Source organism: Xiphias gladius, chromosome 3 (genome assembly GCF_016859285.1).
Source record: "Xiphias gladius isolate SHS-SW01 ecotype Sanya breed wild chromosome 3, ASM1685928v1, whole genome shotgun sequence".
In the NCBI taxonomy this organism is placed as follows: domain Eukaryota; kingdom Metazoa; phylum Chordata; class Actinopteri; order Istiophoriformes; family Xiphiidae; genus Xiphias; species Xiphias gladius.
Genome location: NC_053402.1, coordinates 18,123,473 through 18,192,642, shown reverse-complemented (window position 1 = coordinate 18,192,642; position 69,170 = coordinate 18,123,473). Strand labels below are relative to the sequence as shown.

The following is a 69,170-nucleotide window of genomic DNA, read 5'->3' as shown; positions in this document are numbered from 1 at the left end:
AGAGATTTTTTCTATTTTTCAATTGGCTGTCTTCAAAGAATTCACTAAGAGTTAAGTAGAACAAAAGCAACAGCAAGAAAGACAAGACATCTTTCAAAGCCCTCAAAACACAGAAATGGAAAAGATACATGGGGCTTACAGACCAAATTGAGACCTCGAAACTATTGATATGATTAACCAAGTTATTTAGATAAGAGGGTTTTAATAAAAGCGCGACAGGAATATTAAAGCTATTCAATCATTGTTTTAAGTTCTGAAAATGATCAAAAGATTAATATCAAAAGACTGTCAGAGAATGTCTACTGGAGTCCTGCTGATGTCCTTTGTCCTGGCTGAATATATCATGACTAACAAGCCTTGGACTGGATTAGGCACAGAGGATTGAGCAATTTGCAGACTTGAGTTTATTTTGCTGCATATACTCGCTCCCGGAGCACTATATTCCCACAAGAAAGGAAAAATCTTATTAAAAAGGCCCATATTTCCTACGGTGATATAATACCAAAGACATACATCCGTAGCCATGTACCAAATGGCGAAAGTACATTGTCAGACACCTGCCAGCTTGAAGAAATTCAAATGAATTTAATCGTTCAGTCTATCGGGGTCTTCAGTAGTCTGGTCATGGGATGCACATTCACTGGTCAAATCAAATGATGTGCTTTGGTTTTGATGAGAGGGAGGACACAACAAAAAACCAGTATGGCACTGACGTGAAAACCGATCAGACACATAATAGAGCGATAAACAATACAATGGAAAGTTACTGGTAACCGTAGGTTTCATCCTCAGAGATTCAAAAGCAGACATTCCTGCTGATTTACCTTACTGTGTGCTTCTCGGTTTTGTCGTGCTGAATCGCAGACTACTCCCACCGCTTTTCTATGGATCGAGTGTAGTCCTTCGTAGTCTGCAGTAAAGACTGCCGCCATCTTTAATCACAACAGAGTCCATCTGTCGATGGTTCTTCCCTTTCTACCCTCTCTTTCTCTGTTCCAGTCTCTCTGTTCCAGCCCTCTCTGTGTTTGTTGTGGGGGGTTCTTATTTTCCATCCAACATCAAACCACCATATCGACAGGCTCATGGGCCGCCCAGTAGGGGGGCAGCTTGAACATGCTGCATTGGCTGTTGTCCTTTTCCAAGCCGGAGATTAACTGACCACATTTATTTTTCTCAGAATGATATGGGTAGCCCGCAAAAAAATTATTTCAGCTCTCAGGCCTTTGATTTCAACAAGCCTGGCCTCAAAGCTCCTCCCTGATTGTCCCTGAACGCATCTTTTCCTCAGATGTTCTGATTGATGGGATTTGGAGCTCTCTTTGAGTGAGGCCACATGTATAACTACTTTCAATTTCGCAAATTCATTCACGATAGATTCTTATCATTTAAACCAAAAAAAACTGTTTTGAAACACCCCCCCCTCCCCGCATTTCCAGCTGTTCTATCATATGTCCTAAAGCATCTTCCCTTTAAGCAAAGCTCAGCTGAAATTCTTTGATCTTACCAACAGAAACTAAATTTGACCTGAGCAGCCTCGGACTACATTTATTTAAGTATAAGCAGACTCTGTCTTTCTGCTTTCATCCAAATAATGCATTTCATTTAAAGTGACACTTCCTTTTTGTTCCTCCTGGTCCCTCTTGGCATTCAACGCTTGAATGCAAAGGCGTATCTTGTTTACTGTCAGTGTTTTGTTCCGCCAAACTCTTTCAATGAACAATAAGAGGAGTTGGATTTCAAAATGGCAGATGCTCTCACCTTCCTCTCCCGCTGTGCGGCTCGTCGGATCTTCTTTCTCTGGTCCGCCATGACTGGGCGCAGTCCCCTGCCTGCCACTCTGCAAGACTTTTTCATACTCATGAACCTGTTTCTGATTCTTACTAGTCTGTTGCTGAAAGATGAGCATCTTTACTTTATATTGCAGCCTCAGCCGTGCGACCCTATTGGAGGAAAGAAGGACCAGATGATTGTCTGCACAATCGTACTGTAGCTATGGTAACATACCCAACAGGCATGAGTGATGTGCACCTAATTGCTCCGTACGCATTAAGCAACAGAAATAAATGGAAACATAAATTAAGCAGTGTTGCCCCAAATCAACTTAAGATTCTTAGGAATTACACATTTCAGCCCAAAGGCTTTTCAATAAACTGCATATAAAATTATATTTTATTAAAACTTACATCCATCTGCTGTATGAAGTTATGAAAACAGCCCAGTGAATGCGGAGATGAATGTAAAGAACGGAGGAGAAAGATGGATGAAAAGAAATTTTGGAGAAAGGGGGACAGATGATATTGCCTTTGTTATGTAGCTTTATCAGCTGCTTAGCTTTCAACTAGATTTCACACTTGCACGTCTTGTTGTGGCCAGGGTCAGATCCAGCATACCCCTCTCACAATAACCAATTTTCTCCTCACACTGCACCAGCAAAGCCCTGCGGTGTTGGCTGCCACTTGCATTTGCCTGGAATGTGATGCACTTAAATACATTTTATTTCCAGAATTTCGCTTGTCGCTGATCTGTGCAAACATGCATTTGAGGAAGTATCACAGATCATATATTCTGACAAAATTAGGAAGTTGCAAAAGACTAGCGGGAGTGAGAGCACAAGATAAACGACAGGATGCCAAAGGGGATGATCTCTGATATGTTATTTAGATGGACAGCGGGAGCGTATTGTATGTCGTCACCTTATCACAGCAAATATTTCTAACTGCTGCTTTGAGTGTAATAGGAAACCCTGAGATTAGTTGAATTCTCTGTCTTATTGAACTGATAATGTTCCATCAGTACATTTAAGATGATGTGTTATTATTTTGCCTCTTTTTTAAAATAGTCTAGTCCTGACGTCACTAGCTGATGTGACGCTAGTAATCTTTTGCTCTCCTTGTTTCTTCAGTGCCAGCGAGAAACAGTTCACCTGGCTCTTTCCAAAGGGAACATGGCCAGCAACTGCCAGCAACTCTAACCGTTAGAGCACCGATTAACACATCGTGTCTCATTCGTTTAATTCGTAGAAAAACTGCGTTGCGAAAACAACAATTCGCCGTTTTACTGAGGGTTACGTGCCGGACTGTTTACTGGCCAGGACCATTTGCCAGACCGGCTGAGGCACACTCAGAGAAGCTCCTGATCCCTGAGCTACATCAGCTGGCCGCCAAAATTTAAATTAAAACAGCTGCCACGAGAAGGAGACTTACAACTAAGACTCTTACTGCCGCAGTTTTAAATGACGGTAGAGAAATCGATGAATCTCTCGGGCAGGAAGTAATACAGTGGTTTCAGTTGGACCATACCTGCTGAGGCAAAGAGCTGTTCAGGTGGGCCCGTTGGGATGGGGTCGATAATGTTCTGTGATTTGAACCATTAAAAAAAACACAGTGGCCAGTGTCCTCATTAGCTGCCATGAAATATTTGTGTATTAGTAAATTTTACAAATCCCACATACGTTAGGCCCACTCTGCATTATAGCTGATCAATATCGAGTATGGAAGTCAACTCGAACCTGGTAGAGCCTTGCTACTGCTTCAGTGAGGTAAATCATCACTTTGAACCTCTCACTTGCTCTTAGTTTCGGGAAAGATGATTTAACTGTTGAGGCGTATTGCGGAGCAGCCTTTTTAAAATCATTGTGCTGTTTCATCATGGAAACTTGACCTGATATTCCTCTGCTGTGTCCTCAGCCTCAGTGACTTCCGCGTTATGGATCTAAATAAAGATACCTACGCTGTCCCACTATTAAGAGTTACATTTTCAATTTGAGTGGCTCTAACGAATGGAGTTTTCCATGTAGATAATCACATCTACATTATTAGAAAACTAACTACTTTGACTATTTTGAGATTACATAAACACTCAGTAATCATATCAATATATTGCTAACATGACTAAGCTACGATGCTAACAGAAATATAAAGCAGCTGGAGGAGGCCTACTAGATGAATCCAGTACGACATTTTGCTGATCGGTTATCAGAATTCAGACATATCAAATCTACTTGAGTCTCACTCAGTAGAAAATTTTATATATATATATATATATATATATATATATATATATATATATATATATATATATATATATATATATATATTCTCAAAGATTCAGGTGAGGCAGGATGATTCCAGCAAAATTAAATGATTTTTCTAAGCAATACAACAATAAATAATTAAATAGATTTCTACAGTAATACCTCATATTCTCTCAGGGAGTGAGCTGCTTGGTCGTCCCCATATGAACGAAAATGCCCCAGATCCATGTGATCTCTGGCTGGAACATATTGTATTTTTCAGCTTATGATGTTGCAGAGGTTTATGATTTTAAAAAAAAAAAAGCAGAGAACCTCCAGCAATTTAAAGATTTACTCAAGGATGCTCATCCTGTTTTATCATTGATGGTAACTTTAGAACATTAGAAAAGTTAGATTCTGCTGGAGAGAGCTTCACCTTAGGTTCACAGCGAATAGAAATCCTAATTAAAAGAGGAAAAATGAATATTAATTCCCTAGAAGGAACACAGGCTTTTTGTGCTTTTGTAAATGCTTCATATGACGAGGATGAAGAACATGCGGATTTACACGCAAATCAACATGTTTTACCTTAGGTCTGATTGTTTTCCTCGCGCATCCTCCGGCGCTGCGTCCATTCACTGAGGATTCCATTGCGCAGTTATTAAACACATCAGTCTGCAGTAATGGCAACATCCCCGTCATCTCCATGAAATGGAAATGCCTGGCCAAAGCAGAATGTCGCCATTTTAGTTCGTTCATCGTGGTAGCAGTAACACAGGTCAAACTCCCGAATCTCTTATGCCATACACTGGTAAAGCAGCATGGTGCCCTCTGCTGAAACAGAGTTTTCCCAACAGTGGCTTCCTGTAAATAACAATTTAACGGACTGAACATATTTCCCTCTCCCTATCTCAAACTCTTAGAACTGCATGTCACACTGTTCCTGTAAGAAACACAAATAAATCCAGACAGAGTCGAACCTGGAACGGCGCCCAAGATGACCGACTTGCATGAGACAAATAGTGCTTCATACCAGTGCTTCACACTTTACGCCTGATAAGACATAACCCATGAAATCCCGAGCCTTGAGAGAGGAATTCGTTCATTCCTTACTCCCGCAATGAAGCATCGGTCGCAAAACTTAATATGATAAGGCAAACCGAAGAGCTGCAGCGATTGAAAGAAGCCATGGAAAAGTCCCCAGACCAGGACCTCGCCAGCAGCTACAGCTTCTCAGGGCCGTGAAAAACTACAACACGAGCAACAGATGTGGCTCCAGAGGACTGATGTGACTACAACAACCCCTGTTAACCCAAGTTTGTGTGACACACACGGAGGTTCAAGGTTACATCACTAAAGGTAAACATACAGCAGGAAAATATGTATATACATCAAACTGTATGGGACTCCATTCTTAATGCACTCGACACCCACTGTGATCTTCCAACTCTTGTAATCCTTTAGAAGAGATACAGCTCATCAGTCAGCATTCACACTTTTCCCCCCCGAAACCTTGAGATGTAGCATTTATCTATAAGTCATCACCCTTAAGTCGGCAAAAGACGAGGCCCTTGTCTTAAAAATGTCCGTTAATGTTCTTACATACAAAGATGAGCTGTTAGCGTTACCTCACTTACCATTTTAAGTCGTGGCTCGCTTTGGTCTACTAGAGTAAGAGTGGGACCATGTTTTGCTACTAGAGCAAAACATGGTCCCATTTCAAGGCAACTCTGAATTAAATCTACCTATGAGCCTCATTCGAGAGAAGTTCCTCTTTTGGTCTACGTGCTGACAACATGCTCTAAGCAGGTCAAGGTGAATACTCCACATCTGTGATTTTCACTGCTAACTCATTCCCAATGGAAATGAGTCTTATTCATTTTTCAAACAGCCTCTAGGATATCTCATCCAAACAAGAGAGAAAAAAAAAAAAAGGGTGAGGGGGGGGGGAAATAAAGCCCCTCAGGCGGGCATTCATCTTTGATGTTTTGAAAAGAGAGACAGTGAAAAGCTGCAGTCTGGCTTCATGCATATTGTATTGGTGAGAAAAGAATTGCAGGCAGCCTGCTGGTTCTCATAGTGATTAGCTATGCGGGTTCAATCTCAGTCTGTTAAATTCCGATTTAGGACAAAATATCTCTATCTCTTTGATGGTGATGCGCGGACTGCCATTAAATTTGAACCTGGACGTTCGCGGTCCCCAGAAGATTCCCGGTGATCGTTGTGAACCCCCCCCCACCTCCCATCCCCAACTTTTCTCTGGCACCAATGTTAGGCCAACAACAATGCCTTCAAAACAAAACTTGGACAAGGTGCTTTGTGTTTTGTGTCCGTCGTCATCATTCATTATTAAGGTATCTCAAAAAGTAATGGTGATATCACTTCAGTGGCTAAACCGTAAAGTTTTTAGTGACCTCCAGACCTTGTCCTCTTCTACCAGCCTCGTGGAGGAGACATGTTGAATCCTCCCATCGTGGGCGCTCTCCACAATCTCCATTTTGCACATTCTCACACGTGCACCTGTCTGAGATGACATTTTCTGAGCATATTTATGGGGGCTTTTTTTTCTTTTTTCTTTTAATGAGCCAGTGGATTTTCCTTCATTGCTACCTATTCCTGAGAGTAGGCGACATAACAGAACCACCTCTCTGCATAATGCAACACACTTCAACAGCACCGCAAACTAGATCCTCCAGAATGTCCAAATCAGTTGGATCAACACTTGTGCAAAACAGTTCACCAAACAGACCGGATATGATAACCTTTCATGGGCTTCGTTAGGCTCAGTGTACATGATACACAGCCAGGTGAACGCGTGCAATGCAGTCCACCCCAACCTGCACTTTTTGCGTCGTTTTGTGTGTGTGTGTGTGTGTGTGTGTGTGTGTGTGTGTGTGTGTGTGTGTGTGTGTGCTAAAAAATCTGCATCCAGACTAGCGACGCATGGCTCTCACATGGTAGGCGACAGCCTCCCCCTCGCGGCCGAAGGGCAACAACACATTTAACTCCGGCAGCTTCCACGGTTCGCGTCTGTGCCGGAGGGAGGAGGTCGAGTCCCGGCTCCACGGTCGACCGGGCAACCGGCCCGCTCGACCCCGTCGCCGGCAGCACGCGAAGCGCCGACGGCGCGCCTCACGCCCTGGCTCTACAAAATGGATCGGGATTTCCCCACCAGCGCAGGCGCGGTGGCCAAGTGGTAAGGCGTCGGTCTCGTAAACCGAAGATCGCGGGTTCGAACCCCGTCCGTGCCTTTTGTCACATGGCGCGCACCTGTCGCCCCTGTGGTGTGCGGGTCCAGGACGTAAACTGTATGGGCTCCGCTGCCTGCCATTAGTGTCGTGACAAAACCAAATTCATGAAGCCTGTGAAGACCAATGTGTGCGGCTCCAGCAGATTATCTGTTACAAAAAACCCCAAAAAACATTATTTCTTGAGATATTAAACATTTTAAAAAGGGAAACCCAGGTAGTTTGCTTACAAACACCTGTAGTTATTACTTGTACATTTCAACATTGAATTTGGTACACTTGTGGACAAGACATGTAAAATTTGAAGAGCTTTTATTATATATATTTTGGTAGGTTCGCTGTAAAAAGTGTGTGTGTGAGTTGTTGTTTTTTTTTAATTTAAATTGTGTATTCACTGCCCTATAGTTTCATGGGGGTTCAGGAAATACAAGCGTCTTCTTCAATTTGAGTCATCAACCGTGGCTCTGTGACGGTCACGCGAGAGGTTCCTTGTAAGAATTAAAGAGAGCTGCGAAAAAACGAGGTGGAAACAAGCCCCATAATTGTTGGAGAGTTGGAGAAGAGAAGAACAAAACGCGTTCGACTGAAAGGGAAGGAAAAAATGGTGCAGAGGTGACAACCTGAAATAAATCATAGCAACACGGTGTGTTTCAGGTGTATCCTCGTGGTTTGTGTGAGAACTGCTGTCGCTCCTCCAAACACAGTGGCTTTGTTTTGACACAGCAGCCTGTAGGTAGACCCACCTGTAATGTAATTGATCTTAAGAAAATGTATATTTATATATATATATATATATATTACAATATTCCTTTAAATCTCCCCTGAAAACATGTTTTCACATCCCACCGTGATTATGCAGACCCCAGCTGACACCGGTCTGGCATCACTAGTTTCAGTTTCCCGGGTAACACTCCGTGATGCTGCAGCATCAGTGATCCATATCCAGTTCAGGCTGCGGCGTATCATCACATTCCGGCGGTTGAAGCGACCCCCCCCTTTTTTTTTTTTTTTTTTTTTTGTAGAGTGACGCCCGGTGACAGGAGGCAAACAATTGGACGCTGCTGCGGTGGTCTGGAAAAAAAAAAAAAAAAAAAACCTTAGTCAGCGGCAGCGGCAGCACGTCGCCGGCGGACCGCGTCCAACCTCCGGCTGAAACCCAAAAATCAGTACGTTAGTGGTCGAAAATAAGATCAGATCCAGGTTCGCCAAATTGCTGGGAGGTCTATTTTGTCGTGATGGTGCATAAGGGTTTTTGTGCAGCCCCAGACCGTGTAAACAAACCTAATACGTGAAGGTTTGTTGCACAAAGCAAAGCTTTCTTTAGGCGATCTGCAAGTGATAATTTCACATTGTAGCACAGAGGTGTCAGGCGGGTTGTTTGTGGGGAATCAGTGCTCAGATAGAAAGCCTGGATTATTTTTCACATGAGAACTAGAGGATGGCTCATACGCATCATGATGCGATGTGATTGACATCTACTAGTGAGATCCCACTGTAGTGCCATCATCTTATTTCCATGGTAACCTGTACGATTTGTGTGTGTGTGTGTGTGTGTGTGGACAGTGTCAATAATATGACAAAATATACATACTTATTGATTATTGTTTTTTCCTTCCTTAGAGGATTTGTTGCCTTTCAGCTTTTGACAGATGGTGAGAGGAAAAAAAAAAAGTCAAATGTCTTCACATCTAGAACCAGTTCAAATTAGATGTGTCTCATCGGAAAAGAATGAATCCTATAAAGGTGTATAGTATATGCCTACATAAGCATAATGATGCCATCTCACTTTAGTGTAAACTACTGTGTTACGTAACTTTTCCTTCAACAAGAACATGGAAGCAGTTATCAGTTGCCCTCGAAGCAGTTTTGACTTCCACACCTGCTATTTAAATTCCAGATATAGCAACAGTAAGTGAGTGTCTGCCTTCCTTACGTTTTAATCGTCTAACATTTACAGCCTTTTCCCCCTATATGTTAGGAGCACAGGTAGGGCCCATGTGGTGCAGGCTTGGAGGAAAATATTTTACGTTTATCATCATTTCAGTCTTCCTGACTTCTCCAAGCCGGTTTCAAAAAAAAAAAAATCAGAATAAGAGCCGTCCTTCGGTGATGAAACAGCAACGCTGTAGGGAAGTCTGCAGGCCCGAGCAAAACAAGGAATACCTAGAGAGCTGGAAAATTTAAGATTCTTCATCTTACTCTTCATTCTCAAGCTCCGTTTGACCACATTCCCCACATTTCCCATCCCGTCTCCCAGCACCTCGGGCCATTTTTCTGGCTGCTGCCTTTTCTTGACAAACTCAAAAAAAAAAAGAAAAAAAAAATACTGTAAATTCAGCCCCCTGGTGGAATCATCAGGTAGTGACAGGTGATGCCCACATCATGTTGTATAAATCAGCCTTGTGCATCAGCCTTTAGCACTGGCCTAAAGACTTAGGCAGCCAAAGTGGCGTCAGGTCACCTTGTAAATGAGCTGCTGAGTTGTGCACACATTTTGCACGGCATACTTCCCTCCCGAAACTTTGTCACTGATCAGAATAATTACTTGTAATCATCACATTGATTACTATTATCACACATACCAAACTCTAGCCGATATTATGTCTTCTCCCGTCTAATATTCATGAGTTTGAGAGGGCTATATTTGGACGAAATAACATTATCATCCATTCGCTCAATACTTGTGCATTCAAATAACATTTACTGGACTACCTCTGTGATTTCTACCACCTCAGAAGAGTCTTCAAAGGAAAACATAAATAGGAAGTAAAATAGAAGAAGACAAAAGAGTCTGTAACATTCAGTGTATTGGCAGCGGGTCCAGGTCTGCCGTGGGCCTGACACACATTGATTCCCTTCTTTGTGTGGGCAGCAGGATTCTGAACTCAAAGGAGATCTTTACACAATAGATGCAAGGAATTGTAACCCGTCCAAATCATGTATTCTACTTTATATTTGTTCTTATTCATACATTTCGTAGACTATAATTAAAACATGACGGACCATACATGACTTGCCTGGACATAGCATGTCTAAAAAGGCATGTAAAATCAAACGCCGGTAAGAAGTCGTACCTGGTTCCGAACATGGTTGTTATTGTTTATGCTTTTTTTGCCGTCATTGTGCGCCATCTGGCTCTCGGCTGGGGAGCCGAAACGGTTGATTAAAGGACGCAATTAGCGTGGAACAGGTTCTGTCAGCTCACCCGGCGGGGATTAAAGGATGCGCTCATTCATCGCGACACCCACGTCCTCATGCATATGTAGGGTAGGCAAGCAGCACTCCTTCATACGCGGGAGTTCTTCCAGAGTGCCACACTGCTCGGAAAAAAAAAAAAGTCGATAAGAGAGGTCAGTGGAGACATTTCTAACCGGGTTCTTACATGTCGGCGGCTGCTGCAGTAAGAAGTACCACTGGAGGAATATACGGCATAATCCCGGGAGATAAAGTGTCCTAACCACCTGCAACGGACGTGTGCCGTGATCACAGAAAGCCCCAAGGCCGTCTGCGACGCTGAAAAATGAACCGGCGGGTGTTCCTCACCAAAGGAACAAGTGACATGCGAAATCCCGGCGTTCTTCAGACACTTCAGTTTTTGAGAATGACAGAAAGAAGCCAAAATTAAACTTGGTAAACATGATATCAATAAGTAGCTACTATTTGTTTATCCAAATAGCCTAAAGCCATGAAGAGATTATGGGGCAACGGGCCCCCACCATTCCTAGATAGGAGCAAGACACCCAGACTGAAAGAGCCGGGTTGTTTTTGTCTTTGTGGTCGATTTCGCATCTCATTTTGGGTCTTGTGATTGTGTTGTGTCTCTTTATAGTAATTTTACTACTCTTTCTAGTCAACCGTGTCTCTTTGTGACCTTTTTTTTAAAAAGTATCTCGTTAAAGTCACTTTGCATCTGTTTGTGATCAGTTACTCTCTTTTTAGTTCTGCGTCTCTTTGTGGCCGTTCTGTATGTCTTTTAACTTCTCTTTATAGGCCTTTGTGTCTCTTCGTGGTCATTTTGTGTCTCTTTGTGGCTGTTTTGCAACTTGTCGCACCCCTGGGCAAAGAGTCTGGCCAAAGTGAACTTCCACAACCTCTGTTACACCATCAGGAGTGCTAAATAGACGACGGTAATGCAACTGTTGAGCAGCTTTAGAGTTTCTGATCTCACGAATTCAGACAGACGCAGTACTGACTCATTCTGTGCTACTTGCAAGAAAAATTATAGAGCTCTTTCCAGTTTGAGCACCACGAAAACACGGCATGCCCATTGTTCCTCTTACTACTTATATAACACCGGCTGTTTACACGTAAACACTTTAAATGAAATACACGACATAGAGTTTGGAACAAGCCGAGCAATGCAGAAACAGCTTTACAGCAGATGAAAGCAGCCTTTTCATTTGCCGAGGTTAGAGGTGGGAGAGCATATACAAACAAACGAATGGGACACTGAATCACTTTCTCTGTCTGCTAAGTGGTAGATGGAGTGTATGGCTTCCATAACTTCAGAGCTCATACCCGGTGAAGATTTGACACAGACGTGCAAGTGTGTGTGGGCCATGACCCAGATACTTATTTCGAGTCCCGGGCTTTGGAGGCTGCGCCACGGCGTCTTCTCCCATTTCAGTCCGCACTCACGAGCGGCGCGCTCATTCAACAAAGAAGCTGTGTCTCCTGTGTGAACTAACAGACGGAGCTTAGGAGTGTAAAAGCTCACAAGAGCAACGACACCTGGGGGGGGGCTTTGTTTGAAATGATTACAGGCAGATGACGGTGATAGTGTTTACTGGGTGTCAGAGGGGAAATGAAGGTTTTGACTCGACAGTGGGCCTCAGACCAGTTTGGATCTGAGAGAGGCTCCCATGCCAAACCCTAAACCAAATGTGGTCGACCAAAACAGGGTGTTTTACTGCATACCAAACCTTCAAACCCACAGTCAGCAACGGGCACCGCATTTCTAGGAACTTCGGTACATTCTTACAACTGCGAATAATAACGACATCAGCAATCATTTTTAACCACAAGCTCTCACTGTTTGAGTGTGCACCCGGAAACCCGCCTGGGTCCTTTAGGTTCAGCGGGCTTCAAGCCTTTAGTGACCGTGAATAGGGCACCATCTACAGGCAATATCTAGACTTCACATATCGCAATCCAGGTGATGTCCTGCTGGTTTGATGGCCCCCTTTTTTTTCTCTTTAGAATCCTCCCATGATGTAAAGGTTGTAGATGTCAAATGCTTCTCTCGTTTTTAGTGCAGTGAAGAAAACAGGCAATGAGATCATGCACATGGGAGATTTCCTCACCCCCTGGTCATAATATTTAAATAGTATATATAGTACATGAGATCACTCAAAAGGAATAAAACACTTTTTTTTTTTTTTTTTACACATTTTTTACAGAAACATTTAAGATTTTCAATGAGGTCAGACTCAGCTGGCTTTCTACAGTGTCGCTGAAACAAAACTGAGGACGCAACTAAAATATGTCATACATGGGTTTTGGTGAGAAAAAAAAAGAGATTTTTTTCCCAGCAGACTTTAAAAAAGAAAAGCAGTTTGTCTATCAGCTCAATACATTTCCATAAACTTTTATTTTTAAACCCCAGTGAATGAAGTGTGGTCGAAAACGCTGCCAGGGCACAGGGAGTCAGTTTCAGGGTTATTGGGTGGGCACTGCCCTGCGCAGCATTTCATCAAATAGAAGTACTGTTGTGAGGACCGGCTATCTGCTATTTCCCTCGCTGATTAACTTTTGACCCTCTGCTGAGCTCTGACTGAGTTTCAGCAGAGGGATGCCCAAGCTGCCTTTTCATCAGGTGAATCCACGGCAGCCTTAATCCCTCGTGACTCTCGAGACAGTCGCGGGCCATTTGTCGAGAATTAGGTGTTCCCCTCCTGGAAATTCTTTTTAGGACTTAATAGTAGTTTTGTCCTTTATTAAAACAACATTTGAGACATACAACACTGTTTTACTCCTAAAAGAATTTAATTAAGATCCTGAAAATGATATCAATTAAAAAAAAACTGTTTTAAAAAACACAATATAGTGTCTTTGACTTTTTACACTGTTATTACCGTAACATCTTGTATTTACAAAAGGCACATGGGACATGCAGATGCATTTATTATGTCAGTAAATATTACACATTGGTTGTTCGCAGCCGCACAGAAAATCTGGCCATAGGGCATATTTTTGGATGAAAGGTGCTTTTCTCAAACATTTGGCAGCGTCTCTGTCACACTTGCACAGCAGCTTTTCACATTTGTCCTTCAAGTCATCTGCAATGAAGAACATAAATGCTTTCTTTCAGTGACAAGCCGGGAAGAGGATTTTCATGACATACGCAAATTTTCTTTGTCAGGAGTTTTCTCACTAACTTTGTGAAATTTGTTGTGATTAGTTGTTCTAATCGAAAATCTTAGCCGTTAGTGCTACAAACACATCCAACTGTATTTCGTTTTGCTTTCTGTTGGTTAATTTGGTGCACTTCCTATGGAAATGAAAGAAATCTGGCTCCTGAGTAGAAAATCAAAGGGAACACACAGTAATCGTGACCATCATGAATTAATTTGACCTCGTTTTGTTTATTTTTTTTAAAATCACAAACAACCCATTTTTTTGGTACTTTAAAATTTACACCTCATTAAGGTTGTTGCCATTTATGATCATAAATGACTGTGGTTTATGGGAGCTTAAAATACGTTTACTGTTTTCATAAACTCCGTGGATATTTGCAGATCACACACAGCCTGATCTTTGTCTCACTGTCCGGTTTACCCATGTCAGTGTGTTATACTGGTGGTCCTCATGTTTTCGTGTGCTGCCACTAAGGAAAGACAGCAGCAGCTACCTTATCTTCCGAATAATAAAAACACAAAAATGTTGCGTGTAAAAAATGCAATACCACACTCAGCAGTCTTGTCCTCGCAAGTCCACCGATACTGGTCTGTTTTGGTTTGGCAGCCGAGGCGTTCTGCATCTCCATAACAGCAGTCATGCCTGTGGCAACACCTACATAAAGAAAAAGTAACAACTGGATGAATATTTTATTTTGAAGGCTGCAGCTGACAGAACTCAGTTTAGACTACGCACAGTCAAGAAAGCAGAAGGTGGATAGTCACAGCCCTATGGTTTGAGTCACACCGCAGCTATTTTTAAAGGCAGGGCAGGATCACCACATGAGTTTTCTCAACAGGTAGTTAGCAGCTAACCGGTTTGTGGGAGTTTTATGTCTTGCGGTGAAGCAGGAAAAGAAGGAGACGGCAGTTACGACCTGGGTGTGGAATTTTTGGGACCTATTTGAAGCAGCCATTGGACCGTGTGAGTCTGCTGCATTTTGACAATATTCCCTCCTTCCATCCCATCGCACAGCATTTGTGGCTCAGTCGATTCATTCACAAAGCAAACTGTGTGTACACATCAGGATGTAGGACGACTGGGAAGAACTGAAGGCATCCGGGAGGAGGAAATAATGTGTACGCACCATCCCTGGTTTGGAGGGCTAAACACCACCAAAGCATTCTGAATTATATCTTTTGCTCCACATAATGTATAAGTCGGCCATATATAAAGCCACAACGGATTGTTTACATTTTGGTACACGCTATCATCAGGCGTCCGGGCTTGACTGTCAGTTGTATTTCTCTTCTGTCAGGTTTGAGAGGAGTGTTGATTAATGCCGCTGCCTCACCAGTCTGCCTTGTCTCTGGGCCAGCCTTGACCACCCAGTCCACAGTAGCACCCGTACATCATGTAGGCCAAGGCAGATCTCCCTGTGCTGCATTTGATGGCGCCTGCCAGCTCGAGTAACCCTCTCTTTGTCCGCTGGGACCCGCGCGCTGTCACAGAGGCCACGGCCACTGCAAAGAGCAATAAACAGCAGAGGAGGAAGAACAAACTCACGTCTCTCCTTGGACACAAGTCTCAGTTTTCTTTGTTTAGCATTGTCTGGCACACAGTGTGAGTCACTGACAAAATCTTAACAAACAAAGTCAGACAATGACTGATTTTTTTTTTTTTTTTTTTGCTTTTCAAAAGTATTGTCTTGCTTTATATTGTAAGATATTCCTGTTTTCCTGTGTTTTTCCTCCGTGTCCTGCACATATTAAACACCGTTTTTTAAATTGGCTATGGGATCTAAGAAATCTAGACAGGTGCACACATGCCTTGCATCTCGCTGTAGCCGCACTGAAACCCACATAGCCCCTTTAATTGTGAATAGGACACACTGGATTGACTTTTGAACACCAGAAAGCCACCGACTTCCGGAACACCTCAACCAGCTTCAGACTTGAAATGATGGGAAAGTAGATGATGTTGTGGAGCAACATCAGTTTAATGCATTGGCGAGTGCTGGCTTGGAATAACACTCTCACTGAGTCATTCTGCATATGTAAACACAGGTAGTCTCTGCTCAAGGCTGTACATGCACCGGCTCCCTCTGCGGGATTAAAATAACTTCTCAAGCCTTCTGCATTTCATCACGAGCTGAAGCTCCACTTCAAAGTAACTGAGCAACTCACCAGATAAGAGGAGAAGTATCCGGTAAAACGCAGTCATGGCATGCAACAGGCAGCTCAACTCCACACCAAGTGTTGTTCACTTCCACTCTGTGAGTGGGGCATTGAGTGGAGAGCTTTTTTTAGATGCTGTTTGAATAATCTCCTGAGCATCACTATTGGCCAGAGGCTAATCCAGTGTTTGTAATACTTTACGCCCTCTAGAGGAAACAGCCTGGAGTTGTTTTATTGCTTCCTCTCAGCTCTCCAGCACCCGTGTGTTTCACACAAGATGAAATAGGACACTTTTACTTTTCAAGAGATAAAAGACATTTAGGGGCTTCATGAAAATCAAACATACACAGTTAGCAATGAAAATACATTCGTCTATCATTCGAGACCTATTTCATTTATGTGTCAACTTAAATATTTCCCGCCCGTGACATTTATAGTCGAACACTATAAATGTCACAGGCCGGAGTCACTCTGGATGATCATTTTAATTTCCAGATTAATGGTTAACAAATAAAACTATACTCATTTTGAACTCCCCAAATATCCTATGTTTGTAAAGTATATATTGGTTACAAAACATATATATATATGGAAAATTAATCAATAAATTGAAAAAAAACTTTTCTTAGAGTTTAAAAAAGTGGCATATGAGTTTAGGTACAGACTATTTCAATAAACGTCAGGGCTAATCGTTGCTCACATCGCACATTCTGAGTTCCTTTAAACAACACAATATATAGCCACAGTTCACCAAAACAAATGCAACCAGGCTTGATAATTATGGTACTCACACTCTAATAGCAGAGTTTTTCCTCTATACATACCCATGCCTCCCATCCATCTTCTTCTATTGTAGATAAACATGTCAGTGGGGTAAACAGAACAGAAACTCTTCCCACAAGACAAACCCTCAGGACATAACTATCATTACTGTCAGTGTGATTTATTGTGCAGCACTCCAAGTGTCTGAGTTTAAAGGCTGAGGTTTTTTTATTTGACAAATTGCATACCTGAGCTGGAAGTGGTATGAATTGTGTCATATCTTTGCTTTTCATCTTTTTATTGTGGTTTCTGAAAGGATATTTTCAGCTCTGTCGCACTGGACTCTGTTGTCATCCATAATGTGGTCTAATGTCAGGGCAGCTAAATCATAAAAGACACACACTTTGGGTTTTGATAACAGGGGACACATTCACAGCCTTTTTTTTTTTTTTTTTTTTTTTTTTTGTGATTCAGTTCTTCAGTGAAGCTTCTGCACAATGTGAGATAAGCACCTCCTCCTGGCAGTTATTATAGCTGCCAGGAGGACTGTACTGCATGAGGAGACATATCCCTCGATCCCTGAATATCTGATTATTCTCAGCTCAGCAGATCCATTCCCACAAAACATCCAGTCAACGTTAAGATCATATCAAGCTGCTCATACCCTGACCAAAAATTTTAATGTCAATCTGAATAAGCCGCAAACGTGCAATGAACTGAGCAGAAAGCAACATTCCAGGCAATCTATAGCGTTTAAATAGTAGTTTTCCCAACAACAGACTCCCAGGAGGCTGATGATGAGATAATATGTGAATGTGAGTAAGATTCCACGTAGAAATAAGATCCAAAAGGACATTTTTCACATTAAATGAGAAAAACAAAAGGCAAAATCAGTTTCTGTCTGAGACAAATCCAGAGGATTATGTCAGTATCAAACATTACTGCCTCCCCAATTTTGATTTTAGAACACTGAGTCTGCTTAAGGGAATAAAAATCTCTAAAGTAGACAAAACAAATTACAGAACAGTACTCTGTTCCAGCGCTGTTGCAATTGCAAACTGACTAAACTTTGTACCGTTGTTTTCACTTTGGCAAGAAAATTAAGGCAATTTAATAGGTGCTGTTTTATTTATTTATTTATGTATTTATCTATTATTTTTTGTACGTCTGTTTGTTATCAGTCCACTCTGAATCTGTGAGTGAATTCTACCTGAATAAGAACGAGACAATAGCTCCAAATGAATTTGGAGAAAGTATAAGGAGTCTTCAAATGATGAAAAGGAAGAAGAAGGGAGTTGGCGGTCTGCCTCCTCACACAGATGTGTAGATACATCTGCTGCTCTACTGTGTTTATACTTGTTTTGAAAACTCTCATTGAACCATGCTCCTAATTTGTACATGATCAAAATGAAATGGATTCAAATAAATTATGGAGGAAGAAAAAAAAAGGAAAAGAAAAGGAAATGGTTGAATTAATTTCTGGATGTCTTGTAACTGCATTTTGCTACTGTGTTTTTCTCTTTGTTTTTATGTTCCATGATTGTTTGAATTACGTTTAAGCGCAATGTTTTCATTTTATTTCTATCTTTATTAATGTATTTCCAGACACAGAATTATAGGTTTAGTGACCCAAACTTGTTGAAGTTGCATTGTCATTTTGTACGTGACATGTTGTCGTGTCCGTCCGCTGCCGGCGGGGGGGGGGGCAGTGCAGTGGCGTCAATGTTCGCTCTCCCGCCCGTCACAGTAGAAGAAGAAGCAAAGGCGGCCTTCAGCGAAACAGCGCATCTAGCTAAGTTATTTTAGCTAAAACGAAACATCACTTTCCCTCCTTTTAGATTCCCGACGTACGGTTTAGTTGGAATAAAGATCCATTCATGTAAGTATGTACAGCAGCCACTTGTGGTTCGTTTGTGCGATATCTACCGGGTCTCATCCAGGAGCTAAACATGTACCGCTCGCTATTGTTTGCTCTGGGGAACTAGTTTAACTTGGACATGCCTTTGCTTTGTTAGGTCCAGGCTACTTCCTAGAAACTTGGTCGTGTGGCTGGTTAAGTCCGTGGGTTTCCAGGACCGGAGAAAAACTGTTAAGCTTATTTGTGTGTTGGCAGCGGACGGACTGTGTGGGCTACAAATTGCTAACCTCCGCTAGCAGGTGATGATTACTAACGAGAGAAGTCTCCACGGTGGTCCCCGGCCGCGGGTAACACACGTGCGCTAAAAGGCATGCGTCCATCATCGGACACCCATAAAACTTCAACGATATCTTTTTCCACAGTCAACCCCGTCGTCTTGAAGTAGGCGTGATTGTTAGGCTTCTGAGCACAATACTGTTCCCGGAATAAAGTTAATTTCTGCTTTGCTGACCCAAGAAGGACAGTCTCCCCAGCCGAGGGCTAGCATGTAGTTACCGACATCTTTCTGCCCCATGAATTGATGACTATTTGGGGCTGTAACCCAGATCCTCATGTGATGTAGCAGCTAGTTTTAAAAAAGTGTAAAACAGATTGGCCAGAACTGTTATCGTTACTATTCCTTAGCTATGACAAAGCTTGATTGACAGTTTTAACTCGGCGGTTTTATGCGCTGTGATCGCGATCGTTCACGTCAAAACATGATAAAGAAGTTGGCGACAACGTTATATGCTCCAATGCAAACTACGTGGGCACTCGCGGTGATTGGATTTTATTGGTATCTGGCGAAACACTCAAGTTTGTCAGAAAGTAGCCGCTGATAGAAGCCGAATTATCAGTCATCGAGAACGTGTCCGATAATGGACCTCCCGCCTCCAGGTGCGGAGTTTAAAGTGTTCCCCAAGGCCAGTGAGCACACCCCTTCTCATCCACAGCTTCAGGTGTTTAGTATTCGGTGACACCAACCGGCGAATACATGTTTTGTTGACGCCATTAGCTCTCAAGCTAACCAAAAAAAAAAGGAAAAAAAAGTTAATTTCCGGAACCACACTGCAGTCGTCATTACCGAATGCGGAAGCGGTAATAACTGAGCAGGATGGAGCTCATGAGAACTTTAAGTAATGTAGTAACTGTTGATACTGAGAGAGTGAGCCGCCAGTTAGCCAGCTGGACAACCCGCTGATGGCGACCGGTGACGGGGAATAGGCTGCGTTTCTCTGCCGTCACTGTTTGGGATTGTACCCGTGACTTGTTGTGGTCCCTGCAATCATGTGTACGATCATTTCAGGTGCTGACGTTCGAGTGGATGCTACAACACGCAAACATGTCCGGAGCGTGTCAGGACAGAAGGAGTCGCTGGCAGGAGATCCAGAAGGGCTTGCAGTTCATCCAGTAAGTGTCGCGGTCTGTCACGGGTCAGCCCCGGTCTGTGCCGCAGTTGCAGTGGCAGACACCTGGGTCACAGAGGTAAACGTCCAGTTTCTCTGGAAGATTAGGCCGTGATGTTTGAATACACTTACAGCTGTTCTGACGGTATTTTCAGAATCCTCAAAGAAAGAAGAAAAAAAAAAACCCGTTTCCTATGTTGCAACTTTGCTTTGATTAGGAAACAGAAACGCAGCTTGGGAAACAGGTCAAAAGTGTTTTGTCTTTTTTATCATTCAGCGGATTGAATGTTGTTGTTTTTTTTTTTTTAAATATATATCCAGATGGTTAGAAAAGTCTTTGAGAATTGCGGAAGTACTTTTAAAAACAGTTGTAAGTTTTTTGTTTGTTCTGGTTTTCTCAAACATTGCTGTTTAATCATCTTTTAGAGAAACTGACGGTTACCTCTGTGACTCCAATGTTGTGGCTATTGATTCATGAAAGGCACAAACCGGGGCTAGGTTTAGGTAACTGGTTGGTAATGTGTTGGCATCTCCCTGTCAAAGGGTCCCAGAATAAGTGAAAATTTCACTATGATCTCACTGTGATATTTCAACCTCTAGTAATCAGACTTGTATAAAGTGTAATTATTATTGTGGTCCTATGTTTGACATAGGATCAGAATGAATTGTTATTCGCCTATAATTAATATCGTAAAAATTGTGTGTTTATTAATATTGTAGATGATAACTAAAATATCAGCTGGGGTTTCTTAAGATAAAGAGATTTATCGACTCCAAGTACATGTCTGCTGCTGCTGTCTGTGTCTGCGAGTCCTATTAATGAAAAAGCTTGGTCACCTCGAGAGGCTGCGGTGCAAGAATGACTTGTCATCCTTGCATCAAGTATTGTTGTTAAGATCAGCTGGGTGTCAGTGAGACAGCTGAATACAGGCTTCACTTTAGTTTTGTCTTTAATGTGGGTTATTTTGTTTCCATGCATCAGGTGGATTCGCAGTATGTCCATTTATTGTTTTAGGGCTGTGCCAGGCAACGCAGTTTTGTATTTCATCTAATCTGACAGGGCCCTTTCTCCTTAAAACAAAAGTGATACTAAAAATACTACAATGCCTCTCATTGCTGCGCAGTCAAATTGAAACTTCCGTGACGTCACGACGTGTTAGGTTTTCTAAGACGGATACACAAAATGTAATCCCACTTTAATGACCCATATTAATATAGTAAATACTTAAATGTCATTTAAAATATATCAACCTAAATATTTAGGACTAATAACTGATGCTAGAAATGTATTGGAAAGAGAATTAAAAGTGCTTTAAGATAAGCAAAACATTAATTAGGTTTAGACACTTAGACACATTTGAGAGCTTGTATGTTGCTGGTGTTACCTGTAAGGTAAGGTCCTGTATCCGGATTGCCTTTGTGCTGTTTTCTCCATTAGCTGTAATGAGAAGAGCTCAGCACGCCTCAGTGAAAGTGTGATCGTCTAAAGTAAAACTTAGGACCCTCATGGTCCAGTGTGCAAAAGTGGAAAGAAGACTCAAAAATGCCAGACTGCAGCTGAACTAGAAACCCTCACAACAAAACCGTCGCACTGTGACAATAGCAGAATTTTTCGACATTTAACGGCACATCAAATCAAACCATCGTCCAATCATTGGCGATGTACCAAATGATGTCCCTCTGTCTCAAGTTCAGATCTGTTTGCATAATGAGTCCAAAACAAAGAATACCTTGTATCAGCTGAAGCACTATATACATTAACTGGTAAATGTTAACAATTCAACCAAAACAGTAAAAACCAAAGAAATAGCCAATATAATGAAATTTATTGTTGTGGCAATTTAAATAACTGTCTTACTTAATAGATTTTGATAAATTTGTAGAATAAGATATATAGAATGACCAAATGATTATGTAATTTAGAGTTTTACTTTGTACAGCCAACGCTCTGAAAGGTTGTAACTTGACCTTTTTTTTTTTTGCTTTCAGATCAACTCTTCCATTTCCTGGAAGTCAAGAGCAGTATGAGGTAAGCTATGTAAATTTCATGTGTTTTTTGGCTTTCATTTAGCATCGAGATTTGTACTGTACTGAGGAACATGACATGAAGGAAAACCCTGTGATTTTCGGTTTTCCCAATTGAAGATGCCTTAATAAAGGGACAGGTCAGCTGCACTTTGTATATTTACTTTTTCTTTTTATAATTGATTTGGTTCTTTCTAATTTCCAGGTGTTCATTAAGGACCTCGTCTGGAATCTTTTTGGAGAAGGAAATGACGTGTTTAAAGAGGGGGAATGGACAAAATCCATCGAGATGTACACCGAAGCCTTGAGCATAGCCGAGTACGCTGACTCGGAAGAAATCTGCGTACCAACAGGTTTACTGGAAAAGCTGTATGCAAATCGAGCCGCAGCATACCTAAATGTTGTTCCAGTAAGTAGGTGGTGACCGTCCCACTTGAGTCTCTTTCAGTTTCAGTCAAAAACACTTGGAATTTCCGCTCTTTTTGGTCTTGTGCTTTACATTTGCAAACTGAATAACAAAAATAATTAAATGGAAAAATGGAATTTACAAAAATACAAGAAGCAGTTTTGGGTCTCGTAGAAAAAATTTTTAAATTGAAATTGTGGATCAGTAGAACTTGCCCATGTACTTCACCAAGTCACGTTTGAGGGCCCAGGGTTTCGCACTGGTTGGATTGCTTCTACTGTATAAAATAAATAACCTATGCCAAACCACACAAATAAAATAGTAAGTAGGTTTTTAATAGCGCTGTTCTGTTTTGTACAGCTTTACGGTTCCTCAGTTTCTTAAACATTTCCACAGGTCTGCGTGTGGCCCATTAGGCAATACTAACCACTACCTGGTTTTGTTGTTAATAATGAGTGCATTGAGTTTGTGTCTTTTCAATAATGTCGTTAGCCACCTGCTATTTTCCTGCCATGACAAGGATGTATTATCCTCTTCTCTTCCATACTCTTGACAGAAACAGAAATGTACTATTTATTAATACATCTAAAAATATCCCAGCCATCCTTTTAAAACCAGTTCATGCTGTGTCCACACCTAAAAAGTGACATCAGATGTCTTGAGGGCTTGGAATCTCCCATTGCATCACCTGTCAAGATCCACAGACTTCTTAGCTTGTAGACACATTTGTTGGTCTTCATTTTCAGCACTTGACATCATAGAAAGACCAAAAAGATGATCTTTATAACGGCGTTACTCTCAGAGTTTGCACACTCTTCCTATGAAAGACGATACTGTAGCATATTTGTGTCCACAACTCCCGACATTGACAGACGGTATTATCTATTTCCTGGCCGCGACCAGAATCTTCTAGGGAGTTTCCGCTGGTTGCTTGTGTCCAGCATCTATCTATTCTTTTTAAAGCAAAAAGCGTTGTCGCTCTTGACCGTTTGTTTGTACAGGCGGTTTATGAACTTGTCTCTTTAGACATCGAGTTTAGGGAGGATTGTAATCTGAAATGACTTTCAGTAACCTCATTTTTGACGACATAATGAGATGCTTTTAAATTCCATAAATGTACAATAATTGGTTTATCAACAAAACTACACACTATAATGAGTACGCTCATTTTAGTATAATAAGATTCAATACCATGTGATGCACAGTGAACTGCTTACAAGGTTTACTGGGCTTTCGGAGCTCCAGGACTCCAAAATAATGTCTGACACATTTAATTTACATGTGTCATATCAAAGTAAATTGAGTCAGACCCAATGTTGTCAGCAGTTACAATTGTATACTCTCTTACACTGCTAAATATTTTTGTAGCGGTTAATTCAGTATCTTCTGGGGTCACGTGACCGAGACACTGTTGCCTTGTGTCACGTGTCAGATTCGGAGAATCAGTCGAGAAACTTGTATCCAGTAAAGAGAACTTGCATTTGGGAAGAACAGGTGCTCTCAGAGGAATGTCCAGTCCCTCTTCCCTGTCAGCGTCTGCCTACATAAAGTCATGTTACAGGGGCAGTGACCAAACACTCCGCTGTCGTCAGGGAGGCTACGCACCACACCCACACCTGACTCACTGAACACGTAAACTCATTTTATGATCAAAGAGCAGTTTCTTTGTACTGTGTTCACTACGGCACTGTGGTTAAGTGCAGCTTATCTAACTCTGAGACATATATCTATTTTTTTTTTTCCTTAGGGACTGTATGACCAAGCATTAGAAGACTGTGAAAAGGCTCTCCATTTGAACGAGGGGAACTACAAAGCGCTGTACAGAAAAGCAAAATCCTTGAAGGAGATGGGGAGACATCAAGAGGCCTACGAGACTGTTGCCAAATGCTCTCTAGCAGTACCTCAGGTGAGGTGTAGCATCAGTGTGCTTTTATGTGAATTCATCCCAAATCTGCAGGGAATCCTCTCACCTTGTTTGTCGCAGCAAATTTGACAAAAATTAAGTAAAATTAAAATGCCATCCAGAGGCCGCCTGCAGGCACAGCTAACCCAGTGGAGTCCTGATTACGTTTATAGATCAGCTGTGCATTTAGAGACACTCGACTGCTTGTTTTCTACCTTTTTGAGTATGGATTAAGAAATTTCGGGTAAAACTGATATAGGTCCATCGTTGGTGTAATTGCCAGTCACATTTGATTTGTGTTACAGGTGTCTGCATCAGGTTTGACGCCTTGTTGCTGTTGCAGAGGCCAATCCAGTACAATTTATTACATTTCTATTCATTGTTTATAACCATACACACATTAAAATTAGGAACGTAAGAGTAGCTCTGCTTTAAGAAGTAATAGCCTCACAGCTCCCTCACAGTGCATCACTGTCCGAGTGTTGTATAATACTATATTGAGAGGGGTATCGGTCTGGGTCCATTGTGGCAAGAATGTCTGGACAGGATTTAGACTGTCGCCCTCTCCAGCATGATAAAATGCTGAAGTTAAATTGAGGTTTTCCGTCAAAAACAACTTTGTGGCTGAAATGCAAACTTATCGGATCAGCATTGAATCATCCTAAAGTTTTTTTGTTTTGTTTTTGTTTTTGTTTTTTTTAATGAATGTATACATTAAGATCCCTGCAGGTGAAAAAAATCAATGATACAATAATTTAAGCAAAGGAGAGCCTATCAGAAAAAAAATGTTAAAAATGCAAAATACTCTTAACACAAAACATTTTCTGTTATTTCATAGCATGATAATGTGCACAAAGATTAAAGACGATGACTGTCCAGAGTGTGTCTGAATAATTGCTGTTAATTTGTATCGTTTCCCCAGGATCCCAGTGTCACACAGCTGACTCAGGACCTTGCCAAAATTTTGGGGTTGAAAATCCGTAAAGCTTATGTGAGGAGTAAGGTGTGTGTGTGTGTCTCAGGAACTACTGCATCTCAAACCCTCATGACGCTTCCTAATAAGTTATCCAGCTCTGCATGTTATCGTTATTGTCATTACAAGTTTGGATTTTTTTTTTAACTATCAGATTGACGGCTTTCCAAAATTCAATTCAGTTTTTGCGCATAAACGTAGGGCTGTCCTACTGTGTAATGAACGTAGTCATAATTTAATCAAATTGGGTATTTTTCTCTTTCAACAGCCGGCTTTGAATGTTTTGCGAGGATCAAATTATCAAGATGCATCATGTGACAAGGTAAGCAACATAACTTCTTCCCTTACAGTCTAGAATATGTCTCAATACCCTTCCAAGAAGTTCATTAATCAAATGGATTCGAATTCTTTTATTTTCAGTTTTCCCATGGCTCGTCTTCAGTCGAAGATATAGAAATTGGTAAGCTTAATACTTCATACAACTTTGGTTTGATAATCAAAGCAGGGCAGGACAAAAGTCACTCATCCTTACCCCCCCCCCACCCCCGAATGTGTTTTAGAAGTGCCTCAGTTCACCCCGGATAGCAGTGTTTTGGCTCCAGTCCCGGCTCCCATCCAAGCTCCAGTGGCAGTGCACCTGCCTCTGAATGAAGCAGTGGTGGATGAACTTCCTCCCAACAACAGTATCTCATCGGTGACCCCGTCTGAGCCTCCAGGCTTCGAGTCGGTTCCCTTGCCCGTGTCCGTGCCCTCGTCAGCTACTCTCCCTGCGCTCACATTTGTAAACGGGTGCAGAACTGCTAAGCCTTGCCCGATGCTTGAAAACAGTCAAGATTTTGACGCAGACATCATTGGCGATGACCTAGATGATCTACTGGACCAAGCTGGCCCCGAATCAGGCATGGTTAGTGAACAGATAAGACCCCAGGGTCTCACTGATATGTGAACAGAAGTGTGATTTATTTATTTGTATATTTTTGTCTCTTCGTTCAGGTGATACCCACAGTGAAGGGGCCTCTTCCTTTGCCTACCAGTATTGCCTCGGGCAGTTCCATGTCGAGTCCATTCCTGATGCCATCTCACATCAACCCGTTTCTTCACGGTGGTGCCCAGCAGTGCACCGTGACCCTGCCCCCGCTGTATCACAAGTCAGGGTCAAGTACGTATTTTGGTATTGACACTTTTGACGCCCTGCCCCCACCACTGGACTCCCTGGATAGTCTCTCCATAGCAGACTTTAAAACAGGTATTGTACTTTGTTACCTTTCCTCCTTAGTCATATAGGATTACTTGGTTCTCTTATTATTATTGATAATGCTCAATCAGATTGAATAGGCAGGTTAAGTATTGGTCGGCTGACTTTTTGTTTCCCCTTTTGTTTAACTTTCAGATTATGGACAGAGTCCGTTCATTCCACAAGAAACTCCAATGGGGATGGCTGTGGGTATGCCTGAAGTGAAGGGTCTTCCTGCTGCTGTGGATTTAGCAAAGAACCCCCTAGCTGAAACGCATGAATTCAAACAAGCCTGCTCAATCTGCTATGTCAAAACTGGTGAGGATTTTGTTTTTCTCTTCACCCTTAGGCAAGGGAAGTATTGTTTTGGTGTAATGTTTTTGTTTTTGTTTTTTTTCCTTCATTTTCACATCCACAGGGCCCGGTGTGTTGGATTACACACTTCATACTGAAGAGCATAAATGCAAAAAGGACGCTTTACTCGGCAGAATCAAACATTCGCCGGACAAGACGTGGAAGCTCATTCGGCCCAGACCAACAAAAACCCAATATGTTGGACCTTATTACATTTGCAAAGGTAACATTTATAAATGTGTAAATTGTTTTGCTCAGAAATTGCTGCATTTGCCTTCATAATAAATTATTCAAAGTAACATTGACCATTTTTTAAATATGAAAAATAAAGATTATTAGTAAAAAAAAAAAAAAGTCACTTCATTAGGCTTGTTTGACTGGTAACTGTATGTTGTATTTCTGTATTTGTGTCCGGGACTTTTTACACTTTGCTGCGCTCACAAGTCGTGTCTGGATAAGAGCTAAAACTAAAACATGTTGTTTCAGAGGTGGCTGTCGGAAAAGAGTGCCTGTACCCTGGCCACTGCACATTTGCATACTGCCAGGAAGAAATTGACGTTTGGACCCTGGAGCGAAAAGGGTTTATCTCCAGAGAACTGCTCTTCGATCCTTTTGGACCCAACTCCAACGTCAGGTTGACTGTCCCCAAGATCTTACAGGAGCATCATGGGATATTCATGTTTCTCTGTGGGGTGAGTGTTTTAGTTTATCAATCAAAACTAGAATGGCATGGAGTATGTTGGTGTGCATTTAATATAATTACAGTGGTTTAATGCTGCTGGAACTTGCTGTCAGGGATTCCCATTGGCAGCATTGTTTTTCGTTTCAGTGTGAGGAAATAAAAAATAAAAAAAATACACTTGTCTTATTGTAAATGATTTTTTTTCCCTCAAAGACGGAAAAACGAGATGTTTCTTACGAGAAGCAATCTTCCGCTGTCAAGACGACAGATGATTGTTCCAAATGAGACATATCATTTTTCAGCGCGTAAATAACAAAATTTGGAAAATAAGGCAATTACAAATAAAAAGTAGAATGTGATGAGAGAAATGTGCCTTTTATTGGAGTTTTTTTTTCATTCTATGTAACCGTTTTCTTTTTACAGTACTCATTAGTAGCTGGCAGACTCAGAACAATTATTATGGACTTTTAAGTGGAGACAAGAATAGAAGGATATAATGCACAAACATTGCCTCCCGCATGGTCGTTTTTAATGTGCTAGCTGTGTGCTACTGTGGCAGAGCCTCTGTAGTGACTCATGTTGCAGCGTAGGAGCCCAAGTGACCAATACAGTTCTGTTATTACCATAATAAATTTGCAGTGGTTTAAATTTAATGTGATCCGCAGGTGTGCTTTGACCACAAACCCAGAATAATCAGCAAAACCAACAAAGATGACCCTTCGCTTTGCTCTCATCCAGTGACGAAGCATGACTTTGAGGATCATAAGTAAGTAATTTCATACGTCATGATTCTGAAACCATCATTTGTTGTATTACTTGAAAAAGCATTTACATGACAGTATTTATGAGTAGTACTCTTGAATTTAGGCTTCAAATAATATACTAAAATCAAACAAGACCTTGCGAGGGAGTAAGATTTGGACATTAGAGCAAGATATGATTGTGAGCATTATAGCTCTGTTTGTCTTTTAGGTGCCTGGTCCACATTTTGAAGGAGAATGCAGTCCGCTATTCCAAAATCAGGCCCCTGAGTCCCCAGTGCCAGCTGGATCTTTGTCGCCATGAAGTCCGCTATGGCTGCGTGAGAGAGGACGACTGCTTCTATGCCCACAGCCTCATCGAGCTGAAGGTCTGGATGATGCAGCACGAGCTCGGTAAGACTTCTTCTTAAAATACTCGTGGAAGAGCTGGTTGGCGTTACACCTGAAATGCAGTTCTTCTAAAATGTTTTCTTTCCCACAAGCCAACATGAATACCTTTTGCAGTATTTGTCCCTGCTAAATGTAATATAATTTCATTTTTTTATTTGTGAATTGCCTTTTTTTCTTTTGCATCATATAGGTATCACTCATGAAAGTATTGTCCAAGAGGCAAAGAAGTTTTGGAATGCAACAGCTTCGTTGCAGGGAGTCCAGGTGAGCCATTAGGATTCTGCTCATTGATTTCTCACCTTTTTTGCTTGCTGCTGGCATTTCCTAACTTGTTTGTGTGAGGTTACTTTTAATGAAGTTCACTGGCTTCGACTCCAATTATGGTATTTTTTTTTCACTAGAATTTTATTTAAAGTAAATATAAATTATGTCTATTAAAACTGTATTCAAGGGTAGTCGTGGTATTTCTTTGTCTGCCAAACAAAGATTTCGATTTGATTTTTTTTTCTTTTCCCTGGATTAAGGCTGAGTTGTTGCATGTTTCATCTGTCTGACACTTTCTTTTGTAGCATGACTGATTAAAGTATATAAGCTTTCTGCAGCTTGATTGGGCGATGTGTTGGCTAAGTTTCCTTTAGTTGTTTCACTGTTGCTGTGGCAAAGTTGTGCAAACTACAAAGATTTTTTTTTTAACCCATCCTTAAAATCTCATCAGCAGCTTTCCAATACACAGAGGAGGTTCGGGCCTCCAAATCTGAAGATGATGTTTGTCTGCGGCCAGTGTTGGAGAAACGGCCAACTAAGCGAAGCTGACAAAAACAAGAAGTATTGCTCAGCCAAGGCAAGACACACGTGAGTATTTAGAGGCATTTGTGTGCATGAAAAAGGAACAGTGCAATCCGGTACCTCGTCACTAAGTCGGTTCATGTCTTTCTGTTTCAGGTGGGCAAAAGACAGGCGGGTGGTGCTAGTAAGTTCCCATGAAAGGAAAAAGTGGACAACAGTTAGACCGCTTCCCACCAAAAAGCCCATCCCGTCTCAATTTGAGGTGTGCGCCAAACATTTCTCTACCCTCAAGTTGTTCTTTGTGTCTCTGAAGACAAGTCTCAGCAAATATCACCAAATGTTATTTTTCTTTCTTAGATTTGCATGCATGTGACAGCTGGAAAGAAGTGTCAGTACATTGGGAATTGCACATTTGCTCACAGTGTAGAAGAAAGAGACCTTTGGACCTACATGAAGGAAAACAACAGTGAGTTCTATCAATAAGCTGGGCTCTCTTATTTGGTGGAAGTTAATTAGTATGTGCTTCACATTTTATTTCCTCATTTAGTTCCAGATATGGATCAGCTTTATGAGCAGTGGCTGCAGTCTCAGAAACCTGGCTGGGGTGAGGAGACCTCCAGTAACTCTGTCAGGGAGAACGGCAAACAGATCCACATGCCGACAGACTACGCTGAGGAAGTGGTGAGTTTAAAAGCCCAGCAAATGACACCGTGCTTTTGTCTGGTAATTTATTCCAAGTGTGCGTGTAAACTGCTCCGTGGTTTTTAGTTTATAGTGCATGAACTAAGAGCCTCCGGCTTCATTTTGGTTGCATGTGAAAAAATGCTTTAAATAAGTGAATTTCCTTTCTCAGTTTGCAGGTTTTTTTTTTTTTTTTTTAATCAGTGGAGTCTTCAACTATTACGCTGTCCTGTTACAAAGAGACTCATTAGTAGCAGTTGTGTATTGCTTTTTTGTACTTCATTGTTGATGCACTAAAACCTATTATAGCCTAATGATTAAACTGTGTAATAGAACACAACATTGATAGAATCTTGTTTTAATTGAGTTATCTGCAAAGTTATTAAAACAGCCGTAAAATTGAATGATTAGGAAACAGATGGTAATCAGTCGTTTTGTGTAAATGAGATTGCTCTGTGTTTTTTTTTTTTCACAGGCTGGCAATCACTGTTGGCTTTGTGGTAAAAACTGCAACAGCGAGAAGCAGTGGCAGCAGCATATCACTTCAGAAAAACACAAAGACAGAGTTTTCAACTCTGAGGATGATCAGAACTGCTGGCAGTATCGATTTCCCACGGGCACTTTCAAAGTTTGCGAGAGGTAGGATTATCTGACACACAATATGGGTTGTCTCTGGCTCCCGGTCTGATTCCAGCCGTTTTTAGTGGTTCACATTTGATCTGTTGTTTTGACAGGTTCCACAAAGGCACGTGCACAGAGGATGACTCATGTAAGCTGGCGCACGGGGAGCAGGAGCTAAAAGAGTGGATGGAGCGCAGGGAATTCCTTTTGATGAAACTTGCCAAAGCCAGAAAAGACCATCTTATAGCACCAAATGACAATGACTTTGGAAAATACAGTTTTCTGCTTAAAGACATTAAATAATGGTATGATGACAGCATTCATGCTCACTTGCAAATAATGCAGTATTCAAACAGTCTTGAGTCAGGTGATCCTTGAGGGCCTCTGAGGTGCACAGGAAGACGCCTGATCCCAGCGTGATTTGAAAGAGGGCGTTCGGGACCAGCTCTCTGATTGGTGGCTGGTTTACTCTGACTGGAACTACAGGAGTGTTTTCGCTAACAACAAATACTGAGTTTAAGACACTTGAAGCTTTGCTATGCACCTTTCAGCAGAATATCTGAAAACGGTGATGAAAATAGCATGTGTAAACCTTGACCAGAGACGTGTTGAGATACTTAACAGTTGACCTAAAATTAAAAAAACCAAAAAAAAAAAACAACCAAAAACGAATGTCTTTTCATAAGCAGTTTCTATATGTTAAAGACCTTTTACTTTTCAATAAGTTTTAGGTATGGAATATTAAATGAGCGTTCAGTTGACATAATTTGATTTTAATCCAACATAGGTCATTTTCTATTTATCTAATAGTGTTACCAGTGTAATGGGCACCACACCAAATAAAGCTTTTTTTTTTTTTTTTTTTTTTAAATCTGCGTTTAAACTGCTGTTATTAATTACACATCTCTAACCAGTGGTGGAAGAAGTATTCAGATCTCTGAAGTAGCAATTCCACACTGTGAAAGTACCCAATTACAAGTAAAAGTCCCCCACTGAAAATCTTAAAGGTATGTCCTGTAGGTAGTATTACCAAAATGTACTTAAATTATAAAAAGTAAAGATCCTCTGCCTCCCTGTGACTGGTATTTTGGAATATAATGTCATTATTACTGATGCATTAATGTGTAAGCAGCTTTTAACTTGGCTTTGTTGGAGGTCAAGCTATTTTTTCCCCCCAACTATATTATAGGGTAGTTTATAGCTGGTACATTTTATAAGGTCATGATTTGTACACCAGAAACTACAGCTGTCAAATGACTGTTGTGGAGTAAGAAGTACAATATTTCCCTCTAAAATGTAGCGAGAAAGTTTAAAGTACTATGAAGCTGAGATACAGTACTTGAGTATATGTATTTAGTACTATTCCACCACTGTCACAGGCAGAAATGAACATGGATACTTTTTTTAATTTATTTTTTATTATTTAAATTGTTTCGCTGCAGCAATCAAGAAGAAGCTAAATAATTTATCCCTGAAAACCAGGTTTTGCTAACACAATCCCAATTTGTCACATACATAGATATTTAAACTCAGACTTTAGTAGAGAAAATCTGGATATTTAATATCTAAGAGCCGTCCGGCATCTTATATCTGCTGTAAACGGACACCAAAAGTATAACCTGACAAGAAGTTACCAGAAATTGGTTAATGAGACAAGATGGCCCCATAAGTGTAATTTTCCTTCCCAAGCATCAGCAGATCAATTATTTTTTGTATCACATTTCACTGTCAAAATATACACAAATACAAGTCTGTCTTGTCACAAAGTCTTTGTCACTCTTGAATCCTGCCTCCCAGCCAAGCCCTGACGTCCTGGAGAATCTTCTCTGCCGTCCAGTGAGGTAGTTTTTCCGTTGGTCAACAATCACTCGCAGTATATACACCGCACGGGCACGGCCGCGCTTCTGCATTCAGGCCAGCACCTGCTGCAGGTCCTCCACCTCGAGCTTCCACATCCGTCTGTGGAGCACAGCGAGCTCCGAGAGGTCTGCCATCTTCACCGCGCGGATGACTGGCTCCGGGGATATGGCCTGGATGACACCCATCACCATGACATACTTGCCTGTAGCAGCAGCAGCAGCAGCAGCAGGTGGTCAATTGTTGAGTGACAATAGATTCAAAGAAAGAGGGATGGTGATGGAGAGAAATACAGGGAGATGTGGGTGTTTGTCATTCACGTGCAGTCGTTATTTTCTATGTGGATGCTTTAGGGAAACAATACTCCATCCTCAGGGCTGGCTGCTGTATTTTTTTCATTTATACAAACCACAGATCATGAATTGAATGATCAACAATATACTGAACTGTAGTCTGGTCTCACTACTAAACACTACTATATACACACCATACAGAATTGTCAGCAGTTTAAGATAAGGTGAAAAGACTCCGCTAAAAGATAAAACCCTGCATGTACTGTATTTGTCCACATGCGGTAACGCGTCATATTTTAAAGCTTATGAATTTAGAATTTGGACCCACCCACAAGAGTTAACAGACCGCTCTCAGCAGACGGCTCGGTCTGTCAAACGCAGGCGTAAGCAATAACACTGGCGGTGGCTGCACTCCAGTTAGTTTAACCGGCTCCTGGTTTTGCGCACAGCGGTTTCTCCGGCGTGGCCCACGTGACACTTAAATGGAACAAAGCCATGGTTGGTGTCAACAGTTACACCTGCTATAATTTAAAATATCTGCTGCATGAAAGGTCTATAGCTGCATTTACCAATTTTGCATCATTTCAAATTTACAGTGACTTGATACTACAATGGCGTTTAAGTCACTCACTTTTAATACTGCCCAAGTTTTATTACAGCAGTTTATGTCTAAACTTGAATTCACACCATCAGCCGCTCAACTGACAGAATATCAATTGGCAACTATTTCGATGCCCAACTAACTGTCTTTTTTTTTTCTCCTTCAAGCAAAGATGCCAAACATTTCCTAGTTCCAACTTGTCAATTGTGAGGATTCGCTGCCTCTTTTATCTCATCTTTAACCAAATTTTGTACCATTGTTCCACATAACTGACAATTTAATGGCATCAGTTTCCGAGATTGTGATGAGCTTTTTTTTTTTTTTTTTAAAACAACCCAGTAACACTTTACAGACAAATCGATTAATCAAATAATCAAGAAAGGAATGTGCAGATCAATCCATAATCAATGACTAAAATAATGGTTAGTCGCAGCCCTAATCTAAACCTTTTATGTGTTATTTGTATAAAGCAGGGATGGGTGGATCGATCCCCAGTAAACTGATACTACCAACAGAAACTCTTGTTTTGAGGATGGATACTAGTCTATAGGATCAATACTAGAAACATTAGATCACATCCCGGACACACGAACACTCGATAATTGCATGTCTGCTGCTGCTGCTGTGTGTTAGTGATCACGTCTTTAGTTCAGAGATTTCACATGATGAAGATTTATTTACCATGTTAAAACTTGTGTTCAAACATGTTCCGCATGTGGTTAAGAGAACAGTAAAAAGAAATGGCTCACGGTCGGCGAATTATTTGGTGGCGATTCAAACATATTCAGAAGAAGCCTATTAATAATGTATTTCCGTGACTGATCGTGATATTACATCAGCCGATTTTAACAATACAAAAAGTATCGATCTCTGTACTCATATCGGCGATCCTGGCCCTGGTATTTATTGGTATCGGATCGAAACCGAATTTTGAGGTATCGCCAACACTCGGTGGAAAACTAAGACAAAGGTATCACACACCTGAAACACAACACCTCAAACGGCCTTTATATGATTTTTATCCCGAAACTCATGGATAAGAAACCACCTTCGGCGTAGTTTACTTACCTTGGGACAGACACGGCTTCCCCTTGGGGACGCTGTCGACGCCCTGGACAGCGAACGTCCCCGTTTCATCCATCAGCAGCGCGGTGTTTCGGTCCAGCTGCACCTCCAGCACAGCCCCCTGCATCCACACCAGGGAGACCGGCAGAGAGCGACCCCTGCCCGGTCTGATGACGAAGCCGTCCCCGCCGCCGGCTGTCCCCTGGCTCTCTGCCGTCCTCAGCTGGCCGGACAGCACTTTAACGGGCGGAGGACGGGTTCTTTCTGCGGCCGTTCTCTCCGGTTTGTACATTACCGACTACGGCCGCCGTCACACGATTGTTCACGGCTTGGAAACGTTTGTATTAGTCGTGTCCCGCCAAGCGTGATGCTCAACCGGAAGAGGTGGCAGTGTTTTCCCGGCGGCAGCGACTATCAGTTCCCGCCTGGAATCTTTCAAAGTAAAAGCACCTCAAGCTCTGACTGTCTACCCTTAAATGAAGAGGTGCCCAGGGTACATGGCTGGATTCATCTCCGACTGTATCCACCACCACTGTACATGGTAGTTTCATTATTTCCCAGACTTTGATAACTAATTGTTTGAGTTATTTAATTCGAGGAAAAATCCCCTAAGTTCACTGCTACCAGCTTTTCAGATGTGAATATTTGCTAGTTTCCCACTTTTTTATTATAGTAAACTCAACATCTTTGGGTTTCGACTGTTTGTCAGACACACAAAGCAATGTAAATATGTTAATAGGGGCTTCAAGGAATAATAATGGACATTTTTCACTATTTTCTGAAATGAAAATAATTATTAGTTACAGAATTACAGTTCTCCCACGATGGAATAATATGACCCCGCCTGAGGTTTCCTGTGTGTTAATTATTTGAAACACAGAAGATCAAAGCAATTTTACCAAAAATTAGCTCAATATAAACTAAAAGAATTAAGGTCTAGAATACTAAAGTTAATAGCCAGAGTCTCTATGAGATTGGCCTACGAGATGAAGGACCTGTTATAGATCATTTGTTTTAGAGGAGCAAATTTCTACGACGTTTGCAATGAATCAAATTATGTAGACCCAAATGATATGTAGTGAGCCCGGGGCTTTTTGGCAGTTGACCGCCTTGCCAGAGGACAAATTAGTGTAAAATTCCTTTTTGAGAATAAAATACATGAGTATTTTTGAATAAGTTGTGAATTAAGAACTACACTACCAATTATTAATTTTACAGTAGATCGTCAGGTGGGACCTTTATATAGTTTTTTTTAAATGTTTGACGACAGTTACTTTAGTAGTATCTCTATTGGTAATTTTGCAGTTATCACCTTTTATGACATTCAAGTCAGAGGGTAACAATTGTTGCACGCTGTGGCTTTCAATTTTGGCTTCACATTGGATTTTGATTTCAATTCATTTGTTTTTATTAGAATGGATGTGAGACTAAGAAAAATATACATGATATGAGCCCAAGGGAGATCTAATCTGCCAAAGGGAAGAGTTTTTTTTAAGAGATAACAAATCGCATGTCTTTAGAGCTATAGTACCCGATTTAAGAGTATTGTGTTATTCGTCATCAGTCTCTGCAATATCGGTCTCAATGTTGTTGTGAAGTGCAAATTTAAGGGATGACTAATGTTGAGCTATTGGTAGGAAGAGCAAACACCAATTCACTTTGATGCATACTTTTGGATAAAATATTGCTTTAAAAATAAACTGCAATGACGCTGCTGTAATTTTCATGTTTTAAAATACAGGGCTGTTTCATTAATCTGTCATGCTGTACTGAAATAATAAAATATGCTGTAGCCCGCAAGGAAACTGCTACATGGGAGATTTATTTTTCACCAAGACAACGACCCAAAACCAACATAAAACCAAAACAACACAGGAATTGCCTTAGGTCCAGACTTCAATCTAATTCACAGTTTGTGGCAGGACCAGAAAATGGCTGTTCACTCAAAGTCCCTGTGCAACTAGACAGTTTGACCAGTTTTGCAAACAGAAATTGTACTGCATTGTCAAGATGTGCAAAACTGGGGTTCCACACAAAATGGATCAAAAATAAATTACAACAAATTTTGGGTGGATTCAACACTGAACACAGACAGAACAAACAACGATGTCCTAGTGATTTCATTTCATTAAATAAGTTTTATTTCTTTAAGAATAACTGAAGAAAAGTGTTAGCAATTTCTGTACAATTGTTTCATTGTTTTCCCTTGGACTTGCTGCAAACCTTGAATGATCAACGGGGCTGAGAAATGTTATGCTGCCACATAGTGCACTTTTAGCCTAAAAAGAATATGATTAGTCCACAGGCATCCGTCCGTTTCCTTCAAATATATTCCAAGAAGTTCCTTAAGCTTCACTATTGACTCCAGTTTCATTTGTCATTGGCTCCTCCTCTCAATCCCAGTTCATCATTGTCAAAAAAGAGGCACATTAGAAATACTGCCATTTTCCAAGGACTGTGTCTTTGATTGCATCGACAAACTGTGCAGGCACCCAGTAGACCCAATATTGAGAGGCTTCTGTTGGACCCAACTGAAAAGCCTACAAAGGTGGGAAAAAATGGTAAGCAAATAACATGCTTTCACATCTGTTCAAATTCTGGGAAAAAACAAAAACACAAGTCTATAAATATAAAGCATTGGTTTTAAAGGCACATCATAAAACAGGACATGATAGTTAGGCATACTTAAGTTAATTCCTTTGCACTATATTGCAGCCCACTTTAACACTCCGACAGCCATTAAGCACTGCAAAAACTACTACTGACTTTCACAATCATTCATGCTGCTGTTACATTTAGAGTGGATCACTGATACCAATGACTGGAATAAAAGCTTTCTGCCCACTGAAATTTTAAATCATCCTCATCTACTCCTCATACATTTTCAACTCCTCAGTGATGTCGGAACATGCTTTGAGCATGTAGCTGACATCATGTTTCGTTTTTGAACCGAAACATTAAAAACACCAACCTGTATCATTGTGATTACACTATTCTGCGTCAGGATATAATATCTTTACATTACAGGTGTAAAACCACATTGATCTAGATCAGTATAATGGTTAAATGACCACACATTTTTATTGGCTACAAGGTTCAATATTACTTTCATGTTCAGTCAATTGGAGTTGGTAGTAAACCCCAACAACAAGGAAGCAGGAATACGTAGAAATGTCTTTAAATTTGTACTTTTACAGTAACTTTAGATGTTGACTCATCATACTTGTTTAAATGCACATGTGGCTAGCTGCTGTGAAATTCACGGTTGTACTATGTAAATGTCAGTTTGTACTAGGATGACAAATATCAGATTACTTCGATTTGCAATAGTTCATTTTCTGGTTTTGTTTACTTCATAATCATGTGAAATGTATAGAATACCAATATGAGATATGAAATGCTTTTGTAAAATACAGCTATAGGACCTCCTTTGGTAAAACATGCAGTTTGAAAAGACATCAGTTATTCAGGTGACAGAATTATCAACTGAACGTTCTCCTAAACTTTATATTCTCTATATAAATGCTGTTATGCTGTACAATTTTTCTTCTCTTTAAAAAAAAAGATCTTGATCTTCTTGACACTACTTGATTAACTGACGTTACTTCTCTCAATGCTTCTATTTTGCTGACAATGGAGAAAAGGAAGACCTTTAGAGAAAGGTTAATCTAGTGAAGGCACTGACATTTACTGCGCCACTACAGAGCCCAAAACAGCAAATGATGACCCCACGATGTGCACATACTGCAGTGACATCAGTGAACAGCTCAACCTGCACTTTTTACTTACACAAGTCCTTTTATAGATAAACTAAATAAATTGAGTGTATCGAGATGAATTTCAAAATTATGATATTTACCTTCTTAGCGTGGTTCAGTGGCATGACCCATACGCACAACTATTTTGGCCTCTGAGCATTTAGCATTTGAATTTTTTAGAAATCAGATCATTCTGAAATGCAGGTAGCAGCAAGAACAGTTACCATCATGTGATAGTCCTCCTGGCCTTCAATGGGTTCAGACACTACATTTTTAATGGAGCCCATTGGGACTTTCTCCGTTCTCTCTGTAGAGGAAAATACACAAAAATGAATAGAATTCAATCATCAGTATCTTTGTGTTGCAGGGAATTTAGCAAAAAAACACCATCTGTAATCTCACCCTTTGTTCCGATCCACAACTGATCCTGCTCCAGTTTGAATGTGAGTCTAACTTTTCCTCCGGACTTGTTATACATTCCGGATAAAGGCACTGTAGGTAATCGTTCCTTTTAGGGGGACAAAGCAGTTACTCCCTGCGTCTGGTTACATGTTAAACATATATCAGTGACAACTGCTTCTAACTGCTGTGGCAGTCAATACAAGACAAACAAAAATAGGGATTGATCTCCCTTCTTCTTCTCTCACCTTTGCTCCTTTAATAGCTGGCATTATGTCATCTGGTTTACCTTTGTCCAAAACTTTCCTGTGTTGCTGAAATAACAGTGCAGGTTTAACAATCACAAAACCTCCATAAATATTTTACTCGGTTCTGCAGAAATGTCATTAAGCTTACCTTTTGCCTGCATAAAGGCTCTTTCTTATTTTCTTCAGCTTTAACTTCCTGCTGAATGACCTCTTTCGGTGTATTCACAGCTAATACATCATTTATTGTAGATCCTACCACCATTATTTTTGCACCATTTGTAATCTTTATTTCACGTAGCGTCTTGTCTTCTGGAAGCAACCCTTTGTACATCACTTTCTGCATTGCCGGTGGAAGACCTAAAATGATGAACAGTCATTAAGCTTTAAGTCTTTGTGATTCACTGTTACTCTCAAGCATTGCAACATTTAGTCTAAGGTCAACTATTGTGTGCTCTTACCAGTGAGTGAATGGATCTTCTCTTTTAGTTTGGCTCCAGTGCTATCAACAGGAATTTTCAGATCATATTTATTCTTGTTCCAGATAATCTTCAAGTCCACCCTCTCCTGTTTATCATCTGCGTCATCTCCATTGCTAATACTAGAGTCCTGAGTTGTGGCGTTTCCTGCATCTGTGTGAGACGTAGTTTCTGCCTCACTTTTTTCAGCATCTTCACCTAGTGGTTCAGTTTCTTTTGGCTTTGCCTCAGTTTCCATTATGACTTCTTCACTTCCTGGCAGAGCATGAAAAAACTGATTTAGATCCATTAAATTAAATTCTAAAAAAGTTGTTAAATCTCAGAAAAGGATATCCCACATTTCTCGCAGATGCAATATTCATATATACATCTAGCATGTCCTACTTACCACAGAGATAGTCAGCGAGCACGTGTCTTGCAACAATAATTTAAAATAGTGTACAGTACATGCAATCTATAGACTGACTGATTACTGTGTTTCAAGGAAAAGTATCTGCTCTTCCTTCTGTGTAGTAACCACAATAACCTATGACTCAATCATGTTACGCTTCAGTTTGGTTTTTCAAAGTGAAATTGAAATTCATTTTAATATGTAACTAATTACACAAACATTGAGACAAGGCAATGAATCCCAAAAAAACAGCACAGTACCAAACAATACAACATAATAACACAACAGAAAAGATGGGCTAAAAGGTGGATGCTAAGGCTACAATTTATTACACCTCTTAAAACCTGACAAAAAAGGTCAATATTCCTATCATACTAATGCCAACATGCCATTTTGATCCTACATTTTTATTTTTGTTAAGAAAGTTATTTAAAAATAAATTTTTTATTACTTTAAAAGGGTGCTATACATTGTCATGTCCTCACTACAGCTGCTACATAAATTCACTGCCTTAACTGAAATGCTGATTTTTAATATTGGTCCTTATCATGGTGTGCCACAGTGTTTTATAGCAGAGGTGGATCAGCTTCACTAACATCGAAGCAATTCAACTTTTATGAAATAAAAGAATAAAGAGCAGATTCATTGACCGTTCCTATTGTTCAGGCAGTCATATCAAAACTAAGCTGATCACAAGTAAAGATGTGGGTTACCGCTTCTGCTAAAAAAAAGTTCCTTGGGGAAACCCAGCTCACTTTTTAAACATGCACCTTCCTCTCAAGTCATTTTATCTCTCTGCTATTTTAAAACAACCTTATGGGAGTAATTCTTTTCTGACTTTATACGGGATTTGTACCACTTGAAAACTACCAAAATGTCTAAATTTAGGAGCCTTTACTTTAATTAGCTGCGGTTTCGTTGGTTCTCAATGAGCAGTTTGTTTAAACTCCTGGCTGCTGTCTTTTGAGGAGTAAAAATACATTTGTATGTATGCATTTCCCCTTGCTTCCACACAATAAGCAGCTAAAGTATGGAAATGTAACTACAGTGAACAGTATAAAGTGTGTAATGAAGTCTAGTTTCGTTTTTCTGCTCACCCTCTCTCTCTCTCTCGCTCTCGTGGTCGTTCTAGCTCTTTCCATCCCTCTTTTTTTCCTCATCTAGGGAGCAGTTTTTACTTCTCTGTTAGGCGAGGGGCTAAATAAAAGCGAACCACGCCTCAACCAAAGCACATATTATTTTTGTCCAAAAATATATACTCGCGAAACACTTGCTCTTGTAATACGTATGGCCTAACTGGTTACAAAACTGGTAACGTTAAACTAACACATAGTATGTTGGTACTTCGTCGTTACCATTCATAACTTAATCATATTTAGTGAGCTCTTTCACAGCTAAAGTTAACCAATTCAGACACAACACCGATTAAAGCTTCACGTGAACCTTTGTCCTCCACAGATCTAGTTAAATTTAAGTGATGTTAGAAAACGTTAACGTAAGCTAGCTACAACACTGGTGAACATTTAAAGAATAACGTATCGGATAGACGTAAATTTACATTACATCGCATTAATAGCATCGTACATTCACACGTCAGTTAGAAGTGTGTGTTATTTCATTAACAGTGTTTAAGCTCAATGTAAAGATAGGAAGAAAACACTGCTATATTTTCTCAATACCCACCATCCTGCGTCGCCATGATGATTGTGTACAATTTGTTGTAGGTTGTGGCAAAGAGATTACAGAGAGCAGGATGAGATCCGATATCGGGAAGCACAAGTCCACTAGAGCTAAAGTCGTCCTCATGCGTGCATTTACGTGTAACAAAATAACACAAAGAAAATTCAGTAGATGTTTTAAATTGACATAACAAGTATAGCTTTACTTACCGTCACAACGTTAAAGCATTTATAGTTTCAGTTAGCCGTTGAAAAGAAACACAGAAAGGAAATGCGCATGCGCCTACGAAAAACTACTGCAAATTAAGTTGTTTTATCATAACAACAGTGGAATTTATGATAAAGCAAATACAATGTAAACGTGATCTAGTAAAATAAGGCCGTCGCAAAACAAAGATTTTCATTAGAATCACTGAAAATACAAACTGTGTAATGTAGCCACAGACGGGAATTTTAGCCAACACGGAAGTGAGTGGTATTGAATGCTCTCGCGTCGCCACGCTTCTTTGTTGTTGTGGCAGCAAAAGCAGACACCAAGAGGTGGCACTTTACTGAGTGGCTATTGGTTAAGTTTTTCTTCTTCTTTTACATTGTATGACGTTCCAGATTTAAAATGGTGCATTATCGCTGACTATTGGATTTTATGAGGGATCTCCAACAACAGCTTTAAGATTGGGTTACTGTTTATTGGCTTTACAACGATTTGAGAAATTGGTTCACTTACCCAATTTCCACGCCACTGTACTACACTTATAGTTAAACCATCTCTCAAATTCATATTAAACGCCTCAAGCTGAAAAATGAGATGAATAAGCTTTTCCTATTTTATCTTTCATGATCATTCACAATCGTTCACAATTGTTCTCTGAGTCCCTCATCACGTGGAAACTGCAGGCATGATTATAATTATAGTTTTTGAATGGGTTCTTTGAGATTGGCAACTGATTATCAGTCAGTCAATGAGACTACAATATAAAAATAATTATAGAGATAATAACAGAGAAATGACAGAACTGCAATTTTAATTTCTGTGTGTTGTTTGACTTAAAAAATAGAGATCTAATTCCTCATATTAATCTTATATTTGATTTAGCTTTTAAAATTCCATACATTTTGGTATATTTACCTAGGTATTTTTATGTCTAGAGTGGATCTGTGTTACTTTATTCATTTTGAAGCACTCTCTGACGTTAGAGCACCGCAAAAATACAATTTTTTAACATTAAACCCCAGTGGGGGAAAACGTAGGCCTATTTAGATCCTTTTTTTAAGTACTAATACCACACTGTAAAAATACTCTAAGGGGAGAGTCCTGCATTTCAAATCTTACTTAAGTAAAAGTATATAAGTATAAGCAAGAACATGTGAAGTATCAAAACTAAAAGTGGTCAATGCAGAAAATGGCCCATGTGACTGAAATCTTATTATATATTAGATTATTATTGCTCATGCATTAATGTGTAAGCAGCGTTTTACTGCTGTATTTTGTTGAGGTGGAGATTATTTTTTAACTGTTTTCTACAGGACTGCAATTTATATTATGAATGAATCCAATTGTTATTTTCTGGATTAATCAACTGATTGTTTGGTTTGTAAAAATTCAGAAGAAAATTGAAAATGAAATGCCATTACCCAAAGGCGACACTTTCAAAGTGCGTTGTTTTGTCCCACAATAATCCAAACCTCAAAATTATTAAAAATAAACTAAAATTATTAAAAAAGGAAGAGCAAAAATAAAAAAAAATCCTCGGAATTCTGCATTTTTGCTTGAGAGATGACTTGAACGATCAAAATGGTTGCCAATTGATTTTTTTCCCGTCAATCGACTAATCAATTAATCAACCAATTTTTTCAGCCCTTCTCGTTCATACTGTCGGGTACTTTAATTTATAACAAAGAGTCTATATATAGCAGTAAAGTAACTAAAGGTGTCACATCACAATGACACTAAAATTTCGAAAAGTCTTCATCGTCATAGTTTTCCCTCTCATGGGAGGATGGTCCTCCTGGTGACCTCTGGAAGGCAGCAACGCTAAATGAGCGTAAAATTATTCCAAACTGCAAAAGTAGAAGAAGAAGCAGCGGGCGGGTGTCGACAACCATAAAGAAGACGTCGAAGAAGAAAAAGTGAACCCTCCCCCCCCGAAAAAAAAAAAAAAAAAGATAGAAAAAAAAAAAGTGCTTTTAATTAAAGTCACAAGTTGTCATGCGTACGTTGGTATGATAGGAGGGAAGTGTCCTCATATCAGCTGTCTTCTACCTGTGTCCCTTGCTCCCCGCTACTCTTCCTCTCCCCCCTGCGGTTCGCGCACTAAACTGTAACTAAAGCCGTCGGCGAAGTCAACTTTACTGGCGCGACTTCGTTCCAAATGGAGTCGCCCGAGTCCTCGGCGAGTCCGTGCGGGAGTCTGTCGCCGGAGCTGTAGCTCGTGCGAGTCGACAGCGCAACGCAACACTGCCGGTGGCGATAAACGTAAAAAAATGCGTCGCCAGGACGACTGAGGAAAAAAAAAGCCATGGCAGACCGCAGGACTTTCAACGTTGTGATTTTGGGTGTGGGGTTTTTGTTCATTTTCACCGCCTTCACCACTTGTGGGAACATCGAAGTAAGTTCACAAAAACAAAACAAAAAACAAAACAAAAACAAAACAGCAGCAACAACAACAAAAAAATACTTAATACTGGGTTTAAACTCACCCAAACCGTCTTACACCGACAGTCAGCATTTATTTGGTCTGTTCATTTTCAACAACGCATGTACACACTGTACTGCGTTGAGGTCTGATTCTCTTAATGGATGGCACCGATTTCCTGCCTCCTAGCTCCGGGAAACCCACTCGAAACGCTCTTACACACGTGTAACTATGTAAATAGCATTTTTTTTCCCTCACAAGTGTGCGATTTCTAAATATGTTTGGTCAAAACGCGCGTAAAAACGATATAATCATTATGGATTCAATGCTTTGCAATCAGATCTGTGTGTCATGTGCATCTCGTGTTTCTGATTTTCCTCAATGGTCAGTGAAATGATCAAACCGGACGAACGACGAGGAATTACATTGAGTCGAGTCTGTGCTTAACCTTCTTTCTTTTGTTTTTTAAATCTTTATCTGTAATTTTTTTTTATCTTATTTTTAGCAAACTGTGGTGAAAAGCCTGGAGAACGCTACTTTCACTGGAAGTGGGTACCACAGGTAGGTCAGGCAGGTCCACATCCTCAAACCCAGCGTGGTTTTAAAGGAGCCGTCTTGCTTTTCATTTTCAATAAACCAGTAACCTTTAATGTGAAACCGCAATAATAACTATTTGTGCCTCCTTTACAGTCTCGGAATCATCTATGGCGTCTTTTCGTTCTCAAATCTACTTGCACCAACGGTGGTTACAGTAATTGGACCAAAAATCACCATGTTTTTAAGTGGCCTGCTTTACAGGTAAACATTGTCATGGTAATTACGTACAGGACGCTGACAAAGATAAAAAGCTGAAAGATGAAACATGTCTGTAGTGACTGCTCCTCATGTTTTGTGTGTAGTGGGTACATTGCTGTGTTCATCATCCCGTCAGTATGGTCCTTTTACTTGACCTCTGTGCTCATCGGCATAGGAGCGGCCAGTAAGTACCTCTCCCTTGGACTGTCCTGCAACATCTGGTCAGATGTGAAATTGTTTTTATATTCAGTCACAGTAGTGTTGCGTACACATTCAAGTTGAGGCGCATAGGAAAAATGAAGTTTGGAGATATGTGTTCTCAAAGGGAGGGGAAGAGTTGAAGATTCGAATATTTTCATTGTTGTTGGTACTTATTTGTTATTACCATCTTTCTATTACAACAACAAACTCTTTCAAAAAAGTGAAAATTTGAAACGCCATGAAAATTCTCAAAATTAGACCAAATTACAATCATTACACACAACTCTCTTTCGTTCTGGAGCTTTATCTATTTTCCATTACTTTCCCCTTACATTATAATACAGTGAGCTGAAACCTGGGTTATAATGTCCATCAGCATATTTCATCTGTATTAATATTAGTTACATTTACTCTTATTCATGAGGGTATCTGGAATTTTATCTTACATCACTCTCATTATCAATAAAAACGTTGGTTATTTTCTAGAATGATCATTTCGTCTGTAAAATGCCAGAAAACAATGAAAAATCCTCTATATATCAAGGTGACGTCCAAAATCCGAAGACTATGATATATGAGAAAGAAAAGCATCTAATCGTCACATTTGAGAAGCTGAAACCAGCGAATGTTAAGGCACTTTTGCTTAAAAAAATGACAGAAACAACTAGTCGATTATCAGAATAGTTTGTGATGAATTTTCTCTTGATTGACTTATTGAATAATTAACTAATCATTTCTTGCAGTTTATTAATATGCCAGATTTTATTCAGAAAGGCAGGTTTACGCTTTTTTGGTTTGGTTCATTACATTTTCAGTCACATTTGAGCGGGACACAGTGTATTAACAATAGCTCAGAAATACCGAGGCCCGTACATACTTGAACTTGGTTCCTGTCAGTTTTTTGCAGCCTGTGCAAGCTCAGTTTCTGTGTTAATATCAAAGAGCGTTTAATCATGCATACAGGGATTATCATTACTGGGATGTGACGATGCATATAAACAGTATATCCCAAATTAGACTTTAAATGGGTTAGGAGCTGTTTCTGTAAATAGTGCGCAGCACCTTGAGCTTGCTCAGAGATGTTAGTGAAAGTACAGAGAAAGCAGCTCTTTGCGGAGCGATTACTGGAAAATATGAAGAAAAATGATTTGGGGCTGTTTTTAATGCCGCCTGAAATCATTGCAGCGTGATGAATTTTTTATCATTTCCCTGGGCTATTGTGTGGTTAGATGCATTACTTACCAACACAGAAAGATAGCTTTCCACTTCATGTTGGCAATTAACTGACTGGTTAATTTTTTTTTTTTCTCTCTGAAACAACCCCTCTTCCTAACTTTCCAACAGTGCTGTGGACAGCTCAAGGACACTTTCTGGTGGAGAACTCAGAGGCCTCCACTATCAACAGGAACACTGGGATGTTCTGGGCTCTCTTACAGTGCAGGTAGTCAGCCACCGACGCCAATGTTAGACTCTAGTCTTTCAGTCTATTCAGTGGTGATAGACGCAGTCCCAGTACTATTAACTCCATGCATTACTTCATTGAAAAGGTTCATTTAAACCACACTGCATTTTAATACTTGGGTATACTGTATGTGTCACTCTGAAATGATTTAACTGCAACTTTTAGTGAATTAAATATGCATTTTTTTATTTGAGAATCTAAAAATCTGAAATTAGCTGCTAATAAATTAGCCACGTTATATCACTCCTTCCCATTTTTATATTCGAGTGCATAAAAGACAATTCATCACCCTGTTTATAATGTTTTTGTTTCTCTTTTTGTTTGATGCAACTATTTCAGTTGATCAAAGCTATAACTACACCGCAGCAGCCAAAATCTTGTTCTGTATGTATTTTTAGCCTGACAGGATATTACTGTACGCTTTAAAAATATATTTGATAATTCGGGTTAGAGCTTGTCATATCTGTCGGTGAGTCATTAGCTTCTCTGCAAAATATAAAAACACCCAAGCCTCTTAAACCACAGAGTTCTGCAGGTGAGAGTTTTGGCCTTTTCATCTCTTTTGTTTGGCCCACCGCTCTTACACACTGGCTTGGACAACTAATTTGTATTCGCTAAAATATGCAAATTGAATTAGTATAATAATTACATTGGCTGTCGCCTACGCCAAAGCTCACAATGGGGCAATGCTAATCTGACTCCGCAGTGGTGATCGCCACCGCAGTAAACGTATGAATCAGTTCTTCACAGCCCTGTAGACACACGCGCGCAGAATGCAGTCAGTGTTATCTTTTATGAATAACCCCTGTTATCCCTCACTGAGGCTTTGGGGCAGAATAATTGCACAAAATTTTAAGCTGTGTAAGGCCTCGAGAGGTTTGATACACATTAAGCTTGCTATCCGCAACTAATGGCACTGCGGGCTTTAAACTAAAATTAACATTCTGAGACATCGCTTCTCTGATAATGACAAACTTTTGAGGGATGATTTATCTTTTCCCTGATTGATCCAAGTGGTGTCTGCATGATTTTTGGGGAAGAAAATGCGACTTTGTTTTGTAGAGGGGTCGATATGAGCTTTTTAAGGAATTCAAAGAACTTTAGTTTCAGCGTGATGGATGAGAGCATGGTGGATTGCATCTTGCTCTTGTCAAGTGAAAACCATGTGTCTCTTAAGCTGCCAAGAAAGGCGGCCTCGTGTTATCTCAAAAACATTACAGCAGTTGACAAAACAACAACACAATCCATTTAGTCGTTTTAGTTGCTGTTCTGGACTATAAGTCATATCACATGATCTTCATCCTCAAGCCTGCAGTAACTGATTTTTTTTTTTTTTTTGACCATTTGGGGGCAGCAGAAACAATCGGTGAACACAAAAATCGATATACAGTTACCTAAGATAATATGACACATTTTTTAGAAAACAGTTTCTTATTTACACATCCAGCAGTTATGGAGCGACACTAACATTCATTTGGAGTCCATGTTTCTGGCAAAGTCCAATATTCCCGTTTTTTTTGTTTTGTTTTTTTAGCGCTGTTTGTCTCTACCAGCTTCTTACAAAAATATCTGGCTCTTAAGCCGCTAAATGCCGTTCACCAGCTAGTCACTAACTGTGCCTGTCTGCTGTTTGGTGCCGAGCAGGTAGTGTACAGAGGGTTTTCAGAGCTTTTTTTGCTGAGAGCAGCTCCCTGCTGCTCAAAATGAAGCTATGAAAGTGGTGAGAGTGAACCAGAACAGTTGAAGTTGCCTGATCTGAAACTTGCTACAAAACTCCAGAAAACTGAGGAGACATGAACATCTGAACATCTGTAATTCCAGGACACTGAGCAAAATTCTGCCTGCTGATGGAGCTCATCTAATTTGATTGGAAGCACCAGAACAGCTACAAATTCCCCAAATAGTTTTGAAAGGGTTTACTTAGGCAAAAATGGAAAATGGTGTCATGAGAAAAAACCCAAGTTTCTTCAACTTACTTGAAAATTCGCAACTCTGGAGATACAGGGTTTTCACCCAGAAGTCATGAAATGTGATGTGAAATGCCTTTTTAATTTGCATTAATGTCATGCTGGACATTTACACATTTGATTGACCAGTGTTGTCTCATTTACAGCATGTTGTTTGGCAATCTTTACATTTATTTTAACTGGAACGGAAGAACAGAGATATCAGGTAGGGTTAACTCTGAGTAAGTACTGTCATGACTATAACAGGAAAATGTAGCATGATGATGAAAGCGAGATATCAAGAGGATTATATGAGAGATTGGCTATTCAGAATATGCTCTAGTTTAATGTTGTTAACACATCTTGTGTATTTTAATTAAATTATTGTATTTTAATCTTCCTCTCTAAGACAGCAGCAGGAAAAACATCTTTCTGTCCCTGTTGGTCGCCTCCATACTTGGTACACTCATCTTCCTGGTGTTGAGAAAGAGCCATCACGAAGAGGAGATGCTCTCTGACGAGGAAGGGCGGTCGCTGCTCTCAACTCGCATGATGTAAAGCCTTTAGATAATTACACCATTTGCGCAGTTGTCTGACGGAATTACTCAGAATATATAAATATTTTTGAAACACTACTGAAAGGGAGACAGTGGGTATGAACCTAAAGTGATGAAAAAAAGTGGACTGTGATTCATGTGAAATGTAAAAATATCGCACAGTAAACACAACAAAACAGTTGATAATGTACCTTCCATCTAGTGGACCATGTTTAGCTACAACCAAACCACCTGCAAAAATTGTTATTTTTCAAAAAACCTACCTTGGATTTTCCAAGGGTTTTCAAGATGACTTACCACCACAGTTCTGCAGTTTTAAACCACTCTTGTCCTTCACAAAAATTAGGCCGACAGTTTTTCACCAGAGTATTGCAGTTTTGACCGAGTCAAGCCTAATCATAGCACTTCATACAAGCAGAGTGCAATCGGAGATTTGGGACGGCTGGGACAGACACTTTCTCTTTGAGAGTGACAGCGGTTTAAGACCCCAACCACTTCAGACACAGCCCTCCACATATTTCAGACATATTGAAATTTCTACGACTTGAATCTGGACAAAGTTTGACTCAAATCATGAGATGAAAAAAGAAAAAGAAAAAACATGGCTGGCATCAAAGGCCGCTGAAAGTCGGTGGAAAAAGTACATGACCAAAAAAAGATGCAAGATTATGTTTCGGACAGGAAATAAGATCTGTGAAAAACATGAGGAGGCTGAAAAACAGATCTTGTTAGGATCCTAATTTTGGACGAAACGTTTTCTCTCAGCCTGTTTCTGTTTGTCTTCCGGTTGCCAGTCGTGTTCAGAAACTGTTTGGGTATCTCCTAGATGCAAGTATTTGATCCTTGCTTACGGGCTGAGTTTGAGTATGTGCATGATTCAGGCAGCATAAGAAGGAATTCTATAGGAAGCAATTATTTTCTATAAAAGTGCTGTTTTGCACTCTGTTGGGATTTTGAGGAAGTCTTGTGATCTCTTCGCAGCTAAAGTTTCTTAGATTTCTGAATTACTTCAACTGCTTTTCCCTCAAAGGAAGTTGTATCATTGCTAAGAAGTTAAAATTGATTTATTTTCTGTTGTTTAGGTACAAGCACAGAGCAAGCACTGCCATGCAAGATGCCAAGTCAGAATTAAGTAAGTTCTATTAGTGTTTTTGGAATACCATATTTGATAGTGTATATCACCTGGTTTGTTAAAATAATTCTTGGGATTTGCTCATTTACACTTTGTGTAAATGAGCAAATGCATGCATCAGCATGCACTTGCTGTATTATGTATAGATGTTCATACATATATATAGATAGACATGCATTCTGCAGTGTGTCCCGAATCCATACTCCATATTGATTCTAAGCAGGTTTTTAGTATGTATTGTGTGTACATTGGAAAAGTGACATAATTAAGTATATACCAACTAGACAGTGTGCATACTAAACACAATTGATTTTTGTGTGTGCTGTTGATGTACACCTTTCTTCTGAAATGCAATGCACAAAGGAAATTGAAAATATGCTAAGAACTGGAAGCTCCAGGAAGATCTTGGAAAACAAAACAAAACAAAAAAGTTTAAAATCCTAGAACCCCCCCAAAAAAAATTTTTTTGAAGTGTAGTAGTGAAATTTAAATGGCAGTGACATTCCAAAGTCGCAGTTTGATTTGATGAAATTTGCTAATTAGCACAAAGTGATTTGCGGCTAAAGCTGATGTTTTGGAAATATTTAGTCACAAACCAAAGCAATGGTCAAACCAAGATTCTCACCTGATGATGGCACTAGATGAAAAGTGAGGGGATCACCAAAGTCATATTAATCCTTCCTAAACGGAACATGCGTTTGTGCATCAAATTTCACAGCAGGCCAGTCCAGCAGTTTACGTTATACTCATACCCAGAAATGTGAACCTAATGGTGGCACTAGAGGACAAGTCAGAGGATCACAAAAGTCATTAGAATGCATCGTATGGAGACCACGAACGTCTGTACAAAAATATCATGGCAATCCGTCCAGTAGCTGTTGAGATATTGAAAGTGGTGGACGGACTGACTGACCGCCATTACCATCCATGGAGCCATGCCGCTATCATGGCTAAAAATGCACATGGAGTAGAAGCGGTACTGTGCTTTTTCCTTGCAATGTAGATGTGTATCATCTGAGATACAGATTTTTCACAGTTGATATGAAAACTACTGAAAAAGCCACTAAAGCCCTTACAGAGGTCTGTTATTTTGCTTGTCTTTTTTCTTTATTTAGCATACAGCAGGTAACTTCTAGTACTCACACATTTAACTGCCGTTGGTCTAAAACTAGCAGGCGGTCACAGGCAGCGTTGTTTTCCTTCAAGTTAAAATTGCTTTCATGTGGATATAAATCTTGTAGCATTACAACAGAGTACACAGAAACTGCCTGTGCGAGAGTTTATTTCAGATTATATCTCTTTTTGTCAACTAGGTACTCTGCTGTACCTGCACCTGCCTTCATTGCAGCAAAGATGCTTGCTGATTTATGTCAAGAAAGGGCACCCGGGCATATATAAACAAACCTAGAGGAATTTCTTCTTTTAAAATTTGAATCTCCCTAACCTCCTGAGTGAAAGTCTCTGTTGGGGCTTTTTCCACTCTATCGAGAAAGACTATTTTCTTATATTGTACCTGCATTGAACTCTAATTGTCAGAGGAAAATGGGGCCTTATGTTCTACATTTTTATCTGAGCTCAATACAGAGGTAAAGAGCTAGAAATATAGTCCTTATTAGCACTTCAAAACAGTGTTTTGTGTCTCCTTCTGTTCAGAAACTATCCTGCAACTTCTGAAGACTAAAACTATACTGCTCCTGAGTCCCTGCATGGCATACAGTGGTAAGTGCAATGGAGAATGCATGTATTTTAACCTCCAGTTAAGGCTTGCAGCTAAGGCATGCCCCCTCTTGTTCTCCAGGCCTCGAGCTATCTTTCTACAGTGGAGTGTATGGGACATGTATTGGAGCCACTACACATTTTGGACAAGCTGCTAAAGGCTTGATTGGGATCTCTGGGATCATGGTAGGCATTGGAGAAATAGTGGGTAAGTTTGCATCGCTCTATCAAAACTTGCTCAGTTGATTTACAGTCACTAAACATCACTGGGCTCATGCGGACAATGTTCTCTCTCATCAGGTGGGGGCTTGTTCGGATTGTTGTGTAGGAACAACCGCTTCAGACGGACCTCTGTGGTGTTTCTGGGAATGGTTGTCCACTTCGTTGCTTTCTATTTAATATTCCTCAACATCCCAGATGATGCCCCCGTCGTCTTTCAGACCACCACCCAAAAGAACCCGTATTTAACTCCAAGGTTGTTAATTTATCTGATAATTTAGAAAAAAGGTATGAATATCAGGAAGGCGTGTCATGATAATAAGATAATATCATGTAATAATAAGTGCTCTTTTCCCCCCTCTCAGTGTATCTATTGCCCTGCTGTGCAGTTTCTTGCTTGGACTTGGGGACAGCTGTTTCAACACACAGCTCTACAGCATCTTGGGCTGTATTTATGCTGAACACAGCACGCCTGCTTTTGCCATCTTCAAATTCATCCAGGTAATCCTGAGTTGCCAATTCTCAGACATTGTTAGCAGAGCCGAGCAAAGCTGGGTTAAAATGTTGTCCTGTCAAGTGTGAAATAAATTCACCTGAACCTCCATTAAAGAGGAAAAGACCAAGACCCACATACGCCTCTTAATCTCTCCCTTTTACTTTGCTGCAAAATTGGTCTCTAACCAGAAAAAGACCTAGACGTTGTGGTATTTTCTTTGCAATATATAAATATTAAAACATGAACATAATAATAATTTAGATGTAGTATATGCAGTAAAAACAATTACTTGTTAAATAATAAACATATTGAAATGTGGGTCTAATAAACTATTTTCAAATTTATGCATAAATTAATTGCGCAAAAAAATTAAAGTTCAGTTTTAAAATTTGTGCAATCTCCTATGAACTTTCTTGCCAACAACCTTACCTGCAGTAACTTATCCTAACTAGTTAGCTAACGTAAGCAAAAAGCCTTAATATTTCAGTACAATTATTATTCATTCTGACATAACCCTTGAATGGTTTGGATGCTAATGTTTAGCCTTACGTGCTAACATTTGCAGCTTATGTTAGGGAGATAAACACAGTGTAATCCATTCCTTACACTTTCGGTCTTGTGTTTTTGGTTTTGTGAAGGCTATTCAAAAGACACTACCTTAAAAACTCTTAATATACTGAGTATTGCTCTTACTAAAGCCCCATGAACAAAGGTTGACAGACCTGCTATGCCTAGTTACGGTTGCTAAGCAGTGATTGGACAATTGCTGTTGGGGAGAGGGGTTTAATGAATGGTCAGCTGACCAGTAAATGTACCAATGGTACCATTCAGCTGACAGTGAATGGATCCCAGTGGATCCCAAACTGACAGTGAATGGATCCCAACGGTAGCAATATTTTTATTCTTCCCCACCCGAGGTGCGCGAACAACCGCCCTACTATGCCTCTTGATTGGCCTGGTGGGTTAGGTTTAGGCATGAGGACCCTGGGGAGTGGTGAGATGAGTGATGAGGTGGTTAGCGACAAATGAGCCAGGGTCAGAGCCAATCGGAGGCAGGGTAGGGGGAGGTCTTCGCCCACCTCGGGTGGGGGAAAAAACTAACGTGTTACTTCCTATTGTCGGGGGTCAGCTGTTGCAGGGCATCTTAGCTGATTAATAGACAGAGTTACTCTGACAAGACAGGAAAACTAAGTAAAATCTGTTTTCCCCTTGTCAGTCTGTTTTTGCAGCGTTGGCGTTCTTCTACAGCGGTTACTTCCTGTTGATGTGGCAGCTCCTGCTGATGGTCATCCTGGGCTTCACTGGAGCACTCTGCTTCTTCCTGGTGGAGAGGATGGAAAACCTCTCTGTAGATTTGCAGGAATATTAGAAAAAAAACAATCTTGCATCTTTTATTTCGTGAGGGGTTATTTTATAATCTCTTTTTATTTTAATGCACTGAAGGTTGCAAACATTTGGATAACATTCACACTTAAAATAGTTTGAACTGATTCCACAACTGAAACCAAGTTGCCTTGAGAAAACCTTTGAATAGTATTGCATGGCTATCAGTCAGCCTGGATTGTACCTTGCACATTCTCTGTTTTAATTCCCGACGCTACACGATATGATCGTTAATCATTTACCCTATTTTCTACTGCACTTGATCTTAGTGTAGGATTGTAAAAATAACCACTTATCTCGTACGTAATCTGCATTACTTCCAGCTCAGGTTTGTTAATAAAGACAGTGTCACTGTTGAAAATATTTTATGTATCTAAAAGTGTTCTTTTATAACTTTTAAAGCTGTCAGAATGACTGACAGAATGACAGTTTAGTAAAAAAAAATAGATGAAAATAATGCAATATTGTTACTGTCAGTCTTTCAGAAAAAAATGTTAACTAATTAATGCCTGACAATCATTGTTCTTAACTTTTTTGTAAAATTCTCACACTAATGTCATTGTCTTCTCCCAGTTTTGTTAATCTTTGATGAATAAAGCTCTATGCATTTTGCATTTTTAATTTAATGTAATTTAATCTGTCAAGCGGATGTACTAATTGTATTATTTAGCACTCTATAATAAACATGTAGTTCAGGTTCAGGTGGTATTCATGTAGAACAAGGCCAGTCAAGGCCACTGAAAACAAATGACATAAAAGGTTCAATCTATATTAATATAGGGGAATATTTACTGTTCGTTAAGTTGCTTATGACCTTTATATTGAGGGTATCTGGGAGAATCATTCTCTGGTCTTTACCCATACTTTAATTTTTTTTTTCCTTGGCTGAACTGAGTCACAGAACTGCCTAAATGTTCTCCTCAGCCTGCGGCTTCATCACCCGAACAATTAAGTTCTGGCCAAAATATGGGATTGTGGGTTTCACGCACCATAACTTGGCCAATGTACACCCAGCACTCGCTTTATTGTATCACAAGACAAGGTAAATCTACAGGATTTGATCATGATTTGCCAAAATCCATAATGCCATTAATTAAATGAGGAACAGGAAGAGAGGGTCTAGGTGGAGGAGAAAGGGTTACAGGCCCAGGGGTCCCACATTACTTCACTGGTAATTGAATATTGATTACATTATAATGACAGTAAGCAGTTTTGTGTGATCTCAAGTAAATTGTGCCACTTACTTGACAACAACAATGCACTGATGGGCCAAGTGAAGTATATAGCATTTACTCACAGAGTTAAATTCTGATGGGGTTCAGATTATTGGTTTAGAAAGAACCTTGTAAAGAAAGTACCTAGGCTTGGATTACCTGCACACTGGCATGTATTATGCATCAGCTGTTTGTTTATCCATATAGTTTCTCAATTGAGAAATCGTAATGTAGCCCAACTATAAAAACCCCTTTTTTACTTATGTTACTCGGCGGCAGCAGCACTTCACTGGAATCTGTCAAGATAAATCTATCAGCTATTCATCATTTAATATTTGTTTATCAGCAAATAATCTGAATTTCAATAAGCACTTAGATTTCTGCCTTACGAAAGCGGGGAGCACTGACTGGAGCAGTGAGGTTGAGAAAAAAAGGGGCTTGAAGTTTGAGAACTTTTAAACTCTGTTGTCTATTTTTAAGTTGTAAAACCTCAACTTTATACCTTTTCAGGCTGATTATTATTGTCACTCAAAACCTAAAAAAAAAAAAACCATTTCAATATTGCACTGTATGTTTGAACAAGCTAAGGGATGCAGGAAACGCAGCATCTACAAGAAAAACATGTTCGCTTCTTATTTAGCTCTCTTGTCCATTTGTACGTATGAGCTAGTTTAAGAAATTGACCTTAAAATAAAGACATTTAAATGTGCGATTTTGAAGATAACCTAACCACATGGGATCACGTGAAGTTCACCTCAGTCAGCGAATGCAAAGCGGGCAGTTGCTGCTTCTCTGCCTAGCAGGGCTAGTTACCTTTTAGCCTGACTCTGGTTTATCTGGTATAACTAGTTTTCTCCATTATGATTAGATTTAGCTACTGCATTATTTATGCAAAATATATTCTATTACCAAGATTTTGGATCATTAAAATTGATTTTTGAAACACAGGAAACTGGAAAAAGTGGGTAAATTAGCTGTAGCTATCTTACTGGCTAGCTAAATAGCGGCAGTTCACTTTCTGCAGTTTTTTTTTTTTTTTTTTTTTTTTTTACATGCTGTTATTTTACCTTTTTTGCACAAAAAATACAAATTTCTATGGCATAATAATTTTTATCTAGTAAGGTTCAATGTCCAAAATTCTGATCCTGGTCTTGCAGGGCAGCATTTGCATTATATTGCCATTTCATTGTCGTACATTTGCTGCAAATGGCTTGCCTTTATTTAAATCACTTTCGCATGTTTGAAACTCTGGTTTTCATATACTCAAATTCTCACTCGTCACTAAATGAGGAAGAACAGCACATTTAATACCCTTGTCTTGTGCTGTTGTTTTATTAAAATATTCCCACAAAGCTCTTCTGCTCCTCCTTGGAAATATTCTTATACAGCCTTGATTTCCCAAAACAGTACTTTAGCTGACTGAGAATTTGGTTGAAAAGCAGATCAAATATGTACACAAGTGGTGATCTACTTAATTTTGTCACATCCCTGCACACTTCATGGATGTAATTAGCAGGCTCGATTGAAATGGACCTACGGGATACACAACTGGGGCTTGTCGGAGGTCTGAAATCTGCAATGAAGTGCTGCTGTCTGTAGTCAGGTGTTGTGTTTTTGGTGCTCGACAGGAGTTGTAGTGTCAGGGTACTTAACCAATGAGACAATTTTAATTTCAAAGTCTGCCTGTGCCCAGGGGATTCATTCATTTAATTCATTAATTTTCATCTGTGACCTGCTTGATTGCCTCAGCCTGTCAGTTTAACCAGAGAGCCATGTTTATTACCATAGTTCTGTACCTGTAGCTCAGTTATCAAATTTGAGGACTTGCCTCATTTCCATGAATTATGGAAATCACACGTGAGTATATTTGTAGGAATAAGGTTGAGAACACAATTAAATAAGCCAATTTGAAAAGAGAAACATATCCTATCCAATTAGATGACAACCCTCTGTAAATTATACGCAGGATGAAATGAGCACAAACAGTTTTAACTGCTCATGTCTTTTTTTTTTTCCCATGCTGGTAGCTTTCCACACAATAGATGTTGTTGCAGTCATCAGCAGCACAATTAAACTAATCATTCAGCAGTGTGTGTTCATTGTTCATGGATCAAAGGTTTGTGTGATCAGCAGTTGTCCTAACATTTATGAGAATTGGCCTCGCTTTAGTTAAGAACTCCAGACTGATTTTCATCTGCAGCAGCAGAAAACAAGCTGCACTCAAATTTTACTACAAAAATAATTGTTTTTATTAGGGATCAGCAATCATGACCACCAGAAGCTGACAGAAAAGCTGAGCTCCAAGGATCGGACATAATGCCAGTGTCGGACAGGGATGAACAGCACGTCTCCAGGCTGTAACACACATTCAAGATATGGAGCCTTGGCAAACTCCGGGAACCGCTCTGTGTCGGGATTCTCCACCTCCACCTGCATGGAAGGGAGTCAGAAATTGTAAATTCTGCAGATATTTGCAAGCTCAACATGTACAATCTCTATGGACTGTCAATCCCACCTGACTGGTATTGTGAAGCAGCTGTGATTGATGAGGGTACAGCCTGTCTGTGACCTCCGGGGAATATAGGCGAATGTATTTGCTTCCCACAACCTGATGTATATACAGGGGAAAATCACATGCAGTAAACAAAGCACGATCACGTGACAGATCTTTGACATTAACTGGATTCATAAAGCAGCGCTGTCATCCTCACCTGAGCCAAGAAGTTCTGTTGAGGGTCCTGGTGAAGAGGAGACACTGTACCTCCTGGCCCAAACCATGCGTTAACAGTAATATCATCTTCGTCTTCCTCACCAAGACAGCAATAATCAGGGAGGCGGATGTCTTCCTTCAGCTCTGGTATCTGAGGCAACATTAAACAAAAAAGTTAAATTGCATTAGGGGCCCTGACGATATCAATAATCTCTTGTTGGTTCTTACAACAACAAGATATTGTTGTAAGAAACAACAGCATCTTATTGTTACTTGCTGGGAAAGATTTGCAGGCATTTCCCAGCAAGTAATATTAACTAATGTTTTTCTTTCTTTTTACTCTGTTTCCTCAAGGTATTTAAAAGTATTTTTAGTTATGCTAGCAGTGTGGCTCTAGGGATGGCACTGCTGGTCTGTGAGTCTGTCCGCCGCTTTGGTCCAGAGTGAAATATCTCAACAACTATTGAATGGATTACGATGGAATTTGGTACACGTGTTCATATCCCCAACAGGATGAATTGTAATCACTTCTTGGCCTTCATCGGGCCAAAATCTGAATTTGTCAAATACTTTGCTTACTGAACAAATACCTGCAAAACTCATGACACTGCCATCAGCCTTGGCCGTGCTTTGTGCTGAGTGCTAATGTTAGCATGCTAACCCTCTAAGATTGTGACGATTATACCTGCTAAACATCAGCATGCAAAGCTGCTAGCATGGCTATAGACTGTAAGTCTTGTTACCATTTATTTATTTATTTAGTTATTGGATGTTTTTAATGCTGGTCCTCAATTCATGTTACCTGCCTACACCGAGTACCGATCGAAAAACAGTGCTCTGTTTTTCCTGAATTCATAATCTGTGTATTGCTCTGCGTGGAACCCAATGGGATGATTTTATATGAGAGGCAACATGAGGACACAGATTGCTTTCAAATTTTTCACTTCATAGTACAGTGCCATTAGATATGTACTTCAAAAACCCAAATCTAGCCATAGAATTTTCCTTGAGTCAGTTACTCTTATTATTTAATAATAAGAAGAGATGAAATAATTATACCTGAGAAATTATCTTAATTGTGATCAAATAATCTAGAGGAATTTCGTCTTTTTTAATTGATACTTACAATTGACATTGTAAAGGCGTTTCCTTGATGCATATAAATGAACAGCTTATTACAGCTGATTCCTGCAAGATGGGGATATAGTTTGAAAAATCTGGATGTGTGATTACTCCTCATTTGGGCTCATTCTGATATATCAAACAGCCTAAAAAACACAACTTTTAGCTTGACAAGGTGCCCTTTTCATAAAGTTCAATCCAGACAATGTATCGACTTCTACGGTAAAATTAGCACTAAAAAGTCAATACTGTTCAAAGAAATGTGGGATGAGGATGACAGCTGGAAAGAAAAGGAGAACTCTATACTCTTTTATCATAGTGCTGCAAATCATCTGAAAAATCAATTAGTAAACTGACAAAATTGGCAATTATTATTTTCATGATCATCTTGTTAATTTTAAAATAAAACATTGAACTGTACCTGATCAAAAAGCTGGTGCTGAGCCAGATAACCCAAACCAATCACTCCATCCTGGGTGATTTTGATCCACGGAGAAAAAATAAATGAAAACACTCTGTTAGAAAACACATGGCAATGTGTTACCTTTCTTTGTGCTTTACAAATGCAACGGCAAGACTTGATGAGGATGCACTTACTTTATTTAGAATATATCGATCGATGAATTCATTGACCGTAAGCAGAGTTTGTGACCATTCCTCGTCTGTGTACCTGGATCCCACCTCAACAGGAACAGTCCGACAACCAGCCACAGCCCTCAAGTATTCTATGCTTTGCGGGAGGGAGAAAATGAATGAATTAAACATTACTGTAATACTACTGCACAATTCAGTAAATAAAAATCTTGTCCTTCCCAAATCCTGTACTGCTCGAGAAGATGTCGTGTGCACATGTGGATGTCCTCCTCCCCCATCAGAGTTGCGAATCAGATGAGTGAATAGTCAGCAGTGAGAGGGAGGACAGGGAAGGATATTCTTAAATGGAGTGGCAGTTATATCAGACATTAGAGTCATGACTCAGGGATGTAGAGACAAGTAAAAAAAAAAAAAACCTGAACTCAGTTTATGTTGTTCTCACTTACTTTTTAAGGCAATAATTAAGGCTGAAACTTACACTATACAACTCAGTGCTTTGTACCAAACGGATGTAAATGTATGTTACATGCCAGTGGCCCTTCAGTATCAGACTCCAGAGGGTTTTGCCTCTCAGCTGGATTATTGCACTCATCTGCTCTCACAAGTGTACATCAGTTTGATTACAAGGCTACGCTGAACACAATTAGGATGGAGGACTACTGGTGTATACACAGTGCAAAACCAAAAGCTTAGACAGAATCTACAATTTTTAAAAGTGGCTTTTCTAAATCAAAATGTTAACTAAAACCTTGTAACCTAAAACCTTTTTTTTTGTTTTTTCTTTGATGAGAATACAACAAGAAAATAAGTTGAAAAATCCAACCTCCAGGGGTGTTTGTTGAGGGCGGGCCAGTGGTCAATGATCCCTTCTAAAATCACTGGTCTGAGGGGCATCAGGTAGCTTGTGTTGAAGCTCTCCAGTGATGGACACTTTATCCTGGGAATTGCCAGCTCTTCTTTGATCACAGGAACATGTGGGCTCTCAATCTTAATTCTCTGTTAATGATGTCAAAACAACAAGGGTCTGTCAATTCTTTAACTCAGTTCCATAATAAAGTGTTTTTTAGAGGAAAATAACAAGAAAAGCAAACAACTGATCGTATTTCTTTATAGGAGAGATGAAATGATTATCTAGTAATTGATTGTTTGATCGACAGAAAATGAACCGCTAACTATTGCGATAATCAGTTAACTGTTTCAGTCATTTTTGAAAAGCAAAAATGCCGATAATTTTCAAGTTCCAGGTTCTGAAGTGTACGGATGTGCTTATTTTACTTTGTCTTATGGGATAGTAAATTTAATATACTACTTTCTGACAGTTACTATAACTGACCAAGCAATGAATTTATTAATCAAGAGCACAATTAGCAGATCAAAAGATAATGAAAATAGTCATTAGTTGCAGCACTACTCTAGTGTGCTAATTAGACATGGATACTTGACGTGTATGAATATGGGTCAGGCTTTTCTAAAGGTTATTTTTTTTTTTTTAGACAAAGGCAATCCCGGAAAATCCTGCTAACCCTGATTGAAACTCTCCATCTCAGTTTTGATGGCATTTTAACAAAGTGATCTGACATTTGAGTGTTTTGTTGCACTTTATCTTCAGTGACAGACTGGATGATCGAGTGAAAAAAGATGTAGAGGAACAAGTGAAACACTACTCTAAAACCTTTCAAAAGGCTTATTTTGAAATGTCCTCATCGGTCACTGTTTGTTGCGAACTTTGAATTTATGGGGCAAAGAAAAAACAATTTCATGGCTTCGCTGCTACAAAATCCCTCAAAATTACAGAAAAACTATCGACTGGCAATATTTTCTTCCTTTTATTTTTCTAACTTTAACCAGAAAAAATGTGATTTTGTAATCATTGTTGAGCCTGAAGAACTGTACAAAAAAAACTTTTAAAAAAAAGTTTGCATGATACATCGCATTACTATCCTCACTTCAAATGCTTTCAATCCCCTTTAGGTAGCAATTCTGAGGTGTCTTATCAATTCTGATAAACTTAAGTGACCAACTCACTCATAGAATAATGTGTTTTAAATAAAAAGACCACTAACCTTGACCTCAGTGTGTTCATTTTCATCTTCTTTAGAGGTTTTCCTGACTTCGCTCTGCAGAATCCCAACAATAACCTGAAGTATATTATCCATGATGGCTGCACCCATGAGTAAACCCATGTCACAAGTCCTGACGGCCTTCAGGATCTCGTCCTCTGATGGACTTTCACGACACAGAGCGGCCACTTTGAACAGGCAGCCATAAGAATAAACACGTCGCCAGTCTTTGTCCACATGGCGCCACGTTCCTGTGTTGAGTTTCTCCCATGAAAAATCCAAAATGATCTGAGCATTAAGCGCACGGCTGGTACTCGTAGCGTCGCTGTACAGCTGCTGCCTGGAGCGTTTCAGCATGTCCACCACACTTGACTCAACCTTGTCGCTGAACTGCAGTGGAAACTGTTCCTCATTAAGAGGCAGGACAGCAGAGATTTTAGACCACAGTGTAGCCATTGCTGAGAAGGTCATTAATTACGCTGTGGAACAGACAGTGGAGGTGAGTCAGGACAGTACTTGTTCGGACTGAAACCCTGACAATAAAGCATTTCCCAGTTTTAAGCTACATTTCCATGTGCGCTGTTTGTCTGACTTTAAAATTTCGCCGTGTTTTTCAGAGGCAAAGGTTGTAATTTAATAACTCGTTCTGTGCTCAGCTGGTCATGCGTCCACCGATGTCACAGTTTTCTAAAACATCCCATAATCATACGCATACACAGGACGCTTGCTTTTTCCATGACTGATAGCCTCCGTGCTGCAGTGAAACAGATTTATACACTAAATTTCCAAATTGGCAGCTGCAAAAGGCAGTTGAGGGCATCCCGAGCCAGAACTGCGAGCGTGACACGTGCACAACACATGGTGGCTGGAACTGCCAACTCTGCCTCCATGTGACTCCATCCATGTTTGGATTCTCTGTGTGGCTGGAGATGATGCCAAAGTACGAGGGAGCCACTTTAAAGCACCTGATTTTTTTCAGTACATAAACACAGCCTTGTGAAATCTAGGGCAGACTGAACGGAGTCAAACTAAATGGTTGGATTTAAGTATCCCACATGCCTGACGTAATCGACAGCTTCGGGGCAGCTGGAGTGCGCTCATTAGCAGCCTTTGACTTCATGTACATTTTGCAAAAACAACAAAACAAGCAGAATTATGTAGGATGTGTGGGGAATTAAGCCTCCACTATCAAATGTTATTAAGGAAGTCATTAAAGAAAGTGAGCAGTGGAGCTTCACTGGAAGTGCATCACCTCCATTTTTAAATAAAGCAGTGGGAGGAGGTTAATGATATTTTAATAAAGAAAACTTCAGAAACTGGACTCACTCCATAACCATGCAATCCACTCTATGATCATGTTTGTAGCACAATCCCAGTAAAAAAAAACATAAAAGGATGCGCTGAAGGACCTTATATCATCTTTGTTGCTGAAAGGCTGGATCATAATAATATAAAGTAATAGGTATTATAAAAAACAAATGCAGGTTAAATTTGAAATCTCCATAAAATATGATGCACAAATCTGTATTTTGCAAAATGCTGCAAACTGTATTTAATTTCAATACTTAAACAAATCTATACTGAAATAATTGGGTGTCAAATTCGACTACATTTACAAAATTGGATTCTGTATGTTTACGCAAAACAAAATAAATTCGTCTTCACTCTTTGTAATGAATTATTGACACAATCCTGGTAAAACATCCCAAAAGTCTCTCAATATATATAGATGACAATGACCACAGCTCTAATATATCAGATATCATGAGGAACATTTAAAATATGGCATAAAACAAAACACTTGTATGTAAATGTTACAAAAACTTGTAAAAAAAAAAAAAAAAAAGAGTAAGAACTGCAACATTTGGGTGGATTTGTAAGCTAATACTTACCCATACAGCGAAACCAGGAAACCGACACATTTTTAAACACTGCGAGCTAAAGCTGAACTAAATACGTTAAATGCTATATTCCCCTGTTATTATGATATTTACAACGTTACTATTGCAACATTATCTGTGAAATTAGAGACTGTGACAACTAACGCAATTTCTGCCACTACTCCAGCCACAACTCTACCGCCGGTGGCACAAGAAAAACACACCGAGAGGGAACTAGGACATCGGAAAACATTGGTTCCGTGTTGCGTTCGAGGATTCCAGAAGAAAACAAAACCTAAACAGGCTTTGAAACGCGCGAACCCACCGGTTGCTATTGCAAATTGAGCAACTCCAAGGATGTCCGCCTTTTAGGTTTAATTTATTCATATGGAGGGATCATTGATTTGCATTCACTCTCTGGTACAGTAGAGAGTAGTAATCTGCTCCGTGATGGCCGTTTGTGAGCGTCTGTCCTGTGGTGCCAGTTTCAGACGATCAACTGTGGTAAAGCTCAGTGAATTAAAAATAAAACAGTGCTCCTGTGACAGCCCAGCCTCATTTACATACGCCTAGAGACACAATAAATAACTTATAAATCTGTGTGAACAGGTGGGGGCAGTCATTATGTGGCACTGAGAGAACAATTCTTCCATAATAATGAATGATGACACAATTGTTACACAAGCATTTGTTTTCCCCCCTCTTTCCATTTCTCCTGCCGCTGTGAAAGTTTTATCTAAATACTGATATTCCTAGATGACTGATTGATATGTATCTTGTGAAGCTAAAATAATAATTAGGTTTGTCTTTGGGATGTCACACAGAGATATTTGAGTTTTTCGAATTCATTTGCTTTTTTCGGAGGGGGGGGGGGTTGTTCAGCCCCCACCCCAACCCAACCCCGGGGTTGGGATGGGGGCTGAACAAACATGATAGGAGACCCTCGGAGGGGAGGTCTAAAATCTATAAAACATGGCACTATTATCAAATGTCACACACTCTATGAAATTCAAATAATCTCAGTACAAACTGCGGAGCTGTTCCTGTATGTAAAGCCGACGGAGACGAGAGAGAGACAGCCTGCCTTTCCAGGAATCACAGGGGATTTTAAAATGTTTCATGCATTTCTGTTCATTCTCACTGTGTAAACAGCAGAATTCTCGCGGCTCGATCTATTGTTCACTTGCTTGCACGGATGTGGGAAATTACTGCAGAGGCCTGAACTGCAACGTGTTGGGTTTTTTTTCTTTTTTCTTTTTTTTCCCCTTTCAAGCTTTTGCTTTTGCATTTAGAATATAGGGACTTAAAGAAAATGTGAATTACAAATTTAAATGTAAGAGAATAAAGGAAAGTGTGGAAAGCAGATAAAATAGGGACCTGGCCTCAGCTGATCAAACACACACTATGTTCATTATTGTATGGGATGCTGAGGGAGAAATACTCACACCATAATGTAAATGCTGTGCTTGTGTGAGCAGTGGGGGTGGTCCCAGCAGGAGAGGCCTATGTATTATTCAGATGTGTCTGACTCTGTGGTTGTGAGACAGTGTGGGGCTACACTGAAGGTCAAAGGCCCAGCGATGTTATTCCACCCTGTGCTGTCAGCACTGACTTCATGCGCAGGCCTACCTCCCAAATCTTCATCGGCAGGGGTGGGTGACCTTTCCCTGGTTTACTTGGAGGAGGAGGGTCTGTCTGCTCCTCCGGGGGCCTTGTTAGCTGGTGTCACTCAGAAAATAACAATTGATATGATTTTAAAAAAGTGTGTGTGATATTTTTTCTTCTTGTTCTTCTTCTTTTTAAGTTTAGGGCTTTTACATGAGAATGAATTCTCAACAATTTCAAATTCTGTCACAATATTTTGTGAAACAAAAGACTGTGGTGAGCTACGAAGTTTTCTAAACACATTCAATCCACTAAACTGTAGAGGTGCTGGAAGGCAGATTTTGTTACCTTGGAACACAGCTAGGCTACCTGTTTCCCCCTGTTTCCAGTATTTGCACGAAGCTAAGCTAACTGGATGCTGGCTGTATTTTCCCATTTTTACTGTACAGATATGAGAGTGGTATTGATTTTCCTATCTAACTCTCGGCACAGGGGCCAAAGAGCATATTTCACAAAACGATGAGCTACTCTTTCAATGTAGGATTTTATCATGAGAAGTGATTCTCAACAGTTTAACCCCCCCCCCCCCCCCCCCATCTTGACAATATTTAGTAAATCAAAGGAAATTGCTGATAAAATAATTAAAAGGAGGTTTTCATTTCACATTTTCCTTCTCAGCATACGGAGTTGCCTGAGATGCTGAAGATCATGTGATACGTCTGAAAGCTCCAGAGCTGCTACTGAATGAACCTCGTAGTGAAATGTTGCTTCTAGGGTCAAGACTGAATTTCAGTCTCACCATTCACTTCACTCTGACCAACTGAGCAAATCTGCATTAATAGTTTAAATGTCAATATTCACTATAACCATAATTGTAGTGTGCTTGGTTTGTTTTTGTGAATTGATTGTGTTTCATAGTTAACAATTTTAATTTTATGTCTCTACAAATACTAGGCTTTCTTGTTATGTTGTTTGGAATCTCAACTGTGCCCTAGTTTGTGCAGTAAACATTTAATTTGATTTGTATTATCATGATTCCCTTTGAACCTGGACTTGTCTCAGCAGTGCTGTAACAAAAAGTCTCCGCAGCAGCAGCAGCAGCAGCAGCAGCAGCAGCAGCAGCAGCAGCTCAGGGTTTGCCAGCAGCCAACCAGGGCAAAAGGGCATCATGGACCATGACTGTCAGCAGCGTATTCCCAGGAGCCTGCGAGGGCTGAGCCACCGGGACACCACAGGAGGGATGTAATCAGCGACATTACGCTCCAGGTGCTGCTGAAATAAAAGAAGGAAACAAGCCTCCGCTGGCGTTGCCATGGATCAGAATCCAATTAAACACTGTTTAGCTCGACACAAACTGCCAGTCGTAGCCTGTTGACTCATGAAATTAATGTATTGTCATGGCAAAAAGAAAACTGCTGCAACAGAGGGTGCAGCATGACTAGAGGCAGGACCCGTTTAAACATCTGCAGCTTCATTCTTGGGTGATGTAAATTTCATCAGGCAATTGTAGTGGCTGAGAGACAACACAATATTAGATCTGTAATTCCAAACTCTGGGCATTTTTGTCACCGCTCAGTTCTGAAGGTCATCTGTTTGCTTAAGCTTGCACACAAACACGCATCGTGTCAGTACCAAATGCAGGGTCACATTTATCCCCAGGGTAATTTATGCGTACATAAAAGCTAGTGGAGGTTAAAGGTTGCTACATTCCTTGGAAACCTGGTAATGGATATTTTGAAATACCCCGAAGAGGTAACAAATGAGAGGTGTAAAGTTAAATGTCCTGTGAAATCATCAGGAGATCTGAAACAAACTGCCTTTACAGCCTCGGGGAGGTTACCACAGACAATTATCTAGGGCGAACCCGGCCCTCAGATCAGCGTGGCTACAGGTCAGTGTCGCAGGACTGCTCGCTTACAGATGTTGCAGGTAAGTCAGGGGCAGGGGAATGATGCAGCCGTCCCGTGGGTCACTGCGAAGAAGACATGGGCTCGCCAGCTTGGCGTACCTCCACAGAGCGGTGTCAGTGGAGAGGCTCTTGCCTGCTCACTCCAAGCAGGTGCTCAGTTCCAGCGGCTTAATGTGGGACGCCAGAGTGCAGGCAGTCCGTCAAAACCACTTTGGATCAAATTAATGCAACCAGGTGTGCCCCTGCAGTTGGGGCTCAGGTGACACCTGCTACTTCCCTTTAATTAGAGCTCAAACAGCTGTTTCAGGATAGACAGAGAGGGAGAGGGTGCCCAGGTTAGTCGGCTGCCTCACTCACCGCTTGATACTGGTCACATTTGATTATTGCTGCAAGCTTTGGGAAATGCTGATACACGAATCAGTATCTGGAAGTGAGGAATTATGCCGTTTCATCCTTTGGTGACAAATTAAAAAAAGTAATGATGACAATGAATGTGTTTGTCTGCGTGAGTAATCCCCTGTTTTCAACTCTCCCTCAGTGCATTTATTAGAGGACTATGGGCCAAAAAGAGTCACTTCTGACAAATATGACTCACTTGCTAAGCAAGGCGAAGATATAAATGGAGGCAGTCTTCACCTCGTTATTCTAGTACTGCGAAGAATCTTTGGGGGCCTGCAAGCTCTTAGGGTAGTTTAGGTAGCTTTGATCTTTCTTGGATGCAGTAATAAGCATAGTGCAGATGAAGAGAGAGGGTATCCATCTTGAAATATGATTTCCCTTTGGTTCTTTAACAAGGCTAAAAAGAGGTGGGTGGTCAGCTCCGGGGCCCTGGCAGGAAATTCTTACCTCCTGACAAGGTGTGAGTTTGGAGCTCATTCATACGACCGAAGGGTCTGAACAAAGCGATATCACTCCAAATGTTTTCGGGAGTACCTGCAGCCGGGGATGCCTGTGAAGCATTACTAAAGCCGCATGCCCCCACACACATGCTTGTAAATCAGAACATTACAAAATCCGAAATAGTCTCTGCAGAGCCTGCCCGACATGGTGCAAGTCGGAGGTACGGGGAAAAAAAGTAATTAATGACACGGGTTTGATGATGAATCTCTCTTCATACATATGGAAATATACAGTATATGCATTTTTAATGATATGCTAACATTACACTGTCATCCAGGGATTTGAAATAACTGTGGATTTAAAAGAGATTTTTTTTTTTTTGCAAATGACTTTTCCGCCTGATTTTTGGGGTACTCATTTTTTGACTTAACAAATGCAAACCCGAAAGCTCATTCACGACACCTCTGTTCTGAAACTGTGCAGAGGTCAGTCCGACATGAGAAGTTCATTTACCAGCAGAGAGCAGTGTTGTGGCAGCAAAATCCTCCCCCATCACAGCTTAATAATTTAGTATGCAAAGAGGAAACAGAGATAGTCGGGTCTGTCATGCTTCTTTGTTGGCAATGTTTTGACTCCGAAGGCTTTTCATCAGGTCACATTTATGAATGACATCCCCAGTATTACAGAGAGAGGCTGTAAAGCAGAGATTGAGACTTCAAAACCCCTGTCAAGACACAGAAAATAAGAATTAGTTATGTACACTGCAAAAAAAAAAAAACAACAACTCACGAACAATTGGTGTTTTTTATACTGTTCGATATACAGAACAATGATTTTTTTTTTCCATGTAAATAGATGTGCTAGAGCTGTGAACAGAAAATAGCCAGAAGAAAACTCCTCATTAAAAGAAGTTAAATTTCTAACAACAAGTTGAATGAATCCAGTCCTATTAACGAAAGGCATCTAGGGTTGTTTCTCTTTGTTCTGTTAATACATTTGCTGAATTTGAAGTCGGAGGATCAAAAAAAGAGTTTTTATACAAAAAAAAGAGATGTAAAAATTGTGGGTTTTATTTGTACCTATTACAGGTGCAAAAAGAAAAAAATAAATCCTTTATCCTTTTTTTTTTTTTATTGCACAGGCTCACAAAGGCAACAGAAGACCAGAATGACATCCAGAACTGAAAATGAACACGCACAGAAATCACATAACGGTGTATACACCTGAGTCAAGACTGCCTTTTGGCGGTTTGAGAACAAATAAAAGCTGTGGGTG

At 40.1% G+C, this 69,170-nt stretch overlaps 6 protein-coding genes and 1 non-coding gene across 18 annotated transcripts; 3 read left to right on the top strand and 4 right to left on the bottom strand.

Annotated features, from left to right (window-relative positions):
• Nucleotides 1-7,191: 7,191 nt before the first annotated feature.
• Nucleotides 7,192-7,263, top strand: trnat-cgu. Its single transcript has one exon. It is a non-coding gene; the product is annotated as a tRNA-Thr (tRNA).
• A 6,126-nt stretch (nt 7,264-13,389) lies between these two features.
• pla2g10 (phospholipase A2 group X) lies at nt 13,390-15,849 on the bottom strand. The gene is made up of 4 exons (XM_040123757.1): nt 15,783-15,849; nt 14,951-15,119; nt 14,165-14,271; nt 13,390-13,538 (listed from the first exon to the last, which is right to left on the bottom strand). Exons 1-4 carry the CDS (start codon nt 15,817-15,819, stop codon nt 13,390-13,392), a joined length of 462 nt encoding a protein of 153 aa, XP_039979691.1. The 5' UTR covers nt 15,820-15,849.
• Nucleotides 15,850-18,241: 2,392 nt separating this feature from the next.
• Nucleotides 18,242-31,506, top strand: zc3h7a (zinc finger CCCH-type containing 7A). 8 transcript variants are annotated; one of them, XM_040121437.1, is made up of 22 exons: nt 18,242-18,414; nt 19,739-19,842; nt 21,828-21,867; nt 22,069-22,272; nt 24,017-24,175; nt 25,095-25,175; nt 25,414-25,467; nt 25,566-25,605; nt 25,706-26,049; nt 26,139-26,391; nt 26,536-26,697; nt 26,798-26,956; nt 27,220-27,425; nt 28,081-28,181; nt 28,388-28,569; nt 28,757-28,830; nt 29,282-29,418; nt 29,509-29,614; nt 29,710-29,818; nt 29,900-30,033; nt 30,509-30,672; nt 30,768-31,506. In XM_040121437.1, the coding sequence occupies exons 2-22, from the start codon at nt 19,757-19,759 to the stop codon at nt 30,955-30,957; spliced, it is 2,985 nt and encodes a 994-aa protein (XP_039977371.1). In that variant the 5' UTR covers nt 18,242-18,414; nt 19,739-19,756; the 3' UTR covers nt 30,958-31,506. The 8 variants fall into 8 exon arrangements, with proteins under 8 accessions (XP_039977371.1, XP_039977379.1, XP_039977419.1 ...); XM_040121445.1 differs by lacking the exon at nt 18,242-18,414 and adding an exon at nt 18,467-18,692; XM_040121485.1 differs by lacking the exon at nt 18,242-18,414 and adding an exon at nt 18,722-18,740.
• A 167-nt stretch (nt 31,507-31,673) lies between these two features.
• Nucleotides 31,674-34,905, bottom strand: rmi2 (RecQ mediated genome instability 2). The gene is made up of 2 exons (XM_040121496.1): nt 34,474-34,905; nt 31,674-32,716 (listed from the first exon to the last, which is right to left on the bottom strand). Exons 1-2 carry the CDS (start codon nt 34,760-34,762, stop codon nt 32,565-32,567), a joined length of 441 nt encoding a protein of 146 aa, XP_039977430.1. The 5' UTR covers nt 34,763-34,905; the 3' UTR covers nt 31,674-32,564.
• A 1,367-nt stretch (nt 34,906-36,272) lies between these two features.
• On the bottom strand, nt 36,273-44,234 carry ubfd1 (ubiquitin family domain containing 1). 5 transcript variants are annotated; one of them, XM_040118006.1, is made up of 8 exons: nt 44,119-44,196; nt 41,426-41,532; nt 39,334-39,606; nt 39,024-39,232; nt 38,876-38,941; nt 38,631-38,736; nt 38,453-38,535; nt 36,273-37,010 (listed from the first exon to the last, which is right to left on the bottom strand). In XM_040118006.1, exons 1-8 carry the CDS (start codon nt 44,145-44,147, stop codon nt 36,900-36,902), a joined length of 984 nt encoding a protein of 327 aa, XP_039973940.1. In that variant the 5' UTR covers nt 44,148-44,196; the 3' UTR covers nt 36,273-36,899. The 5 variants fall into 5 exon arrangements, with proteins under 5 accessions (XP_039973940.1, XP_039973966.1, XP_039973975.1 ...); XM_040118032.1 differs by lacking the exon at nt 44,119-44,196 and adding an exon at nt 41,632-42,213 and having other exon boundaries at nt 41,426-41,429; XM_040118041.1 differs by lacking the exon at nt 41,426-41,532 and having other exon boundaries at nt 44,119-44,234.
• On the top strand, nt 43,613-54,582 carry LOC120784301 (UNC93-like protein MFSD11). The gene is made up of 13 exons (XM_040117993.1): nt 43,613-44,027; nt 44,560-44,615; nt 44,745-44,852; nt 44,954-45,033; nt 46,395-46,491; nt 48,626-48,684; nt 48,868-49,012; nt 50,098-50,147; nt 51,801-51,866; nt 51,946-52,071; nt 52,164-52,338; nt 52,448-52,583; nt 53,795-54,582. The coding sequence occupies exons 1-13, from the start codon at nt 43,938-43,940 to the stop codon at nt 53,945-53,947; spliced, it is 1,341 nt and encodes a 446-aa protein (XP_039973927.1). The 5' UTR covers nt 43,613-43,937; the 3' UTR covers nt 53,948-54,582.
• A 2,832-nt stretch (nt 54,583-57,414) lies between these two features.
• Nucleotides 57,415-63,753, bottom strand: kdm8 (lysine (K)-specific demethylase 8). The gene is made up of 8 exons (XM_040155689.1): nt 63,554-63,753; nt 61,665-62,140; nt 60,425-60,597; nt 59,605-59,737; nt 59,429-59,479; nt 57,887-58,036; nt 57,691-57,783; nt 57,415-57,605 (listed from the first exon to the last, which is right to left on the bottom strand). Exons 2-8 carry the CDS (start codon nt 62,130-62,132, stop codon nt 57,441-57,443), a joined length of 1,233 nt encoding a protein of 410 aa, XP_040011623.1. The 5' UTR covers nt 62,133-62,140; nt 63,554-63,753; the 3' UTR covers nt 57,415-57,440.
• Nucleotides 63,754-69,170: the final 5,417 nt, after the last annotated feature.

What these genes read in the sequence shown, in the direction of transcription:
- LOC120784301 (XM_040117993.1), top strand. Translation starts at nt 43,938, where the DNA reads ATGGCAGACCGCAGGACTTTCAACGTTGTGATTTTGGGTGTGGGGTTT. An exon ending in ACTGGAAGTGGGTACCACAG is followed by an intron (nt 44,616 to 44,744) that starts GTAGGTCAGGCA and finishes CCTCCTTTACAG; the next exon opens with TCTCGGAATCATCTATGGCG. An exon ending in CGGAAGAACAGAGATATCAG is followed by an intron (nt 48,685 to 48,867) that starts GTAGGGTTAACT and finishes TTCCTCTCTAAG; the next exon opens with ACAGCAGCAGGAAAAACATC.
- pla2g10 (XM_040123757.1), bottom strand. Translation starts at nt 15,819, where the DNA reads ATGACTGCGTTTTACCGGATACTTCTCCTCTTATCTG. An exon ending in GATACTTCTCCTCTTATCTG is followed by an intron (nt 15,120 to 15,782) that starts GTGAGTTGCTCA and finishes TGCTCTTTGCAG; the next exon opens with TGGCCGTGGCCTCTGTGACA. An exon ending in CCCAGAGACAAGGCAGACTG is followed by an intron (nt 14,272 to 14,950) that starts GTGAGGCAGCGG and finishes TTCTTTATGTAG; the next exon opens with GTGTTGCCACAGGCATGACT.
- rmi2 (XM_040121496.1), bottom strand. Translation starts at nt 34,762, where the DNA reads ATGTACAAACCGGAGAGAACGGCCGCAGAAAGAACCCGTCCTCCGCCC. An exon ending in GAAGCCGTGTCTGTCCCAAG is followed by an intron (nt 32,717 to 34,473) that starts GTAAGTAAACTA and finishes CTGCTGCTACAG; the next exon opens with GCAAGTATGTCATGGTGATG.
- zc3h7a (XM_040121417.1), top strand. Translation starts at nt 19,311, where the DNA reads ATGGACCTCCCGCCTCCAGGTGCGGAGTTTAAAGTGTTCCCCAAGGCC. An exon ending in TATTCATGTTTCTCTGTGGG is followed by an intron (nt 27,426 to 28,080) that starts GTGAGTGTTTTA and finishes TGTGATCCGCAG; the next exon opens with GTGTGCTTTGACCACAAACC. An exon ending in TCAGCCAAGGCAAGACACAC is followed by an intron (nt 29,419 to 29,508) that starts GTGAGTATTTAG and finishes TTTCTGTTTCAG; the next exon opens with GTGGGCAAAAGACAGGCGGG.
- kdm8 (XM_040155689.1), bottom strand. Translation starts at nt 62,132, where the DNA reads ATGACCTTCTCAGCAATGGCTACACTGTGGTCTAAAATCTCTGCTGTC. An exon ending in ATCGATATATTCTAAATAAA is followed by an intron (nt 59,480 to 59,604) that starts GTAAGTGCATCC and finishes AAAATCACCCAG; the next exon opens with GATGGAGTGATTGGTTTGGG. An exon ending in AACAGAACTTCTTGGCTCAG is followed by an intron (nt 57,784 to 57,886) that starts GTGAGGATGACA and finishes TATATACATCAG; the next exon opens with GTTGTGGGAAGCAAATACAT.
- ubfd1 (XM_040118006.1), bottom strand. Translation starts at nt 44,147, where the DNA reads ATGCTGACTGTCGGTGTAAGACGGTTTGG. An exon ending in CAGCTATTAAAGGAGCAAAG is followed by an intron (nt 38,737 to 38,875) that starts GTGAGAGAAGAA and finishes TCCCCCTAAAAG; the next exon opens with GAACGATTACCTACAGTGCC. An exon ending in GTTGTGGATCGGAACAAAGG is followed by an intron (nt 38,536 to 38,630) that starts GTGAGATTACAG and finishes TTTCCTCTACAG; the next exon opens with AGAGAACGGAGAAAGTCCCA.